Source organism: Populus euphratica, unplaced genomic scaffold, assembly GCF_000495115.2.
Source record: "Populus euphratica unplaced genomic scaffold, PopEup_1.0 scaffold39.1, whole genome shotgun sequence".
Classification (NCBI taxonomy): domain Eukaryota; kingdom Viridiplantae; phylum Streptophyta; class Magnoliopsida; order Malpighiales; family Salicaceae; genus Populus; species Populus euphratica.
The window spans coordinates 464,392-525,859 of record NW_011499897.1 but is presented as its reverse complement, the minus strand read 5'-3'; the positions used below and the strand labels follow the sequence as shown (position 1 = coordinate 525,859).

General features: G+C 32.5%; 8 protein-coding genes across 9 annotated transcripts; 5 read left to right on the top strand and 3 right to left on the bottom strand.

Annotated features, from left to right (window-relative positions):
* Window positions 1–1,310: 1,310 nt before the first annotated feature.
* On the bottom strand, window positions 1,311–3,235 carry LOC105132213 (zinc finger A20 and AN1 domain-containing stress-associated protein 1). The gene is made up of 2 exons (XM_011035562.1): window positions 2,974–3,235; window positions 1,311–2,215 (listed from the first exon to the last, which is right to left on the bottom strand). Exon 2 carries the CDS (start codon window positions 2,197–2,199, stop codon window positions 1,672–1,674), a length of 528 nt encoding a protein of 175 aa, XP_011033864.1. The 5' UTR covers window positions 2,200–2,215; window positions 2,974–3,235; the 3' UTR covers window positions 1,311–1,671.
* A 9,205-nt stretch (window positions 3,236–12,440) lies between these two features.
* LOC105132212 (uncharacterized) lies at window positions 12,441–13,332 on the top strand. Its single transcript, XM_011035561.1, has 2 exons — window positions 12,441–12,759; window positions 12,927–13,332. The coding sequence occupies exons 1-2, from the start codon at window positions 12,656–12,658 to the stop codon at window positions 13,141–13,143; spliced, it is 321 nt and encodes a 106-aa protein (XP_011033863.1). The 5' UTR covers window positions 12,441–12,655; the 3' UTR covers window positions 13,144–13,332.
* A 7,068-nt stretch (window positions 13,333–20,400) lies between these two features.
* On the bottom strand, window positions 20,401–22,778 carry LOC105132211 (probable sodium/metabolite cotransporter BASS6, chloroplastic). Its single transcript, XM_011035560.1, has 7 exons — window positions 22,543–22,778; window positions 22,405–22,452; window positions 22,216–22,316; window positions 21,584–21,714; window positions 21,137–21,330; window positions 20,813–21,065; window positions 20,401–20,731 (listed from the first exon to the last, which is right to left on the bottom strand). Exons 1-7 carry the CDS (start codon window positions 22,685–22,687, stop codon window positions 20,425–20,427), a joined length of 1,179 nt encoding a protein of 392 aa, XP_011033862.1. The 5' UTR covers window positions 22,688–22,778; the 3' UTR covers window positions 20,401–20,424.
* A 1,988-nt stretch (window positions 22,779–24,766) lies between these two features.
* LOC105132210 (transmembrane protein 64) lies at window positions 24,767–28,987 on the top strand. The gene is made up of 4 exons (XM_011035559.1): window positions 24,767–25,265; window positions 26,449–26,685; window positions 26,780–26,997; window positions 28,381–28,987. Exons 1-4 carry the CDS (start codon window positions 24,996–24,998, stop codon window positions 28,553–28,555), a joined length of 900 nt encoding a protein of 299 aa, XP_011033861.1. The 5' UTR covers window positions 24,767–24,995; the 3' UTR covers window positions 28,556–28,987.
* Window positions 28,988–34,982: 5,995 nt separating this feature from the next.
* Window positions 34,983–39,458, top strand: LOC105132209 (probable LRR receptor-like serine/threonine-protein kinase At1g12460). 2 transcript variants are annotated; one of them, XM_011035557.1, is made up of 3 exons: window positions 34,983–37,120; window positions 37,227–37,999; window positions 39,040–39,458. In XM_011035557.1, the coding sequence occupies exons 1-3, from the start codon at window positions 35,928–35,930 to the stop codon at window positions 39,276–39,278; spliced, it is 2,205 nt and encodes a 734-aa protein (XP_011033859.1). In that variant the 5' UTR covers window positions 34,983–35,927; the 3' UTR covers window positions 39,279–39,458. The 2 variants fall into 2 exon arrangements, with proteins under 2 accessions (XP_011033859.1, XP_011033860.1); XM_011035558.1 differs by lacking the exon at window positions 39,040–39,458 and having other exon boundaries at window positions 35,839–37,120; window positions 37,227–38,987.
* Window positions 39,459–39,570: 112 nt separating this feature from the next.
* LOC105132208 (probable aminotransferase ACS10) lies at window positions 39,571–42,995 on the bottom strand. Its single transcript, XM_011035555.1, has 4 exons — window positions 41,904–42,995; window positions 41,655–41,795; window positions 40,743–40,903; window positions 39,571–40,657 (listed from the first exon to the last, which is right to left on the bottom strand). The coding sequence occupies exons 1-4, from the start codon at window positions 42,399–42,401 to the stop codon at window positions 39,802–39,804; spliced, it is 1,656 nt and encodes a 551-aa protein (XP_011033857.1). The 5' UTR covers window positions 42,402–42,995; the 3' UTR covers window positions 39,571–39,801.
* Window positions 42,996–51,951: 8,956 nt separating this feature from the next.
* Window positions 51,952–57,497, top strand: LOC105132207 (protein TPX2-like). The gene is made up of 18 exons (XM_011035554.1): window positions 51,952–52,353; window positions 52,704–52,850; window positions 53,103–53,192; window positions 53,413–53,566; window positions 53,962–54,067; window positions 54,403–54,453; window positions 55,055–55,152; window positions 55,237–55,312; window positions 55,415–55,477; window positions 55,637–55,723; window positions 55,913–55,971; window positions 56,103–56,181; window positions 56,268–56,333; window positions 56,429–56,491; window positions 56,664–56,741; window positions 56,844–56,888; window positions 56,978–57,078; window positions 57,165–57,497. The coding sequence occupies exons 1-18, from the start codon at window positions 52,179–52,181 to the stop codon at window positions 57,181–57,183; spliced, it is 1,557 nt and encodes a 518-aa protein (XP_011033856.1). The 5' UTR covers window positions 51,952–52,178; the 3' UTR covers window positions 57,184–57,497.
* Window positions 57,498–60,496: 2,999 nt separating this feature from the next.
* LOC105132206 (mavicyanin-like) lies at window positions 60,497–61,146 on the top strand. The gene is made up of 2 exons (XM_011035553.1): window positions 60,497–60,676; window positions 60,808–61,146. Exons 1-2 carry the CDS (start codon window positions 60,516–60,518, stop codon window positions 61,142–61,144), a joined length of 498 nt encoding a protein of 165 aa, XP_011033855.1. The 5' UTR covers window positions 60,497–60,515; the 3' UTR covers window positions 61,145–61,146.
* The last annotated feature ends 322 nt before the right edge of the window (window positions 61,147–61,468 follow it).

Here is a 61,468-nt window from a genome sequence, read left to right as displayed (position 1 = left end):
ATCAAAATAATAGAGATCAAATCTAAAAAATTAAAAAATTAAAAATTAAAAAATTAAAATAATAATAATTATTATTTCATAAATTATTTCAAATAAAATAAGTAACAATCAAAGGAATAAAAATCAAATTTGATAGATAAAAAATTTTAATTAAAAAATAATAAGAGAAAAGCAGATAACAATTATAAAAATAAAAACCAAGTTAATATAAAAATTAAATTTTAAGAGATGAAATAAAAAATATTAAAAATAATATATATATATATATAACAATTAATAGTTCAAGAATTAAATTTATTATAATTAATAAATAATATATTTTTTTTAATTTTTTTATAATTTTTTAAAAATATTTTTTATTTAAAATAAAAAAATATTTTCTTAAAATCCAGACGAAATTCCTGTTTAACTAATTTTTTTATAATTTTTTAAAAATATTTTCTTAAAAACGAGACAAAATTACTGTTTAACCAGCAAATATTTTTCATTAACTAATTTTTTTAATAAAAAATAAATAAATAATTAAATTTTTTTTTCAAAAACAACTTCCCCACCCTTTATCAATCATATTAAATCCCTAAATATATTTTTTACTTTTTTCTTTCTTTCTTTCTTTTTTACTGTGATAGGTTCCCAAAAATTCTCCAGCCTTAAAAGGTTCTCATCTTCACTGTTTCTGTTGCAGTGGGGTCTAGCTGCAAAGAACATGGACAGAAGGCGAGTGAGTAAGAAGACCGATAATGGAGCCTGACAGCTCCATACAGATTCCTCACTTTTTCAATCTTCACACCGGGGTCCAGCACAGAGGCCGTAACAGCAAGTGCTTCGTCCCACTAGGGTCCGGCTAGCTGCTTCTGGAATAGGATCTTTTGCTTTAACTTTTTACCTTTTCCTCGTTCAGCCCATTTCTCTCTTAAGAACAATGCTCCTAATTATAAAAACTTCCATGGATGCAAATTTCACCGTAGACATCACCTTCGTAACACAAGAATGAGTGAAGCAGAAAGAGCTAGTCCAGGCAATCTTGCCATATCACAAATCAACACAATCCCAAGGTGATGGTAAGAACCACTCCAACCATCGCTCTCAGAATTTCCCTTATTGGACATTATGAAACTTTGTTCTATACATGTACAGGGGAACGACAACAAAGGGTAGCATAAAGCTTGATGCTGATTTGAATACTCAGGGGATTCCATGCTTCCATTAATTATAATAGTAAAAACATTCAAAAGGAGAAGAACAGGTGTTCAGGGAGAATCCAGCCACAGAAAGTCCACAATATTATAGTACAGACATAACAAAGAAACTGACAGTATGGAACAATAAATAAAATAAAAGGCATGCAAATATTAAATAGCCAGATGAGTAGAGATACACCTTGATGTGGTAAAGACTTTTTTGAGTACCAAAAGAGGAAAGCCACTCAGTAAATTGCAACATTGATCCACTTTATTAGGGAATCAACCACCCCCAGCCCTCGAATACATTCACTTGGTGCTCTCCTCATAGTCCCGACCACCCCCCATAAAACACTCAACCAAACCAGTATAAGAAGCAACCATCATAAACCAGCTAACACTAAATTCCTAATTAAAACCCAAACCCTGAAAAAACACTGGACCCAAATAAAGAGCAATACCAAATTGACCAACCCATTAAGGATCCGGATCAGAACCTCTCCACCTTATTAGCCTTAATCACAGGATTAGCCTTCGCGATTGCATCACGGCCGGCACCTTTGAAATCAAAGAGGCACTCGTGATTCTCTGCGTACCTATGAGTCCCGCAGTATGTGCCACCGCACTTGCACTTGAATCCTGTCAAACCAACCTTCTTATTGCAGCTAAAGCACCTATTAGCCGGCTTTGATGGCACCTGATCACCACCAGCAACAACAGTTTCTGCTGACGAAGAAGCTTCAGCAGACACATCTGACTGCACGGAATTAGCCACCACCACAACTTGAGGGGCATCGACAGCAACCTTAGAATCAATATGTTGTTTTGGATTGATATTCAGTGTCTTTTCCATGGCAGCCTTGGCAGAGGCAGCTTGCTCTTCTTCGGCACGAAGGTCACGGTAACACTTGGAGCAAAGGTTCATGTTTGCAGCCGTACCAAAAAATCCACACCCGTTAACACAAAGCTTTGGCTCTGCTGGTGGGAAGCTTGTGCCGTCGTTTTGCTCAGAACCCATGTTTTATTTCTTGTTTCTACAATCAAACGAACACAACAGTTAGGGTTAGGACTTTCAAACAAGTTCTTGTAATCGCAATGTTCTCACGAATCTCAGGGGAGCGAAAGCGAGATCGTGTCTTCGGCGAGTTCTTATCAATATAACGATTACTGTATCGTTTATTATAGAAGAGGGGTAGTTGTTGTTTATGTATTTTACGGTTCATAATATTAACTACTTGACTGATATACCCTCTTACTGCCTGCTAAAGACACGGAGACGTCAGTGTGATATTGGGGTATTTGAGGTGATAAAGAGTAATCTGGGGGGTATAACCCATGGAAAATTTCGAATTACAAGGAAAGATCGAACTCATTAATAAAACTGCAACCACGGAATGACATATATGACCCCGCATTGCGCCCTCAATCAGGAGGACAGTATTGACTTTTCAAGTAAAGAGGAAACGAAAAATAAAAACATCAATTCCAGGACGGTGTTGGCTCCAGCTCATAGAATGAACTGTGTAATTTGTCTCCAGTTACTATCAATCCAAAGCGTCGCCTCCTTAAATGCTATTTACTAGTAATATCTGTACCGTTCAAATTCTTCATGATTAAGGATCACAGGGCGAGCACTAGCAGCCAAAAAAAAAAGGCAAAAAAGGGAAAAACGGCGACGACATCCTTCGATATCTCCAGAAATATGTTTTCATTGAGGAACAACATAAGAAAATCGAAAGGAAAGACACGATCTGTTGATGCAGAACAATAAGAGTTTCATTAGATTCCATACCTGAAAAAAAGATCGAAACTTTCGAACGCTCTCTAACTCCTGTTTGCGTTTAACTAATGACTGCCCTAAATCAACGATTGCAGAGAATTAGAGATTCAGTTAACACCAGAAAGAAATTATTTTTCTGGGAGTTGAAAGAGTGAGGCTATGAAAGAGGAGGAGAGAATTGAAAGGCGACCCGAAACCCTGTTTTTTGAGTCCATTAAGGTTAATAAAGGAAGAACATGGAACCAAGCTCTCGCTGTTTTTATTATTATTATTATTATTTATGATAGAAACCCAAGGCACACCACCACCCACGGTTTTATTTTTTCATTTATTTTCTAATGTCGGCAAAATAACGCATATAGGACATCATATTATCGTAGAACAGCAAATCTTAGCTGTCTGATTAAATGTTAATCTAAGTCTTACGTCATTGTTTACAATCTTACGGTTCAGTGGTGTGGGTCCAATGGGTGTTTCTGTTCTCATATTTTCTTAAGAATATCAAAAGCTTTTTTCCAAAAAGAGAGGGAGTGACCTGCCTTGCGAGAACCAAACTCTTCGTTTACACGCTTCTTCCCGAGGCAAGTTCTAACTGAACATGTGGGGCTCAGTTATTATTATATTATTATAGAACATTTCTTTATGGATTCACTGTCCTTTTTTTTTCCATTAATTTTTTTATTGGATATTTTTTTTGTTAAATTAACAAAAACTAAGCCTCGTAAAAAAAACATTGAATCTGTAATTCATCCTTTCACTAAATTTAGTTAGATTTTTAGAATTTTTTAATTATGGCATAATTTAGTTATTTTGAGCTCAAATTAATATACAATTACATATATTTTTAGAATAAAAGGTTGGATTGAATCAAATAATCAATTGTTAAAATAACATATAAAATAGATGGTAATTTCAAATTTCATACAAAAAAATATATTTTCATCCCTTATTTTTTTATATTTATAGGTGATTATCCTTTTAGTTATTCAAGATTCAATCTTGATACATATTTTTTTTATTCTTCAATTTTTTTATTAAAGAAAATAGAGAACACCAGATTCTATATTAAAGAAACAAAGTGATTGTTAATGATAATTTTAGCCACAAAAAAAGTTCAAAAAAGTATCAATGAATTAATTTCATAATGGTAATTTTTCTCATTCAGCTTGCTCAAGGATGTAAATCAAACCGCAAGAATATTTTTGGGTTCAAGTTGATTTTGGTTTTTGATTTTTTTTTTGAGGTCATGTATAAATTTATCAATGTGTTTTTTTGTCAAAAATATGTTGAAAATAAGTTTTTAAGCAAAAAAAAATCAAAACCTTGATTTTCTATAAACCAGATTTGGTAATAGAAGATTACGTGTCATCTGTTATCGCCATTGGCGATGCATTGTCTGCTGTCATCAACTATTTCACGTTGTTTGCTCTCTGTTTTTTTAAATAAAACAAAAAATATGTCATCCATTCTTTATTTAAAAAAAATAATAATAAAGACAAGCCCACACGCGTAGTTTGAGAGAGGATAAAGAATGACAAAATTTATATATAAAAGAGACGAAAATCTTGATTGACACTGATCTTTGCCACAAAAACAGGTCGAGAAAGTGAGTTTCACCTAGGTTTTTTTATCATTTCTCTTACCTTAAATGGTAGATATGAGCCTAATAAGTTTTTTTTTTGGGTTTATTTTGGTTTGTTAGGCAAATTTTAAGTTATTTAAGGCTATAAAATTATTTACCAATATATCTAGAGTGCTTTCTAAGTATTTTGTGTTATTACATGTGTGCGGTGTCATGATGATCATCATTCTAAATAAGAAATTTTTGTCCTTTATTAATAATAAAAAAGAGAGAATGAGAGTTGTCACCTCATATTTTGATCATTAGAAAGCTTAACTAGTCTTAAAATTTGGGTATATGAACTAGTTATGTAAATAGAAGGTATTAGTATCCATAATACTTTTTAATTAGGGTAAGCTACATTGTTCATTTGTTTGAAATAAGTTAACTACTGTTGTGCTTTCTAATCGTTAATTTGTTTAAAGTTGAAAAAAGCCTTTTCAATAAAGAGATCATTATCTTATTAAATTAAAAACCTAATTGTTCTAATATCAATATAAAAACAAATTGAAATACCTTTTGTTTACCATCGAAAATACATCTTGCATATAAATTTGTAATTCTAGATACTAACCCAAAATAAAATATTTTTTTAGTATTTTTGAAATACATGTCAAATTCTCATTACTTTAATAAATTGGTTATTAAATCAAAATATATATGCTAATAGATGTTTTTGAATTTTTATATAGAGATACAATATGATTTTTTTATATATTTTTGAGAGATTTGACCATATGCAAGTTAAAATCAAAAATTGTATTTTGAATGAAATATTTTTATTGTTTTTTTTTTATGGAAAATAACCAATTTATTTAATATTGAAAAAAGGTCTTGTGTTTAGGTCACAATTTTAAATGTTACATATAAGAAGGTGAAGATAAAAGTGAAAAAATCAAAATTTAATTCCAAGATCATCATCGAACCTTTGAAAAATTAACTAAAACCCACATTTGGCAAAACATGATAATAAGTTTTAAATCAAATGAGATATCAATTTAAAAACAATTTATTTAATATTCAAAACGAGGAAAACACTAAACATTCATATAATTTTTCTTCATGTCACATGCTTCACTTAAATTTAATGTTAATCAAAATAAACCAAATCTCAAATCCCAACATAACTCATGCGTTAATAGTTAATATTTACAAAACAATCACAACTTAAAAAATAAATTTATGATTCGACACAAATAATCATATTATTTCAAAATACAAACACAAATTAAACCTAATTAATAGTTCAAACAATCCTAATATTAAACAAAATAACAAGCAATCGGTTTCAAAATTTCACAATATTATCGCAATTTGTCCAAAAGATAGTAGGAGTTCATAAATCAACATTTTGATATGCTTAACATGTCTAGTGTATACTAAAACTAGGTCCACAATGTTCCTGGAATAATAACATCATGCGTACCACGTGCCACCACCATTAATGTCATGTGGATTCACACGCTGCTGCTAATGGTAGAGCGCGAGTTGTTGGATTGGAAGCACCACGATCTCCTCTTCACTTCTACACTAGTGGTGCCACTCATCACCGCTTTGAGGAAGAAGATCTTGCCACCTTAAGGATAGAAAAAAAAAATGAAATTAAAACAATAAGGATTAAAATTCAAATACAAAATAAATCTTATTTTTGATTGAATGATCAAATTGAAAACAAAAATCAAATTTCACGAAAGGGCCAAAAAATAGTTAAAAGAACGAGAATTAAAATCAAAATAAAAATTTAAATTAATATTTGATTGAAGGGTGAAATTGCAAAGAAAAAACAATTCAATAAATGACCAAAAAAATAATCAAAAAAATGAAGATCAAATTAGAAAAAAAATAATAAATTAAAAATTGAGATTGAATGATGAAATTGAAGAAAAATCCATAAAAAGATAAAAAAAATTGGAAATTAAATAAATAAGAATTGGAGTTAAAATAATAACAACAAAGAAGCCTAAATTATAATTTTCAGAAAAAAAAATAAAAAACAAGAAAATAAAATAACCTGTCGGTGACAAATTAGACCACTAACATTGATATACATGATATCAAATCAAGAAGCAACCAAAGAAATACCATAAAAATGTCCTGTTATTCAGATAAATTAGCTTTTGTTTTGGAGTTTTATGGTGCCTATTGGGTTCTGCTCGGTTTGCAATTCACTTGCAACTTGGTTATGGTCTGGCTTGTTTATTTTACCCTTATTTCATGGCTTTCCCTGCTCATGGTCATCTTGGCAGCAACCTGCATGACAATGTCAATCCAAGATTTTGATGTGCTGCTGATATCTGTTTACGGGTCTCCATTAGCACAACATTTTTATTTAGGTGTGGTAAATGTTATTTTTTAAAATATTGTTTATTTTAAAATATATTAAAATAATATTTTATTTATTTTTTAAAAAATTATTTTTAATATTAATTTATTAAGTATATCAAAATGATAAAAAATATATAAAAATATTTTTTTAAAAAAAAATGGTTCCAAACGGTGACGTAATGCAGCCCAGGCTCAGAGTTTGAGAAAGTGAAGAAAGAAACCAATTCAAATGAATAGCTGAACATCTTTGTTTTTTTATTTAATTTTTAGCACTGTTCAAATTTGAACAGTTAAAATACAATGCTCTTTTATAGAACTCCTAGTGCAGTTTCGGCACGTTGGCGTGGAGTACTTTTTAAAGTATATTCTTATTTAATTGTATAACAATTAAAATAAATATTTGTAAAGAATGCATTTAGTTCAATTTTTTTTTAAAATACTATCTTTTATCATTCATGATTTGTTTTTGGTTTTGACAAATAACATACTTTTTTTTCCTATTAATAGTATGTTTTATAGAATAAAAGTTAACGACAATTACAAAAATATTTGTAAAAATCCTAATAACTTAAATTAAAGAAGAAAAAATATCTTTTTATTAGAAACTTCCTTTTCTTATTGATTCTTTTTTTAAATAGTTTTTTTATTAGAGGTATTGTTTTATAAATTAAAGTTTATGATAATAATGAAAACAAATTTAAAAAAAAGTAATGAATTGAACACTTTCACGCACGTATATCAATATATTCGAGGATAATAAATATGAAAAAACTCTATTCTTATTGAATATTAATGAGAAATTTTTTAAATATTAGATTAATATGTAAATAATAATAAAATAATTGTTAAAGTTACCATAAAAAACTTTAATCTTCTTAAAAACCATGCAATAATTGGATAGTTATTTAAATATCATCTTAATAAATAAAGTTATTCTAATAATTTTTAAAAATAGGTTAAGGGTTATTAAAAAGAAAAAACTAAGTGTACTAGAGTCTAAAAAGACAAATCAAGGTATTTGGCTTGAAAAAAATTGTTCAGTCTTCTTTGTTTTTTCAATCGTTTTTAATAGATCATACGACAACGCATTTCCTTCTCAAAGGGAATGATCTTTTAAAAAAATAAAAGAAAGAGGAACCATGTTCAATAAAAATTGAAAACAGATCTTATAAAATTGTTTTGTCGATCACACACAAGGATGAGAAAATGGAAAATTATTACATATTTAAGATGTTACAACTTGCAATATGCATTAATTTGTGAATTCACATAATTCCAATCAAATGGTTTTTATATATATATATATATATGTATATATAAAACTAGACTAATAAAGGTGGTATTAGAGATGAAGATGGCAACCTAAAGGATAGATTCAATGGTTAAAAAGTTTTGTTTTCTTATTTATTTCTATTGAGTTTAAATATTGGTATCGGAAAATACTAAAGATTTATGCTAGATGTGCACTGTTAGAATTACTTAATGATAAAAATTAATTTTTACGGATAAAAAAATAGATCGAAAATATCTTTTGACTGTTATAAGAAAAAAAATAATCCTGAGTCAATGGAAAAAGGAAAGAAAAAAAGAACGATATCATCCTATATAAACTCTCTCCGTCTGACCTTCTTTCTAATGGGCTGGATGGATTAAAGCAGGGACAAGTGGACAACTAATTTAATATGGGCCTGGTGGGCTTAAAAGAAGGGTGGAGCAGATAGGGAGAGGGCCGAGTTGCAGACTGCTTTGGAGCATATTGCTTAGGAAAGAAAGAAAAAAGAAAACCGATTCGTTCCTCTTCTAGGATCTCAAATTGATTGAGTCGGAAAAGTTTAAGTTTATTTTATGAACTTTGAAGATCTTATGTTGTTAACTTTATGTAGTGTTTCCCCTGAATTAGAGGATGCTTGTTTTATATAAATACGCAAAATATTTACACATAATTTTTTTACAACATATGTAAACAATACGCCGGTTATGCTTAGGAAAAATGTTGATGATGGACGCAAATTTCATGGCTACGGTGGTGATAATACAAGCAGCAGCGGTGATAATATGATGATTAGAATAGATAAATTATATCAAGAGTTTGTTTTTGTTTGTAAAATGTTTTGTGAGATTTTATGAATCGAAAATATTTTATATAAAATAAAATATTAAATCCCAAGTCACATCTCAGATTGAACGTGAATGGCTTGTTTCACATTTATACCGTTCGAAGTGTGGAAGAAACAATCGAGGTTTTTTATTTTTTTTTAATTGAACGTGAAAATATAATTGCGATAGTTACTTGTGCTGTGAGCCCCAATCCGGCCTAGCTACTAAACTTTCCACCGCTACCAGCTATCAATTTTTGCCAACTCTATAGCTATTGACCCTTGAGCAGGAGGCTAATAAAGGTCACGCAAGCAAAGCCATCATGACCCCAACTCCCGATTTTCATAGAGTAATTAAGCTGCCAGTCTTTTCATTTTTGGTTGCCATATGGTTATTATAATCATGCAACTCCCTGTGGAGAACAACCTCTTATTTTCATCAACAACAGAAGGAGAAAAACCACAAATAAAAAAAAATGAAATATTGTGGTTAATTTCCTAGCTAGCTTTCACACACACACATCCTTGAGTATACATGTCGATCATAATGTACAGGTTGAAAAACAAAACTCCTATAATCTCCAGTATCAAGTTGGCTGTGCACGATACATATATATGTGGGGGCAGTGAGGTTGATGACAAATCCACACACCAATATAGCAATCGATTGCAGAGCACATAGAGGAGATGATGGATGGATTAGACATTTTAATAAGAAATTGTGGAGCCATCATAATTGATGCATGTGAGGCCCAACGTCATAGATGGTGTACGTGTTTACAGGTTTTTAGGGCACTTGAAGAGGGAGGAGAAGAAGGGGAGAATTCCATTTATTTCATTGTTGACTATGGCGCCCGCGCGCGCCCATATATATACATAACCTTGAGTGTATGTTTTAGTAGTAGAGGTAGTAAAGGAAGAAATAAGTGAAGGGTCCTGGGTGTGGTTCTAGTCATGCTCTCTTCGATTAATGGCTCTTCCTACCTTCCTTCCATTCAAATACGGCATGATTAGGGTTCCAATGTGCTTATACTATCAAGCATTACATCCGCGTATGTTTTGCCTTCATTTATTTTTCGTGTTAAAGTCTCACTCTCAGCACTCACACTATCATGATGATTAGTAATTGTTAGATTATTGACCTGCGTTGCACTGTGAATTGATTAATTTTTTTGAAATATATAAAAAAACATCTAAGAATTAATCAATCCAGATTACTATATTAAATTCATGAATAGGATTATAATACTATGATAACTTAATAAAAAATAAATCAAAATAAATTATTGTTAATAAATCCATTATTAAATGTTAAAAATAAAAAAAACAAATCAATCTAAATACATGACACAATAAAAAATATGAATTTATCAAAAAAAAATAACTTGAGTTATAAGAACAGGATAATCTCATAGAAAATAAATGAAAATATATCATGAAATCTAATTTATAATTAACTCAATGTTAAATGGTGAAATTAAAAAAAAAAATATCAATTACAAAAACTCAAGACAACTAGGTTAACCTGTCAAATCCACGACTTGAGTTATGAGATCGAGATTACCTCAAAGAATACAAATTAAAATAAATTATAAAATTATTCCCAATCAATCTAACATTAAAGGATGAATTAAAAAAATAAAAATAAAAAAAATAAAAACCATATTCAATCGATTTAATCTGCTAAACTTGAGACACAAGTTATGAAACTAAGCTAACTACAATAAATTATAAAGATTAATATCAAATAAATTAAATATATATTAAAATATAAAATTAAAAAGAAAAAAACTATTGAAATGAATATTATTTTGTGAGGTGTGTGCTTTTTTTTTTTTTTAGTTTATACTATAATATAATGTTTCATGATTTAATTATGCATACTTTCTCTTGCACGAGCAATTAAATTCATATATATACTAATCCCTGATTAATTGGTCGACCTGCCATTTGAGTTCCTTAAAGATTGGTTTTGATTCTAAGATCACTTTGCTACCAGTGGTTGATCCCAAATTAATGAGCAGCACTTCTTCTAAAAATCACTCGGTACATTAATATATAAGGTCAGATAATTTATCAACTAATTAAAGTTGTAACTATCCAACTCCACTTTCTATTGGGTACCACGCAAGATTAGACAAATAATTTATTCTCCCGTTTTGGAAAAATTACTGAAGCACCCAAAGAGTAACTCACCATTATGCATTAAATTGTGAGTATAAAGGTTATTTTTAAAAAAAAAAACTATGAATGCTAAACCATTTAAAAATTAATTAATTAATTAACTAATCTATTCTCTAACCGAAGCAATTATAGCATGAGGATTACGCATGTCATAGCAAACCAAGCAATTATCATTGATTTTTGTTACCATATTAATGTGCAGGTAAGATTCACTGATTAATTAGTGGATCTTCTTCTATAGCTGTTGCAATTGCACATGTCAGGCTAATTATCTACCTGCATTAACAATTTAATATCATTACAGCCATAATTATTTAGTGGACAAGACAAAAGACATGGAAGTAGTTGGAATACAAGTGAAAATATTCGAGCGGTTGTTAAGTGAAAATTATTTAATAGCGAAATAGCGGCGCAAAAACCAGCGGCCTCTCAAGCCTCGCTCCGTAGTTTTTGAACAAAGACAGCAGCATATTCTCTCCATATGAACGATCCTTGTGCTAAATATAATATTTATCAGCAATACATGTAGTTTGAGAAGAGTTTCGAGAGCTGGAGATTTACAAGGAGGGAGAAGGAATGCATGTACATATGCACACGATATCTTACCATGGACAACAGCAGCATATTAATTTATCCCAATTTATTTTCGTTTCTTTTTCGGCCATGCATCATTTGTACGAAGAGAATAACATGAAGAAGATGACGGGGTTTCCAGGCCCTCAATGCAACGTTTGACTCTTAGATATTTGTGTTCAAACTAAGAATAATGAGATACATAAAAGTGGAGTAAGGACAGGGTCGAAATGAAGATGCCAACATCCCCTTGTAATGGTCCACACCTCCAAAAGTCTAAGAGAGAGAGATGAGCAACTACAATCTCTTCATTGCTTTCAGCTTGAAATGGGGCCATAAGACAAGGTGATGCCAAGAGAAGCCACTTGTAATCAACCTAATCATCCATGGATGCTTGCTGACATGACTATGAAGTGGCATCTCAGACGGACCGTTCAAACATAAACTATAGTTAGCAAACAGTAATGACGCTGGTTTTTTCAAATCAATAACGTTAGCATGCATAATACTCGCGCTTTATTGGTTCTCTAAAATTTTTCATTTTATTCCTCCTTAAGGCTAAGCATGCAGGAGATTATCAAAGAGAAGCATAGAACCTTCCATGATCTTAGGCTTTTCTCTTTTACCCGCCTCATTCGTCATCGATACAAGGGGTTGCTTCCCTTTGCAATCATGAGTCCAATACGACATCATTGCTGTGGAAGATAAATCTATCCCTCTATCAAATGCATACCCACCAGCAGCTCACCATACGCCCCGGATAATCATGCACACTGCCATGACACAAATCCTCCTCTATATATATTGGAACAGGCATCCACCCTCTTTTCTCAATTCGCATTCCTTCATCTTTCCAATAGCAACTGATCTTATCCTCTTTGAGAGCTAAAGGAAAATGTGCACTAACGGAGTAGACAGGATCCCTTCTCCTTTCCACCCTTCAAAGAGAAGGCAAAGATCAAAGAAATGTAAGGTTCAGGTTATTGGGCTCACCTGCAGGTATATATGTCTTAACTAGCAAGCAAAAACACAGCATCTCCTTATAACACAACTTAAATATTGTTACAAGTGTTTTGATTTTTCATTCGCTGTATGGTTCTTACATGTTTTATCTGCTGAATTTCCTTTAATTTTTTCCTCTTGTTTTCTCCCTTTCTGTAAAGCAGGAGGTCAGGATATGAGGGATGGGAGGAGAAGAACATGGAGCTAAAGAATTTGAAGCTGTATTTAGAGAACCAAAGCATTGTTGAAGAGAACGAGAAGCTGAGGAAGAAAGCTAGTCTTCTCCACCAAGAAAACCTGGCCTTAATGTCTGAACTTCAAAAGAAATTCCCTCATTTGGATCGCTTCTCCAACACCCTACTTCTCTTACACAAACACTAGCAATATATATATATAGTGCAGATTAGAAACTCTCTTTATAGCCGTCTCTCTATAGCCTTCCTTTTGTTTCTCCCTTTTCTTCGCTGAATTAAGTATGTTAGTAACAAGATCTAATGAATTTTGCTTGGTAGTATTTGTTATAATTATCATGGTAAATTTATGTATGCCAGCTAGCAAAATAAACTATCAATGATTCTCTTTGTTTCCCTTTTCTTCTAGTTGAAATTATTTTTATGTATCAACTAAATTTTAATTGATTCTAGTATCTGCTTTGTTATTAAGCCTGAAAATGAAACTAGGAGAGATTCTATAAACTCAGCAACAAATTAGATACTTAAACCTGACATCGTGAATAGCTGCAATGATAAAGTGACTGCGCGACAAGACAAGTGTTCTTGGAACAGTACATAAAGGCGGCATGAATACCCTGATTTGTCTTGCAAACTATCTTTCCCACCTTAACCCATCTAGCCCTAGCTGTAGTATCACTGTAATTAAACATCTGATCCAATCCCTGGCGTCTGCTAATAAATAATACTTCCTTAGTTTCCGTTGTTAATGTAACCTTTATTTTCACCTTTGCTGTGGATGCATTGTGAGAAATAAGGGAGCATTCTTAGTATTGCACGCAAGTACAACTATGAGGCAAGGAGCTCTTCAGGTTTCCGAGCTCCTGTTCTCTGAACTCTGGGCTGACTTTTGCTTAGGAATTTGTTCTGTTTTGTTTTTCCTTCGATTGTTTCAAAAGCTAACAAGTGGTTATTTATCGTAAAGTATTCACCTATATACAGAGCAAGAGATTACAAGAGTGCCTAAAAATGGACCAAAACGAGAGCAATGGCTGCACAAGTAAATGTTCCCCTCCGTCAACTTTGTACTAAACACATCCTAAGAAAGAAAAAGGATTTCTTTGAGAGCTGTATTTTATTAATGCTATGCTGCAAGTGCTTTACTGGTCCTACATCAACATTCAACAAAGGGGAGGTTAATCTTGCTTGACATAATTAAGCTATCCTATGACGATGAAGATATTAGGATGACTGTGTGCTATGCAATGCACCTAAAATAACAAATAGTAGACAGAGTCAAGAGTCAAGGAAAGGTCAAGGAAATTACTAACCAACCACTTCATTCTTCATTAGCTAGCGAGGGGAAAGGAAAAGCCAGGAGAAAACTGACAGAAAATCAGCCAAAATTTTCTACAAAACAACAGGGATACAACAATCACGCATCATTAACGAGCTCTATGTGCTTATAATCTTCAATCAAGTCAAAATGCCATAATTCCAAGTTGAAACAAGCTACATCATGATCTTTCTTTTCTGGGGTTCCAGACTCATACGGTCAGAAAGGATGCATCAGCAGCTCATCAGTCAAAAAGCAATTATGTACTTAAAAACCTTGTAGACCTTGGCAATGGTGATTCAGGTCTCCAGGTGCCGTAGATGGATTGGTTCAGAGTTATATTTAAAAATGGGAAAAACTCTTTTATTACACTTAACAACTCAAACGACACAATGAAAATATAAAGCTTGCAGTGTACCATCTTCCGTTTTTGAAAAAAAAAAATATGCTAATCAACTAGAAAGGTCCAAGTAAGTCCCCTGATTGGTGAACTCACCAGAGATAATGGTTGTTTTCTGTCATCGTAAACACGGCTCAAGGTATGCTGGCATTTTGACTGTAAAACTCTTTCCCACCAGTCCACAATCCAAAGAAAACACACCCGACTTCTAGCTCTTCTGAGAATCCACTTCTGCCATGAACTGTAAGGGTTTATAGCCAATTTCCTTTATCTAAAAAAGGTAAAGAACCACAACTAACACTGGATAATGGTTTGCTACTTCCCTTATATCTGTTAATGTATGTATATTATCAGAACTTGAACTAGAAGCCAGCTTATAGCATTATCAAGGAAAGTTGTCTCTTCCAGCAACTGAAAAACAGAGATTCTACTTTCAGAAAGATATATTGACATGCAGGCTTTGAAACTGTCAGAGATTCTTGGGGTGTTCTTCTGGCGACTTGTAAACACGGAATGCAGCAATGCACATCGTGGCATTACCTATTCCGGCCAGAGTCAACACTATACAGAGCATAATTAATTATGCTCTGTATCATGTGAAATACTTAAACAACAATAGCAACATGATGGAGTGGGACCAAGGAGATGGTCTGAAATATATATGAAAACAGCAGAAATTTATATTTCTAAACCATGTAATGCACCGTGGTGACACAAACGGCTGGCAATTTCCTATCCACCCAGCATTGACTGAACTCAGGCCAATTCAATGTAGGTTTGGTAAAGTTGGTAAGCAAAGAAATATTTTGGAGCAAAATCATCAAGAGGTCAGGTTGGTCAATCACAAAACACCCTGGCATATAACAGTAGGTTCCTGTGACTGAAAAACTGACTCAATCCTGAAATTTGGGCAAAAGTAATTATCAGGAACCAAAGTAATTTCGCTGATAAACAACCAGTACCTAGTTTCTACAAGTATGATAACTATGACAAAGCTGCCTTCGGCTTGATTTATAAAATTCAGTTAGATTTTGGATTTTTTTAGAAAAATAAAAACTAGCACACCAGTGAAAAAATTTCGGCAACTACTTGATTTTTTTTTATTTTATGAAATAACATGCTTTCATTTCATTGCACATGATATATGTTAAATATTATGTTTCAGAAACACGGTGAACTAACATTTCATGCTTAGGAAGTATATGAGATGTCTGTAACTTTCTACTATCCATAAATATTTCTTCCCTTTTGAATTTGAATTCATAAGGTGTGTTTATTTTCGTGGTTGTTTTTATATTTAAAATAAACTATGAAAAATACATATTTGGTAATATATAAATAATTGTTTATTGATTGTGGATTCCAGTTAAATTTTTAATGAAAATCCAAGTGAAGTAAAATTTACTCAAAGCTGCTTCTCAGCTATCATAGCTGGTGATAATTTCACTCCGCGCTATTTATTTTACAAAGTAAAATTCACTTTGTACTTGCCATGAATAGTATGCACTATTCATGATCGGACCAAGTGCGGTCCGAACCTGAATGTATTAGACCGGGTTCAATCCATAAAAAATAAATTTATTTTTATTTTATATTTAATTATATTTTATTTTAAAAAATAGTATTTAACATTGTTTAATGACATTACATAAATTAAAAGGAGATTGTATGATGACATAGTATTTGCAGAATTTGATAATAATTCTAATTTTTATTTTTGATGATATTTTACCTGATTTTAGTGCATGCTAAAAAAACTATGAAAATTATAGTTCTTATTGGAAGAATTTCATACGTGATAAAATTATAAATAGTTTAATGAGATAATAAAAAATATATTATATAAAATATTATTTATTTCAAGATGTAATAACATTAGTTAAATCTATAATATTTAAATTAGAAATTATTAATATATATTTATTAGTTATTATAACCTTAATTTGAAAAGTATCCTTAATTAAGTTATTAAATTATTTTTTATTTAATATCAATTTAATCTATAATTTTAATCAAATATTTATAAATATTAAATTATTCTTAATTAAAAAATATTTTTATAAAATAATTATTTTTAAATTACAATTATAAAAGCTATTATAATATCAAATATCCTCGGAGCTAGAAGAACTTGGACATTCGGCAAATCCCACACGCTGTTGTTCCGTATCTCCTCCCATTTTTGAGCATTTGTGTTAGAAGACAATAGAGCACCAAGTGTTCTTGCAGCTAAAGGGAGGCCACCGTACTTACTGACAATCTCTTTACTGATTTTCGCCAACAGTTGAAACGGTTAGAACGGTTGATGTGGTTTGCATGACTGAAGCTACTCTTCCATGGCGTGCTGTCAGAATAATCTTACTGCCCTCCCCGGAAACCTTCAAAGGAGCCGGCAAAAATATCTCTTCTAACTTTGATATCGTCTCCCTCATTTCCTTGTTAACTAATTCACCTCTCCTGTGGGAGAAAAGAGTGGATTAAATTGATATCATGTTATATTCAGATATATATTATTTCACTAAATTTTCAATCCTTATGTTATTTCACCTTCTATTTTCTATACTAATTGCTCAACTAACCCCTAGATTTTTTAGGGGTTTTGTTTTCGGGATTATCATGTAATGGTGTCTTTTCAAAATGCAGCTTAATCTTTTCCTCGTTCTGCACAACACGACTCCAATGCTACACAGATAATTTTGGTGCTGTTCAGAGTGAAATATGACCGTACTTCTTTCACAGGTAAGACTTAAGAGTGCAGAGGGACGGTGACAGATACAAGTGACATTACGAGGAGTGTGGCATTTAATTTCCGATAGATGATGACCAGTGATTGGTGAAGGTTTTTCAGGGTAGCGTGTATACAATCGTAGTAATAATGATTGTGTCTAAAATATTGACCAGTGATTGGTGAAGGTTTTTCAGGGTCGCGTCTATACAATCGTAGTAATAATGATTGCGTCTAAAATATTTTTTTAAAATATATTTAAATATTATTTTATTTGTTTAAATTATTTTTAATATTAATATATCAAAATAATCAGAAAATACTAAAAAATTTAATTTTAAATAAAAATACAAAATTTAATTTTATAAAATGGTGAAATTAAATTTTACAAAATTTAATTTTAAAAAAAATATATTATTAACTTGAGTTGAAGGGTAAAATTAAAAACAATAAAAATCTTAAAAAATAATTGAGAAAAATAATAAACAATTATAAGAATAAAGTTCAAATTGAAAATACCAATACATAATAAAAAAATAAACCTAAAGAATTTCTCAGCATGTGTTTTTACATAAAAAATCATAAATGTAAATAAAAAACTTAGCATGCATACAATTAAATAAATCACAAATATTTGTATAAATAAACTAAAAAAAGTAATTAAAAATAAATAAAAATATAATTGAAGAAATTGAGAAACAAATATAGATCAAAATATTTAATATTGTAATATGGGACATTAATGAGGTTATATTTAATAAATTTACTTATTAAAATTAATTTATAAAAAAAATAGACACGCGCATAAAAGAAAAAACATATTATACAAGAAGGTTATATATATTAAAAATATTATAAGAAATAAACATTTCATCTAGATAAAATATAAAAAAACAAAGATGAATTATATTAACTTTAAAAAAATTAAACAAATTCAATATAATTAAAAAATACACCATATTTAAAAGACTACATAAATCAAACAAATCATAGAGAAAATTATTAATTTAAATTTAAATTTTAAAAAATATTTGAAAACAAACATAACACAAAAAAGATATCAATAAAAAAATCATTTGTTTTCTTAAAAGAATGAGACTATACACTTCTTTCTAGATCTGATAAGTCTAGCAAAACTATTCTTGCATGAATCGCTAAAATCTTGGACCGTAAGCATCACATTTCATAATATTTCCATTGGCAACAATAATTGCTAACATTTTCGTCTTCATTATCATTACTTTAATCTTTAACATTACTTCTATTTTTTTTATTAACGTGAATTATCATTACTTTAATCTTTAACATTACTTGCTCATCATATGTTAACGTGAATATCCGGGCCAGCTTGTACGCACCACGACTAATTTCATGGGCCCTGAAGTTAACGACCATGTAAATCTCTAATAGCCATCATATGAGCAACCAAGAATTTCACTATCTTAACCATCTAGGTGGTGGCCAAGTGGTAAAGACTTGGGACTAAGGGGTTTGCTCCCTCTGTGGTCTCAGGTTCGAGTCCTTGGTTACTCATATGATGGCCACTGGAGGCTTACATGGTCGTTAACTTCAGGGCCCGTGGGATTAGTCGTGGTGCGCGCAAGCTGGCCCGGACACCCACGTTAATCTAAAAAAAAGAATTTCACTATCTTTAACATTACTTGCTCATCATATATGAAGCTATAAGAGCTTCCAGTATCTCTTGGTATCATCAGCTCTTTTCCCTGACAATTACCTCATATTCTGATTGTTTTACATTCGTAACTATCAACTAATGCCTGTAAAGATAATCTAGATTCTTCAATTCTATCTTCTCCACTTGCTTTCTCATTTTTCATACTCCTCTACCTCAAAGAACTTTTCCTGACCATCTTCTAATTCATCTATCATATTTAATCCTTTCGCAACACATTTATACCCTGATCCAACCACAAGGGTTTTCCCTAGAAAAATTAGGTAGTTCCACCTTTGGCGAAGCCATATTATACCCTGCTCAGTTGCCTTCTTGAATTCCCTTGATATCTCCCCTTTCGCCATTCCTACGAGGAAGATGGTTTCCTTCTGCATTGACACTCTCTCTCCCTTCTTTCACGTTCACCCTCCATATTAGCCTTAAAAGAATTCAAGGCCGTCAATACCGTATCCATTTGTAACTGTAGTTCTTCTAACTTCTTGTACAATTCAATCCCTTGCATCTTAATTTCTGTTCTGATTTCTGTATTGCTTCATTTGGACGCCTGTTGTGCTCCTCCAGAGCCCATCCTATTATTGTCCACCATGGTAAGCAAGAAGTATATTTGTGTTGCTTAGGAAAGTCCCTAACAATGAAGATTGATAGAAAGAAAGGAGATTTGAGGAGTAGAGGAGAGAGAAGGAGAGGAACTTCTGCAGTTACAAAAAGAAATTCAATTACTTGTCGCCCCCTTCATACTAACTAACTGCTACTAACTACTCTTAAATGAATTAACAAACCATTACACACATGCTAATTCTTATTCATCACATTTAAAATGCCCGGCTAACTAATGCCCCTTACTCATCACATGTAAATACTGCTGCTGTAGCGGATCCAGTGCAGCTGCTTTAGCCGATTCTTGTCTCAGCTGTTAGGTTGATCACATAACAAGTTGATAACGTAACAAGGACAAACTTGTGATTTGCAAAAGCAATTTCTAGTTGAAGTGCTATTCTTTCTTCTTGGCCCAAATCATGACCAGAGAAAATCCAATCAAAGACATGATTACTGTCTGCAGCCACAGAAATAGCAGATATTTATCAGAATCCTGCAAGAAAGTATCAATACCTAACAACATGAAGAAAGAACAACCCAAATCTATATCATCGGTGCTATCTTTTTATGTAAAAGCATACAATACAACTTTAATTGCTATTGGTGTGGGAAAACCTAGGGAAAATGTGTAAAGTAAACCATTTGCCAATCAATCAATCAATGCTCTGGATCCAAAAAGAAGAAGAAAAAGCAATGCCTACTCTTATTATTTTCCTGCAAAGGAAAATATTGTGAGCTAGACTAGAAGAGTATGATCCACAACAAAACGACCGAGTTGAAAACAAAGATGGTACCTGTCTCATAGGATAGTGTTCTTTGCAGTGCTTTCAGGTCAAATGCCTTGTGGAAGACAAAACCAGTGAAATAGTAACCAACTACAAATGCTGATAGATGAAATGCAATAATAAGCGATACTATGGTTACTCCAAAAGGGGACATAACTGAGTCAACATTAATAGCAAGTGGTGCTCCAACACAACAAGCTGTTACTAGTACTGATAGTGGTGGCAAAAATGGCCGAATAACATCAGAAATCTGCGGAAACAACCTGTTGTTACAAATAAATAAGACATAAGCACACCTCACATAAACAGTGAAACAAAACACTTGTTTGGATTGAGCATATCACCTGTTTAGAAGTAAGCCTGCAGCAATTGGAGCAATTACGATCTGCATAATACTGGATACCATTCCTTTCACATCAACAGGCAGTCTTTTTCCAATGAGCAATAGAGATAATAATGGAGTAACAAAAACAGCAGTAGCCGTGGACATTGATGTCATGACAATGCTTAGAGGAGCCATTGGAGGGTCTGTCAGAAAAGTAGCATAATTTGAAAGCTGAGCCCCACTAACACAAGATACCAACATGATCCCAGCACCTGATACATAGATTCACAAAAGTGTTGGTACCGTCTCAACTATGTTGGAAATCAGGTAAATACAATCTTACCTATTGGAGTAGGAAGCCCAAATACTGACACTGAAATTATACCAAACAGATATCCAAGAATTGGCTTCACAACAAATTGGCCAACATACCCAGCCAATATAGCTGCTGGTCTGTTGAACGCTTCAAGAAAATCCTTTTCACTGGAATTAATCCCAACTGCAAACATCAAAAACCCTAATGCAGGAGCATAATACCTGAAATTAGACCAAAAGGAATGATTATGCCTGAAATTAGACCAAAAGGAACGATTATGTGCATACAACCTTGGAAAAGTTTACTTGGTTCTGTTTATACTGATTTTTTTAAATGCATAAAACTTCTTAATCATTAGCTGGTTTAGCTCTCCTAACTAGTGGTCAAAATTAAACCATCAATCCCCGCCACTGTTCTTAACTTATTACAGAAATTTTTCCACAGACCAATTTATTCAAAGTAATATTTAATAACCTGGTGGTAAACCACGTGAAAGAGGGGGGATGGACAAGAGCCACCAATGTACTAGCAAGGACTATGTGAGGCAAAAGGGAATTTGATTGCTCCAACATATCCACTATAGAAGCCTTCTTCTGCTCTACCATCTGAAATAAGACATCAACAACCATTGTCTACTGAGTATTTAAAAATTAGAATAACTGCACCGAGTGTCCAAAATCCCATCTAAAGAACCAAAATAAACCTATGAATCAAATTAGGAAGATTAGTTTTGGATTTTTGGGTTTGAGCCGAACTCTCCTCTCCACTAATGAGCTCTGCGGTCTTTCTTCTGTGCACTATTGTTGAGTAAATCTGCATGCAAACTCACACTCACCGATTGACTAATTTGCTATTCGTGAGTGAAAGCAATTTGAACCAAAGCACCATACACAACCACCCCAATATGTTAGTCTCATCAAAGATTGTTGCAAAGAAATCCTAATCCAATAACTAGATGGTGAAAGATTCAAACTTTAATAGAACTCATAACATTCTCGTTTAACCAGTGTTAGACAATTTGGAAACTTATGGGTATACAATGCAACTAACCCAGTAAATTTTAATTAAAAACAAAAATAATAAACAATAACTGCGGAAAGAAGCACCTGACTTGAGTCGGTCACATAATTCTGATCATGATCCGGTTCCAAAGAATCAGAGAACTTCTGGGACTCGCATCTGCTCACCAAGAATCTTGAACTCCCACCTGTCAAATATAAACAACTACATGCATCCGAACCAAAAGGAGAATAAAAAATAATGGATTGCAAAGACAGAGCTGATGAGAAACTTACAGTGAAAATTCGGTTTTAATGGCATTGAAAAACCCAAAGATCGCAACTCTGAACAAATAGTAGAATTATTAAACACAACAAAAGACTTGAGGGACTCGTAAGATTCGAAAGAGAAACCATTAAGACAAAATTACAGACCTAAAAAGGATTTGAAGGAGCGACTTGGGGTCAAAACTGAAAGTTGATTATTACAACATTTGCGAACGTGGGAAATTTTTTGATTATGAATTTGGGAGATATCTGGGCGTTGAATCTGTAGCGTTCTACTGTTTACTACACTCATTTCTTGTTTCAGAGAGTGTTCGTAGCGTAGGATAGATACTCCCTGTTCTTTTTGTTATTGTTTCCAAACAGGGCTTTCTTCTTCTGTTTTATTGTGCGTATGCTTGGAGAGTGATGGGTTTTTTTTTTTTTTGAGATATAATTTTTTTTAAACATAAACTATACTTTATAAAAGTAAAAAATATATAGTTTTTATATTAAAAAAAGTCAACTATATCTTTAAATCAAACACCTCTTTAGTGTTATAAAGAATATAGTAATAATTGTTTATAAAATGTTTTTTTTAAATATATTACAATAATATATATTTTTTATTTTTAAAAAATAATTTTTAATATTAACATATCAAAATAATTTGAAAATATAAAAAATAAAATTAATTTGAAATTAAAAATATTAAAATATAATCTTAAAAAACTAAAGCACAAAAATAAAAAAGCCTGTTTTGTAGTGTAATAATAGTTAGTTATAAAATATTCATAATGCCAACATATTAAAATAATTTAAAATAAAAAAAGTTATTTTTTTAAAAAATATTTTTAAAATAGAAAAACAAATAAAATACAATATAGGAGCAGATAACATCATCATTAATTTTTTTTTAAAAAAAAACACCAATAATTTACTCATTTCTTTTCACTCTACCTCTCAACTTAATTTTTAAACTTATATTAAAAAAAAAATATATTCTTATATATAATATATCAAAAACACCAACAAATGAAAAATCATAACTTTTCTTGAATATCGATTTCTATCTCTTTAGAATTCCCAGCACCTTTTCAATTCACAGCCAGATGACAACATATTTCTACACACACAGGTACAAACCAGAAACCAAGTCTCTAGCCAACCACCAAGGCTTAGATTCACTGATGCAAGAACTTGTCATATTTAGGCAATAAATCCCAGAAGTAATATTCAGTGAATTTGAGGATGAAAACTCAAAGATAGCTTGTTTTTCTAAACCAAACTCGCCATCTTTTTAACAGAGATAATTGTTATGGTAGTTTATGCTTTGATGAATTTAACTTCAAATCAAGATTCATAATAATGTAAGAATTGTTTGTGGTTTTGAATGCAAATTTCTATTTCCAAGAGCATCAAGTGGGCGTTTGACGGAGACAACGTGTTTTCTTGCACGTTAATCTGTATTACGATATGTTTAGGAATGTGGTTGAATTATTTTTTTATTTTTTTAAATTATTTTAATTTATTAATATTAAAAATAACTTTTAAATAAATATTATTTCAATATATTTTAAATAAAAAAATATTTTAAAAAATAACCAGCCACGAAGACTATGATATCTTGCCCTTATCAACGTGTCATGTCCTCAATGCTCTGTCCATACATAACCACCCGTCAAGCAAGACCAAACTCTGCCAGAAAGGCATGTTACTTCATGCTGTACCTTAGCTTCTTACCATAAACCCAACGTCAAGAAAATGGCAACCGATTCACTGAACTCGATAACTCGGTCGCGAACTCAGTGTCTAAAAAATTGCTAATACTTCCCTTGAGGATGAAGTCACGACAAAAAAATACACTCCACGTCACCAATATATCCACTCACAGCACGCCACGTACCGTAAGGGATCCCCTCGACGACAGCGTTCCTCCTTGCGCCAGGTCGCACATGACGACGTTAAAAGAAAACCGTAACTGGAAAGCCTCAAAACGACAACGTTTTAATGGCTGTTTGTGCATTCAGACGCTAAGAAAAAGGCCTCATTGTAACGACAAAGTTAATAATAACGGAAAGGACTAAAAATCTTTCTCGATCCTCTATGTTATATATTGGATCACATTAAGTCCAAAATGTTTTAACTGAATTAATTAACCCCTCTATTTTCAAATAAAGGGAAATTTAAGCCTTTCCATCAGCCCCATTAACACTGGAAATATAGAGAAATGTCATGTATCTAATGGATTGAGGATCTCAATTTTTCCTTTAATTGGAAGCAAAGGGGTTGTTTTGAAATAATATTGAAAATGAAGGGTCTGGTATGATCTGCAAAGTATAAGTAAGGACGCGGAAAGATTAAAGTTACTAATTACAATCTAAAGGGTCCCTCAGAGAGGGGAAAAAAAAAACACAAACACAAAAGCATTGTCTGTTTCCTTCCTCTGCATATCCTTTTTATATGCTTCATTGATTATTATCTTATTATTCTTCATCAACGAATCTCTCCTCTGGTTGCCATTATGAGCATCATCATAACCTGAAAAACTCCCCCCCCTCCATCCTTCTCGGGAACCAAACAGAAAGTTACAAACTTTATCTGTTTTTAGGGTTTTTGGTTCAATGACTTTTTATGAGGATGATAGTGTGGTGCCAGAGCTAATAATGAGCATGGAGGGTGATAAAATTGATGATGGAGATAATAACGAAGGGGATTATGTGAATTTGAGAGATGAGAATGGGGCTGGTGAAAGGTGTAATCTTTGTGGTTTTTATTGGGGGTTTGGATGGTCTGTGTTCTGGTATTGGGTTAAGTTGGCTTTGCTGTTTACCTTTATTGGATTGTTAGCTGCTGCTTGTGTCATGTGGGTTGGCCCCTTTTTGATGGATAAGGTTAGTTTTTATAAGAAAATTTTATGCTTTTTGTGGTTTCAATTTTGTTTGTGTTGTGGAACTTGGTGGATCGGGATTTTCTTGCTATAGAGTTATATGTTGCTGCCTTTTCCTATATCGATTGGTGGCTTTTCAAAGGTTGATTTTTATCTGAATTTTGATATTTTTTTTAGTTTTGCTAATGCTTATGTGATTTGGCTTTATTCCTTGTAAACTGGTGATTCTCATTACATGTTTCTTGGGATTTGGTGGTGTTTTTCATAAATTGGCAGGTTTTGTTTCAGTTTTCATATATTTTTTTGTGGGTTTGTAGTGCAATGTGTTTTTCATTCTGGGTTTTATTACATTGCCGTGCAATTGGAGCTTTTGTTGTGGTTTTTGCCCCACAAAATTCAGAGATAAGGGTAGGCTTTCTGTGAAAAAGGAGGTGTTTAATGTACTTCTTAATGTGCATGTCTCTAAAATTTTGGATTTTATCGAATTGTTTTACAATTTGAGATATAGAAATGTGTTTTCCTTAAATTTATTTGGGGAGTGTTTGTTGCGTTTCAAAAATATTTTTGAAAAAATTTAAAATTTTTTATTTACTTTAAATTAATATATTTTTAGTGTTTTTAAATTATTTTGATATGTTAATATTAAAAATAATTTTTAAAAAATAAAAAAAATGATTGATATGTATTTCGACACGAAAATTGTTCCGTAATCATATTCCTAAACAAGCACCAAGATGAGATGGATTGTCTTGTATACTGTTGTGTTTAAATGTTTGTAGCATTATATAGCATCTACACACACGCACTTGACGAGCTCGCATATATATGCTCAGTTTGATTATTCTTTGTTCTAAAATCTTAGTCTTATTGAAGTGTTTCATGCAAGTGATTTCTTGTTGTTAGCAACTTCTTTCTGAGCATGGAGGCAATATTGCTTTAGAACACGATCTACTCTTCCTCATCTTATAGATGTTCCTTTTCTGATATCTGTTTTCTTTAACTTGATTCTAACTGGATGCTCTGCAGTGTTCTCTTCAACCAATCCCACTAGAAACTTGCCATAGGATTATGACATTGCTATTCTCTACCAGATGGTGTTGCTAGAAGTTCATGGTGGTTATTGGATATTTATGGGACATTCATGCATATTTCGATTTTTCCCATACCTGACTGATGAATTTTTTCAGGAGATTATCCCTATCATGAATTGGGAGACAAGAACATTTAGCACTCCTGTATTGGCAGTTCTTCTCTTTGCCTCTGTGGCATTGTTCCCCACTCTACTTCTACCATCATCACCATCTATGTGGGTGGCTGGGATGACATTTGGCTATGGGATTGGATTCCTATTAATAATAACTGCAGCTGCTGTGGGTGTATCACTTCCATATTTAATTGGCTCTTTGTTCCTTCATAAAATTCAAGTATGAACCATGTGCCAAGATTTGTTCATAATTATAGCTATATTTGTTTTCTCTTCTACATGTGCCTAATGTAATTCTGAATTCTGTGACACAGGGGTGGTTAGAAAAATATCCAAAAAGAGCTGCAATTTTGAGAGCAGCTGGTGAGGGAAACTGGTTTCATCAGTTTCGAGCTGTGACTCTAATCAGGATTTCTCCATTTCCATATATTCTGTATAATTACTGTGCTGTTGCAACAAATGTTAAGTATGGTCCTTACTTATTGGGATCGTTGGTGGGAATGGTGCCAGAGATATTTGTTTCAATCTATACGTAAGAACTATCCACTCCCATTTTGCATTAAGCATTTCATTTTCATGTGCCTCTGCTTCCAAACATATTCTTCTCATTTTAGATTCTTGCATTATTGCATATTATTCACATTGAATTTCTCACGCACTGATGTTGTTGTAACTCTGTCAATTTTTTCTTTATTTCAGTTCTTGTTTATTGCCCTTTTAACTTTTAGATCAGTGTTAACTTTGGATTTTCAAGTTGAAACAATGTCTGATATTTTTGTTTCTTATTTTCAGGTCAGATATACATCTGACTTCTTCTTTTGGTACAAAGAGATATGAATGAAGTGATGTGATTTTTCATTTTAGTAAAATGATTTCCCTTTTGTTATCTATTTGTTTTGACCTCTGCCCAAAGCATTATTCTTGAGAAAATTATTTCATAGATGAATTACCATTTCAGTTCTAGTTCTAAATGCATGGCTCCAGCTGTTAGGTATGGGATAACTTAACAAGAAGAGTGATGAGTCTGTGGTTTGAGTCTTTACCTTGTAACCTTGAAAAAGGGAAAAATACACATTGTAACTGAATTTGGCCGTAGACATCAGAAGGATGGGATAGGAATGCCCTGACTTCTCTGGAAAATATATAATTTTTTGCACTCATTTCAAGGTCTTACAATCAAAACTTTCAGTAATTGGTGTCTGAAAGTAGCTCATGCTCACCCAGTCCCTTGCTCTCACGTGATTATTTCACGAATTCTTTTTCCCACCACCCTAATGAAATGTGCGTCATAATGATTTTAATAATTACTGCAAATAACCTGATCTGTTGGCTTAATGAGGTGTAATCACAATCCCCAGAAGCATCTGTTTTTATCCCCAGCTCCCCCAACTCCACCTCTGCATCTTCTTCAACATTATGTTGTAACTGTTCTAGAAAGAAAATCTATGAATTCTTTCTGGAGCTTTCGATTTTGAAAAGACACTTTCTTTGCCCCGTGGAAGAGACCTTTTCATGCTGTATGGCTTGTGTTATGTGTATCCTAGTTTTGGACCTTTAATGGGGGACTCTAGCAGGGTGCTAACCGTAGCAGCTAAACCATGGGGCTTTTCACCTTGGGAAATCCAGAGCGCATTGCATGAGTTTGGCCCTCGTTTCTTTCCCTTTTCAACTTTAGACGAGGTTGGTACTTGTCAATGAGAGGATATACCATGCTGGGTAGTGTGGTGTGTGTACTACACTACACCATGGTATTATCAGTAGTGACACAATTTCTTTCACTTTGGAGCTAAGGCTGCTGCTTTTTCCTAGATATGTGATTCTTTTCATGCAATCTTCAAGCTTCAATCTTAGGTTTTAATCACAGGCATGGATTCTCTTCAACGTTCATGAACCTGAACATTCTTTGGTTTTGCAGCGGGATCCTTATACGGACCTTGGCAGATGCTTCAAGTGATGGACGCACTCTCTCAGCTCCACAAATTGTCTTCACAGTGTTTGGTTTCTGCGCCACTGTGGTTGCCACAATTATAATCACAGTGTATGCCAAAAGGCAGCTAAATGTCATGCAAGATGAACCGCTACTGGAGTAGCTTCTGCAAGTCCTGAATCAGTGAAAAGCAATCTTCCACATACCATCTTTGTCAGAAATAGCACACAATGATTTGAGTGTGATGAAGTTCTATTTTATTTACAACTTCATCTTAGAACGTGTTGCTGCTCTACAGCATTGACCACCATACAGCAGTTGCAGACAACGTGGAACAGGATGGACATCTAACTTCATAGTAAGAGCCACTTCGTTGCTCTTATTTTTCACCCCCTATTTTATCTATAGTTATTTCTGTTTCAGTTGCTGCTTGTATATGATTTAAGTATGTGGCTTGAAAGAGGCTACATTGGACTTGGACAAAGAAATTGAAAGTTGTAGATGAAATTTGAAGTGTTCTTAACCTACGCAGTTAATATCTGTTATTCTGCAAGCTCCATGCCATACTATAGTGGTATTGTGGTGTTTTTGTACATAAAACATGTATCAGTGTCATGTTTAGATTTAGTTCATGCGAGTCCATAGCTTTGCGTTTTGTATTTCTTCCTTCCATTGCCAAGCTTCAAACTCTCTTGATCCTTAGCTGGCCAGGTATGAGGAGGGGGGGATTCACGCCTACTATAACATTGTTAATAATCCTACTCCCCCAAATTCTAATTCGAATTTAAGAAGAATGCCGGGAAGAGAAATTTTATTTGTAAAAGCACCATTTTGTGGTATTCAGGATGTAGATGTCTGCTTGGTGTAGTTGCACAGATAAAAACTGGCACGTTATGACTAAGCACCAGTAGAGATTTCTGAGCACTATAATATTCACTCATTAGCACTGTAGAGATTTCTGAGCACCTTCCTGCCTCGGAACGATAGTAATCTCACGAAGCAAATTATTGTGTATTCGGTAATGGAGATTATTGACATGATAATGATAACATGTGCCATATGCACATCTAAAATATTGTGTTGCCTTTCATGCGGCAAAATAATGATCGAAATTATTTAGATGCAACCTGTTTTCCCCCACTCTCTGAATCACTGGTGTCCATTTGATTGATCTAATTCCAAGCACTAAATATTGGGAGTGGATCCTTGTTGAGGGTGCAGCACAATAGCCCACGAATAGCGGGCGCGGCTGATTTCATAGCTCGAATTTGCAGCTGCATCATTGTAGAAATTGAGCCATCAGCAACAGCTAGACAAATTAAAGTGAGGCTCGCCTCCCTCTTGTATCTTGTAAAAAGAAAATGCACTACAAGCTCATTGATTACTATCAATTACTCTTGATAGGGTTTGAAATTGAGACACAAGAAGATGGGCTACCCTCAACCTTGTGAAAATGGGTGCTTCAAACTGACAGAGTGAGAAGACTTGGTAATAAAAATCCAACGTCATGGTGTACTTGGTCGAATATTTTATAGGAGTCGAAACACCCTTTTTGAAGGAGTGAGCTCTGTGCTTCAGGGTTGAAACTTGGAGTTAAAGCATCTCCATTGCTTCAACTTTTAGTTCCAAGTTTTTATCGAGATTCTGATTCCAGACCACAGCAAATGGCTTCCCTACTTCCACAGGTAACAACAAACAGGACGTGCAGAGACAGAGAAGCATGTCTACAATGGCATCTTTACCTTCACCACTACCAAACTCTTCCTGTCAAGTGCTCCCCGGTGAGCGACGACTCCATTAAACAATCCATGCTTCCCATCACCACTCTTCTCGCTGAATCTTTTGACACAGCATCGACACTTCAAAATTCCTTACATAACCACATCAGTTCGGTATCCGATACAACATTCAATCCCAAATTTTTTCAAACATATGAGAATTTTACATGTGTATATATCTTGGTTTACCGATGCCCTGGGATGCTTTAAGAGATTCTTACTCCATTAGTGTTCGATTGTTTTTTATTAAGAAATCTAATACTTTTGTAATATATTGTGCATACCATAGTTTTATAATATTAAATTAAACTTTAAATTTAGTCTTTTGATTGTACTTATTTATAACGTTTATTATTTACAACTTCAGAAATTACAATAAATATGACTAAGTAATTCACATCTGTGTGTATACACAAAAAAACATACAAAACAATATAAAAGATTGAAAATAAATTATCCACTAAAAACTTGATTTAAAAAAAATCCTAAAGCAACAATTAAATTCACTATAAAACCATAATGACACCATGAAAATTATAAACAACTCAAGTCACTTGCCAAGCTCAGAGTATGAGCTAGCAATAAGATTTTTCACAACTCAAATGAAGGGTTCCACATTATATTTTTAAAAAATTTAATTTTTAATTCAAAATGATTTTTTATTTTTTAAATTTATTTAATATATTAATATTAAAAATAATTTTTCAAAATAAAAAATATTTTAATATATTTTTGAATAAAAATATTTTAAATCATCATCAGTTCCATAATTCCAGACAGGTTATAATTGATGCACACGCGTTATATGGGTGGTTGTAAAGTGTGTGGCAGCAGCATGTTTGACAATGACGTGGCAACTTAATAGGAGAGCACAAGGGCAGTGATTGTCCTGGCGGGGACCACAAAAGAATAGATGCCAACTATGTTCACGTTTTATTTTTATAGAAAAAAAGAGCGTTTACGTTTCATGTACCTAATAAAAGTACCGGTCCAAAAAAATAACAGTTTGTGTTTTAAAAATATTTTTTTAAAAAAGTAAATTAATAATTAAAAAAGAAAAGACGACCACGACTATAATAAAAAAAAGAAAAAAGAAAAGATGACCACGACTCAACAAGCGTCGAGAGAAGAAATGGATGAAGAAAATTGATTATTAATAAACCCACATTCAATGATTGCGTTTTAAGATCACTATATTTTTGTAGTTTTGTTGTAGGTTGTTGTGAAGTATTTTAAAAATATTTTTTAATTTATTTTAAATTAATATATTTATAGTATTTTTAAATTATTTAATATATTAATATTAAAAAAAAATTAAAAAAATTATTAACAAATATTTTAATATAAAAAATTATTTAAAAAACAACCATTACCTCAAAACCAAACAAACTAAATTATTATACTAAATGACAATGAAAATTTTCTGATAAAACCCCCCCTCTAATAATTACATTTCTTAAAAGAGGAAATATCCTTTTTATTTTTAATAATTTATAAAAATAAATAAATCAAAAGGTGCCAGCCACATGTCACTAGCAGCCACCGCGGATTTATAAGTACATCGAGGTTTTAGGGCTAGAAGATGCAGCTTAATATGTATTTCTTTTTGCGTTAAGTTAATTAAATCTAAATTCATTTTGAAGGTTTTATAATTTTACAGTGGGGAAGTTGTCCTTTTTGCACAAATAATTTTTAAAAAAATTATTCAAATCCATTTAGCACTACAGTTCAATTATGCTTTTAAAAAAATAAAAATTATTTTTATATGTTTTTAATTATTTTAATATGTTAATATTAAAAATAAATTTTAAAAATAAAAAATATATATATTTATAACATTAGATCTCGCAGGTCTCACTAACTGCAAGTTGGAAAAATGTCTCTACCATTGCAATTTTAAGGATGCACAAATGAGACATGTTTGTCTCAAAATCTTGCATATAACACCTGTAACATACTGTGATATTTTTATAAATAAATTTTTAATTATATTATTAATATAAACTAAGCCTCATGGAAAACTTATTGTAACCTGGGAAAAAAGTTACTATTTTTTTTTACAAGTTAGCATTACTTAGATACCCTTAAAAACAAAAACAAAGTATTTATTTACTTAGGTTTAGGGCTTATTGAACTTTCCATTTTTTAAGAACATTGTAATGATTATATAGCTCTTAAATATTTTTTTTTTTTAAAAAAAACCCTTTTCTTCAATGACTTGTTGGTACTTTCATCTTAATTTATTTATAATTTTCATGTAGTGTTAGGAGTAAATTAATATTTTAAATAATATACAGATTAAGATAAAAAAAAAAAGATGACTAACGCATGTATTAGTATACACCAACCTGTAAGTCCACTCACCATATTCAATAGGGGAGTATGGCTATTTATGATGGCTAAAAAAAACCTTATAAGGTGTCTTTTAATTCATTGTGGTGATGATGGTATATTATAGTCTCATGTTTAACACTAGTTATGTTATCTTTTTTTCCCCTTTCTTCCCTCTCTCTACCTCGATTAGTATGATGCACTGAAAAAATCACAATGGCCCTTAATTTCATTTATTTATTTAGATTTAATTCCTCTTATTTTAATTATAATTCTTTTATTTCAATTAATTATTTCAGATTGTAAAATGTTTTCAATTTCTTCATCATTCATATTTGATTCTTATTTTTTAAGCTGTTATTTTTTTAGATGATTTTTTAAGTTTATCTTTTTTAATTTTATCATTTATTTTTATATCAATTTGATCTTTATTTTTTTTATTATTGTATTTTTTTACTTGAATAAATATTTTTTTATTTCATCACTAACACATGAAATTTGTTAGGAATTAGAATTTTTTATTAATCTCAGTATACAAGATTTGGTTAGGTTTACTTTGTTCCTCATATTATTAAATCAAAGTTGCTTTTTTTTCACGAAATGCACTTTTAAGTACTAATCATCTCACTAACTGCAAGTTGGAAAAAAGTCTCTACCATTGCAATTTTAAGGATGCACAAATGAGACATGTTTGTCTCAAAATCTTGCATATAACACCTGTAACATACTGTGATATTTTTATAAATAAATTTTTAATTATATTATTAATATAAACTAAGCCTCATGGAAAACTTATTGTAACCTGGGAAAAAAGTTACTATTTTTTTTTACAAGTTAGCATTACTTAGATACCCTTAAAAACAAAAACAAAGTATTTATTTACTTAGGTTTAGGGCTTATTGAACTTTCCATTTTTTAAGAACATTGTAACGATTATATAGCTCTTAAATATTATTTTTAAAACAAAAACCTTTTCTTCAAGGACTTGTTGGCACTTTCATCTTGAATTATTTATAATTTTGATGTAGTGTTAGGAGTAAATTAATATTTTAAATAATATACAAATTAAGATAAAAAAGATGACTAACACATGTATAAGTATACACCAACATGTAAGTCCACTCACCATATTCAAGAGGGGAGTATGGCAATTTATGATGGCTAAAAAAAACCTTATAAGGTGTCTTTTAATTCATTGTGGTGATGATGGTATATTATAGTCTCATGTTTAACACTAGTTATGTTATCTTTTTTTCCCCTTTCTTCCCTCTCTCTACCTCGATTAGTATGATGCACTGAAAAAATCACAATGGCCCTTAATTTCATTTATTTATTTAGATTTAATTCCTCTTATTTTAATTATAATTCTTTTATTTCAATTAATTATTTCAGATTGTAAAATGTTTTCAATTTCTTCATCATTCATATTTGATTCTTATTTTTTAAGCTGTTATTTTTTTAGATGATTTTTTAAGTTTATCTTTTTTAATTTTATCATTTATTTTTTTCATATCAATTTGATCTTCATTCTTTTGATTATTATATTGTTTTACTTGAATAAATATTTTTTTATTTCATCACTAGCACATGAAATTTGTTAGAAATTAATTTTTTTTATTAATCTCAGTATATAAGATTTGGTTGGGTTTACTTTGTTTCTCAAATTATTAAATCAAAGTTGCCTTTTTTTCACTTTATTATATAATCAAGCTTATTAAACTAGTTTTTTGAATGACTCGAGTCTAGATTTTTTTTATAAAAATTTATTATTAAATATTAAATTAATTTAGAATTATTTTTTTTTATCAAACCTAAGTTTAAGATTTCACTGGCTTTGAATTTAAAAGATTAACCCATATTTAAAATATTCATTGAATCTACTTGATTTTTTATATTATTAAATTAGAATTACCTTTTTTTACATATTATTTAATTATTTTATGAAACTCAAATGACTTAATGATCTGATTAAAAAAATGTCAATTTGCAATGTAGTGCCGACCTTTAATCTAATTTTACTTGAGCCATTATTTTTTTTAATTTAATTTTTTTCCTTAATCTTCAATTCTTGATTCATCATGATTTGTATTTCTGATTTATTTTGGTATATATAAGTTTTGTACCACTATCACATTCCCATTCTTTCAATTATGAGTTCTCTAAATTAATTATAGTCGATTCAAGTTAATATATTATATTATTATTTTAATATTTTTTAAAAATAATATATCATTCAATATAACAATATTAATTTAATTTTTTTATCAAACAAGTATTAAATTTTTAACATTATAATATTTTTAAAAACTAAAAAAAATAATCTATTCCACGACGTACAGCGTCTTAAAAAACCTAGTTTTGACTAAATCTTTTAGCCGCTACTATTTATTTTTTTTTAAGAAAAAAAGCTGTCATGCATCACCTCCTTCCAATGTAATAACATCAAAGGAAGATTACATTTTACGTCTCATCTCTCCCACTGCAAAACAAATAAAAAAAACAATCCTCTCATATGTCTCCATCGAAACGGAAACAAAGAAACTTCAATGGCCTCCTCAAAAAAGCAGCACCACATCCAAAAACTAATCCACAAAAAGAAAAAATAAAACTCAAAGACCCCTTCCTTTGCTTCACTTTATTTCCTTGTTTTTCTCTTTTACACAATAGCAACTCCTTTTTTTTTTTCTTAATTTTGATCAAATTAAATTAGTCCCCTCAGAAGGGTATTCCCTTTTGTGTGGCCAGTTGGCATGTCTTGGTGAGAGAGAATAAATGCATGACTGCAGACACCTACAGAAGCTTGCTAGGTCATGGTCAAGGACTGGTCAGTTAACAAGACAGATCTCTCTCTCTTTTTTATTGCAATCCATAAAAAGATCAGTGCTTTTTTTTTTTCAAGTATAATTATGTGCTATACCAGAGGTAGTGAGAAAGACATGGACATGCACGTGGTTCTTCTTCAGTTGGCGGCAACTATACATACATCAACACCATATTAGAGAGAGATACTTTTTAAAGCAGAGAGAGGGATTATGAAATTGGCTCGCCTGCTTCCTTTCCAGGAAAGACGCTGTCAGGGTGAGACGACCACTAATTCTTCACCATTTTCATTGCTTCACTTCCCATGCCTCATCAGTTTCATTTTTTTACACAAACCCCACAAAAGCGAAGCCCCCAAGATATTTGTTTTTGGGCCGTAAACTAATGGGGTTGTTTTGCGTGCAAATGAGTTCACCAATTTAAGTGCTTTCTTTAGTTTCAGTGATACCAGAAGTTGAAAAATGCCACCTTTACAGTGTCATGAGTGTGCCTTTGTGTTTCTCAATATGAGAGCTACAAGAATTAGTTCACGTGAAGTGGCAAGGAGACCCAGATCCTGTTTCAGTTGGATCCATCATCAATAATGTCAAAGGGGCAGATCCATTTATGAACATTTATACTGTGAGCATGAGAAGATTGTATCAATTGTGTCTTGCTCATGCTCTTTTGCTCTTATTTTTTTTCTTCCTTGGATTCACTGCTACTACAGTTTCACCAGCTACCGAGAAGGAGATCTTACTACAATTCAAGGCTAACATCAGCAAGGACCCTTACAACAGTTTGGCTAATTGGGTTCCAAGTGGCAATCCTTGTGATTACAATGGTGTGTTCTGCAATCCTCTTGGTTTTGTACAGAGAATTGTTTTGTGGAACACAAGCTTATCTGGGGTTTTGTCACCAGCATTATCAGGTTTGAGATCTTTAAGAATCTTGACATTGTTTGGCAACAAATTTACAAGCAATATCCCACAAGAATATGCAGGATTAAGCACATTGTGGAAGATAAATTTGAGTTCTAATGCCTTATCTGGGTCAATACCAGAATTCATTGGTGATTTGCGAAGGATTAGATTTCTTGATTTGTCAAGGAATGGTTACACTGGGGAGATTCCATTTGCTTTGTTCAAGTTTTGTTACAACACCAAGTTTGTTTCTTTTTCTCATAATAGTCTTTCTGGTTCAATCCCCGCTTCAATTGCAAACTGCACTAATCTTGAAGGGTTTGATTTCTCTTTCAATAATTTTAGTGGTGACTTGCCTTCTGGGATTTGTGATATTCCTGTATTAGAGTATATGTCTTTGAGGAGCAATGTGTTAACTGGGAGCGTGCTTGAAGAGATTTCAAAATGCCAAAGATTGCGTTTTTTGGATCTTGGCAGCAATTTGTTTACTGGGTTGGCTCCATTTGAAATTATTGGATCGCAAAACTTGAGTTACTTCAATGTATCGCATAATGCGTTTCAAGGAGAGATTTCAGCGATGAGAACTTGCAGTGAGAGTCTGGAGTTCTTTGATGCGTCAAGTAATAATCTGGATGGTGAAATCCCTTTGGGCATTACAAACTGCAAAAGCCTTGAATTTATCGACTTGGGATTTAACAGGCTGAATGGGAGCATTCCAGCTGGTATTGCAAATTTGGAGAGGCTTTTGGTGTTTAAATTGGGTGACAATTCAATACAGGGGACAATCCCTGCAGAATTTGGAAGCATTGAGTGGCTTCTTCTTTTGGATTTGCACAATCTCAATCTTTCTGGTGAAATTCCCAAAGATATAAGTAACTGCAGGTTTCTTCGTGAGCTGTGAGTCCAAACACCATCTAAATGTTTTAGATGTTATGAGCATTTTTTTTTAATTATTATTACTTAAATCCAAACATGACAAAAAAATTCTAATCTTTTGATTCAGGGATGTTTCTGGAAATGCTTTAGATGGAGAAATTCCCAACACCCTTGACAATTTGACTTCCCTGGAAGTCCTTGATTTGCATAGAAACCAGCTAGATGGTAGCATACCGGAGACTCTAGGAAGCCTATCAAACCTCAAGCTTCTCGAATTGTCACAGAATAACCTTTCTGGGACAATTCCATATTCTCTTGGAAAATTGGCAAACTTAAAATATTTCAATGTCTCCTCCAACAACCTTTCTGGTCCCATTCCTTCAATACCAAAAATCCAGGCTTTCGGCACAGCTTCATTTCTTAACAATTCTGGGCTCTGTGGTGTCCCTTTGGATATTTCTTGCTCAGGAGGTGGCAATGGGACAGGTAATGGATCAAACAAAAACAAAGTGCTCAGTAACTCTGTTATTGTGGCGATTGTTGCTGCTGCACTGATCCTTACTGGGGTCTGTGTGGTATCGATTATGAACATCAGGGCACGCAGCAGGAAAAAAGACAACGTGACAACTGTTGTTGAGAGCACACCATTGGATTCAACAGATTCAAATGTTATAATTGGGAAGCTGGTTCTGTTTAGCAAGACTTTGCCTTCTAAGTACGAAGATTGGGAGGCTGGAACCAAAGCTTTGCTAGACAAGGAATGTTTAATAGGTGGTGGATCAATTGGAACTGTATACAGAACTACTTTTGAAGGTGGGGTTTCTATTGCAGTGAAGAAGCTTGAGACCCTGGGTAGGATCAGAAGCCAAGATGAATTTGAGCAAGAAATCGGATTGTTAGGTAATCTTCGACATCCCAATTTGGTTGCATTTCAAGGGTATTACTGGTCTTCAACAATGCAGTTAATTTTGTCGGAATTTATTCCTAATGGTAATCTATATGACAATCTGCATGGGCTTAATTATCCAGGAACCAGTACTGGTGTTGGGAATAGAGAATTGTACTGGTCTAGAAGGTTTCAAATTGCTCTTGGAATAGCGAGAGCGCTTTCTTACCTTCACCATGACTGTAGGCCTCCAATTCTCCATCTCAACATCAAATCCACTAACATACTATTAGATGAAAATTATGAGGCCAAGTTGTCTGATTATGGGTTGGGGAGGTTGCTTCCCATTTTGGACAATTATGGTTTAACCAAATTCCACAATGCAGTAGGGTATGTTGCACCAGAGTTGGCTCAGAGTCTAAGATCGAGTGATAAATGTGATGTGTATAGTTTTGGAGTAATTCTTTTGGAGCTGGTAACCGGGAGAAAACCAGTGGAGAGTCCAACAGCAAATGAGGTGGTGGTTCTGTGTGAATATGTTCGTGGATTGCTGGAGACTGGTTCTGCTTCAGATTGCTTTGATAGAAGCTTGCGAGGTTTTTTGGAGAATGAGTTGATTCAAGTCATGAAGCTAGGATTGATTTGTACATCTGAGGTTCCTTCAAGAAGACCAAGCATGGCTGAGGTTGTTCAGGTCCTTGAGTCTATAAGGTTGGAGTAGAATCATCGTGGTGTTGGAAGTGCAATACAGAGCTTTCTTGAACCACCTCAGAGTTTAATTAAATATGTACTTTCAATAAAAAAAAAGTGGTAGTCTAGCTGGAAAGTGGTGTGCTTAGTTGTGCAGAGACAAGAGAGTTGCATATTAGGGGGGAAAATCATTCTTTTCTATTCATTTTGAAATTAAAAGAGTAAATTGTTCCTGATATTTGTAACATTTTGCAATAAAATGATTCATTTATTGTAATTCATTTGCAATAGAGAAAATGTCAAATTTTACAAGAGTTCTAGTTTTATCTTGCTCCTCGTAATTGACGTGGACAAAGTAGGGTAGGTAATCAGCTATTGGATTGGAATAGCATGAACTATGGGACTGGAAGTATGAATGAACCGAAGTGGAATGAAAAGTCTAATCCTTTGATCCAGTGCAGCCTCAGGGAAGCACCTTGCTCCAGCTCCTGTAAAGTGGAATGGAAGATCACAGAGCTCTCTGTCAGCATATCAAATGCATCAAAGATAGAAGCTGTGGCGGCCGTGGCACAGCAAGTTCCCTCTAGAGGTAATGATTTTTAAGCATTCCACTAGTTACTCTCTTTTAGTACAACTGTTGCAGAGCCTATCTCCTTCAGAATTCCTTCAAGTGGATACTGTTTCATTTAACTCAACCAAATTAACAGCCTAATGAGAGATTGTTATGTGCCTCCTCCTAATTGATTTCTTTCCACCAGTTATTTTAATGGTAACTAGTGTTCAATTTCATTTTTCAATCATTGAAAAGAAGAGGCAAGAATAAATCATAAATGAGCTTTGAACACTTGCGCCAAGTGTTTGACATGGAACATTGAAAGAATTATTGAAAACAACATAAACCAACAGTCTGGATTTAGTTCTGCCTATTGTTGGCATTGAAGGTGCGGAAAAAACTAATAAAATTCTAGATAAAAGAAACTTATATACACTTGTACTGTCCAAGATCATTTGCAAATATTAAATTGGTTCCCTCTACCTTCTCCAGTGTCAAGTGCGTAACCGCTTCAATAAATTATCCTACAAAAAACCTGCAAGGGATCTATTTCTTTAGAATAAACCAAACATTTCAACTGCTTGCTTTACAGACATTCACAATTTTAAGAATTCGGTCCATGACTACAGGAACGTCCCTTTCAGTCAAGTTGGCAAAACAGAATTGGAACCATCCAGGTTCAATACAACGACAGCAAGATCCTGGAGTAACATTGAGCTTTGCTGTATTCAACAATTTGTCCCAAAGCTCAAGCTCCCCTTTCTCACTGTAAGAGTTGATTAACTCACTCATGTCAGCCCAACAGGAAAAGCCCCCATTGCTCTTTGCGCACTCAATGCCCAATTGCTTCAACCCCGCCACAAATGCGGCATATGTTTTCTGAAGCCTCTCCCTGTTATTCTTTATTAACTTCTGAACGAAGTCAGTATCTGAAAGCAGAGAGACAAGTAGATGCTGTGTCGGAGCTGAAACTGATGAAAACCTCGTCAGCTTTTTGGCAGCAGCTAGAACATTTTCATTGAAGGAGTAGATTACACCCACCCTAAAACCTGGAACAGAGAGATCTTTTGAAAGACCATAAACTATATGTACCCTGTCCCGGTCAAGATAATCTGAATCAATGAGTTCTGCCATGCTGACAAACTCCTCGCTCCCATGAGTAGACCCTGCAAATATTTCATTGGACACTATATGTATGTTCTTCTCTCTAGCAAAGTCTAGAAGGCTATAAAGTGTTTCACGATTAAGCAGATTTCCAACAGGAGTTGAGGGGTTTGAAATCATTATCCCACGGACTTTGAGACCACGTTTCTTTGCCTGGTTGAATCCTCGATCAAGTGCAGTTATACTTAAACTGAAGTTGTCAGCACTGCGGCAAGGAACAGGAATTATCTCCACCCCTGTTCTCCATTTTACATCCCAGTCAAATCTGCATATCATGTTCAGACTTCAGTTCTCTTCCGAGATAAACTTAACTAAATGAGAACTTTTGAAATTGCAGATTTCATAGTTACCCTGAGTAATATGGCGTCGGCACTAGAAATGCATTTCCAGTATCTGCTAGACAGAAGCTAAGCATTTCAATTGCAGGGTTTGCACCAGCTGTAAGCACCATCAGTGAGGGATTGAAGGAAACTGCATTTTCCATGATCTGGGACATAAATCCTGCCACAGCCTGCGGGACAAGCAGGTAATGACCAAATTTAGTTTAACTAGACAGGAAAAAAAAAGTGACTAACTGCAGCTAAAAGAGATGCCAGTCACAAGAAGGAAAGCAACATTTGCAGATAATGGGCGTGCAAGAACTTGTCACTGTGATGCATGAATGCAATGTCTATTTAGTTCATAAATAGGAGAAAAAAGGATAATGCTAAATCTTCATTCCTTTCAGGTATTGTTCAAAAAGAAAGAGTAAATTAATATAATTGGGATCCACAATTAAAGTGATTGGAAGGACAAACATTTTGCAGACACCGCTAGGAGCCCAAAAGGAAAAGAATGATGCTGCAATAGAGAGCTAGTTAGGGCAGCACTCAAGCTCGGTCGGGGTTTGGTCTTAAGGTCATATAAAAACATGTCTCCTTACGTTTTGATTTCACTAACAATGTAAAGGTTTGCTAAGGTTATTATAAATAAAACAACCACTTGAATCTGCACTTATGCTTTATCAAAACACCCAGGAGCTAAACAACAGAATGACCTTATCTCAAGTCAATACAACTCAAATTCTAAAACCAATCAAATTGCTTTTCTTCTTCTAACAAATTAAACATCCGAGAAAAGAAAAACCATTCTAATTAAGTTGAATGAAAGGTTAAAAACTTCGAAGACTAAAGTTCTAGTTGTAATCAATCTATTACTGAATTAATTGACTGAAAATGACCTAAACACGTTTCATTAATACAAAGAGAAGTAAATAAAATTACCACTTTCAATTGCGTAAGCCCATGAGAAGGCTGGTAAGTAGCAATCCCACTAATACTTAACTCCTCTCCTTCAACACCACCACCCAATATTGCTTCCTTTGCATTCTCTACGAGCCACTCCTTAACCAAATCCAACGTTAACTAAAACAAGCATAAACCCATTATCGAAACACAAGATGGACCAAAAGATTCAGACTTCCAATACCAAAGAGAGAAAAAAAATTCCAAACTTTAAGCTAAAGTACACACCTTGTTCTCATCCATACCAAGCTGAATAACCCCATTTGGATTGACCGCTTCGTCATATGGATCCTCCAGGACTTTCTTCAACCCAACATAGTAAGGTGAGTCCCCACTCTTCACTATTCCATTGACCCGGCCCGACAAGAAAACAGGTCCTCTCAGACTTCTCGGTGATAAAAGGTTTCTAGACGAATTCCGATGAAACCCAGAGAGCTCTGCCAGATTCCCCGACGACCCAGAAGGAGACGGCGCATTAGGGTCCCTTGCTGGGTCATCCTGGTCATTCGGGTTATCACGGTGTTTTCTTCTTAGATAAAGCTGGAGGAAGTAGAAAAGAACACAGGGTATTACTGAGCCTAGAAAGAGATCTCCTCTACCCTGAACAACGCCTTGTAAAGGAACTATAATTCTCATGGCGGTTCCTCCACTGCTGACAGTGGTGGTTTGTTTCGTTTCCTCGTCGGGTTGGGATGCCCGGGTCCGAGACAACAGGGTTCGGGTCATTTTAGTTGCAGTGGAAAAGTCATGGAGATGTGTAACGGGTTTCGTATTAAAAATCCATTGGGGTAAACCCAGATGTGAAATAATAGGATGGTGGTTGCGGTTAGGTTTCAGAAAGATTTTTCATTTGCGTTTATGTAAATTCCAAGGGATATTTTGTTTCCTTCGTTATAGAGGGGTGGTTAGGACTGGATCTCTCTCTCTCTCTCTCTCTACTCACTAGAATTTTTTGGTTTTGCAGGCCACGTGAGTTTACCTCAATGGCCCTTCTCAAAGATTTTTAATTTTCTTTATAATTTATGTAATCCTCAATGTTTTTTTTCACAATCTTTAAAGGTTCATGAGAATTAAGTTCTGGCTTTATAGTAATTTCAGTCGCATAAAACAAGTCACCTGTCGTATCAAAGAGGAGCATTGTTTTAATCTGAACTCAAGGCGATGCTCCCCTTTCGTTTGAGATCCCTAGGAATTTCCAGGCAGTCAGCCGATAGAATCTGTCCCCCCCCTGACACTCGAAGACTAAGTCCCAACTAGTCTCTTCCCTTTGTCAACCACAACCGTAAGCTACAAAACCCAAGCCCGGGAAGGGAAGCGATGGCCGGCCTTGAATTAAGGCAGAAAGCAAGTGCTGTGCAAAGGTTGTAGTAATGAAGGGTGCAAACTCCCCCAGTCAAAAACCACCTATAATATTTTGAAGGATGTACTTAACTGATCAGAATTTTCTTTCCAGAGATTACTAATTCAAGTATAATAAATTTCAAGTTATTTGAAACCTATTTAATTATTAACTTGAGAGGCTTGAAGGATTAGGCAAAATAAACATAAAATGTCAACTTATAAAAAAAAAAAAAAACAACCTGTCACTTTCAAAGGCCTTTTGGGTTAGGACCCCCTTCAAGCATAGAGTTCTATTTTTTATTTGGGCCACGTGCTTTTCCTCAGCTCATGTGGATTCTGGGACCAAAACTCACGTGCCTTGAGGGATCCAATTATAGGACAACCCCTTAACATCCTCCATGTATCTTCCCAAACAACAATCACATAATTGCGTGGTGATTGCGGCACGCACACTAGAACTGATTTCTTCTAGAAAAAATATTAATTATTAATGATAAGGTCATCATGGAGTAATTAATGATACATCTTGCTCGAAAATTAAAAAAAAAAATAAAGCATCGAACTTTACATCAAAAGTTTTGGAGATGCTTAACGATGAGAACGTCACATTTGTTCAATTAGATACATACTTCATAGTTGCGGTTCAGTGTCCTTTGGTTCCGATCGGAGTGCATATACTAGGATGTATATTTCCGAAAATGGTGAAAAAGATGAACTAATTCTATCCCGATTAATATACTAGTATATTTTTTATTTTTCAGCCGCACACCAAACTAGAGACATCAGTTTTCATTACCCGGTATAAATTGGGACCTTCAAGAATTAAAAAGAAAATTAAAAAAACAGATTATCATCTAATTAAGAAAACTAAAAATTTTAAAATACATACTAGCTATTAAAAACCTAAGTAAGTGAATGATTATACTGGAGCAAAGATAAACAAAACCTTTACTAAATTCTTTTTAAATAAAGAGTTATTTTAGTTATATGGTTTCATTTAAAATTTATTATATAGATGTTAATATTTATCTAAATTATAACTTGCCCGAAAATTAAAAAAAAAAAAAAGCATCGAACTTTACATCAAAAGTTTTGGAGATGCTTAACGATGAGAACGTCACATTTGTTCAATTAGATACATACTTCATAGTTGCGGTTCAGTGTCCTTTGGTTCCGATCGGAGTGCATATACTAACTTTACATCAAAAGTTTTGGAGATGCTTAGCGATGAGAACGTCACATTTGTCTACCGTGTTCAATTAGATACATGCTTCATAGTTGTGGTTCAGTATCCTTCGGTTCCGATCGGAGTGCATGTACCGATCGGAGTGCATGTACTGGATGTATATTTCCGAAAATGGTGAAAAAGATGAACTAATTCTATCCCGATTAATATACTAGTATATTTTTTATTTTTCAGCCGCACACCAAACTAGAGACATCAGTTTTCATTACCCGGTATAAATTGGGACCTTCAAGAATTAAAAAGAAAATTAAAAAAACAGATTATCATCTAATTAAGAAAACTAAAAATTTTAAAATACATACTAGCTATTAAAAACCTAAGTAAGTGAATGATTATACTGGAGCAAAGATAAACAAAACCTTTACTAAATTCTTTTTAAATAAAGAGTTATTTTAGTTATATGGTTTCATTTAAAATTTATTATATAGATGTTAATATTTATCTAAATTATTTTCACGTTTATTCGAAAGTTATTTATTATCAACGAGTTTTTATTGAGATAATCTGGGGTCCTGAATTAAAATCTTGCAAATCAATAATTTCATTTAGATTTATTTTGTTGCAAGCATTGTGTTAAGCCTCCATCAAACCCTAAAATTATAATACTTGTTGACCTAATTGTTAAAATTCAAATTTAAGCAAACAATGTTGAGAACTCATCCATATATATTTTAAATATGTTTTAAAGTTAAAAATATATCGCTACACCTACTTTGATCACTAAAAACAAGAAGACGTGTTGATCTAATATTAAAATACAAGTTTTATCAAAATAAAACATAAAATTAACAAAAACTCGTTGACACAATTTTATTTTTATTTGAAAAATAAATATTAACACATACATAAATATAAAAATGGTGAGATCACATTTTTATGAAAATAGTACTAATGTCATTGTAATGAGTATTTTTTTTTATAATTTCTTCATTTTTTCTTTAAGTGTAATATATGTGCGAGTGTATGGCTATGCCTTTCTTAAGATATTATAAATATATACACAAGACGACCTAAAGAGGGCTAACCCGATGCCACTTAAAGTACGAAAGCCCAATTAACAAGGCCCGAGGGAAAATATCAAGACCAACAACAGCCCAACCAAAGTGCCTTAAAACATAGGCCGTGGAAAACTGCCTCTTGTTACAGTGGGCCAATGTACAAATACCGAAGCGACGGGCGATTACGTGTAGTCGCTGGGTGTATAGAAAAAAGAAATGAGGTCAGGCTGTGGGTGCATGATCTCCGAACCTGGGCTGGCATTTTTCAGTGGACACGCGGCCACCAGTTAGCCTTAGGGTGTTTTTGCTCATGAATTAGTTTTCGTGGTTGCTGTTTTAAAAAAATAAATTTTAAAAAATTATTTTAATTGTATTTAACTGAATTTAAATTTATAAAAATTATGGTTAAAATTTATCAAAAAATATATAAAATATTTACATTGTTTGTTTTTGTGTTCGAAAAACACTTTTAAAAAAATTATTTTTTTGTTTTAAATTAATATTTTTAAATCATTTTGATATGTTAGTATAAAAAATAATTTTAAAAAAATAAAAAATTATTATTTTAATATATTTCTAAATAAAAAATATTTATAAAATTAATTTTAAAAAACATTTAAAACTATTAAACTGATTTTCAAACATAATTTTTTTATTATTAAATATGTTGTTGTGTTTGTTTCATCGCTACATAAAAGCTAGCAGAAAACAAATACACTTTATTTAGTGTTTGTCTAATAATCTAAAAATATTAATAAAAATAATTTTTTTATACGTTGATATTAAAAATAATTTTAAAAAATAAAATATATATTATTTTGGTATATTTTTAAATAAAAAATACTTTAAAAAATAATTATAATCACACTTAATTAAAAAAATATATAAAAACTATTACACAAAATCTCCACTTAAAACTCAATTTTTGAATGAGTCCCACGATGTATACACATTTTCCTTTGTTATTAAATATATTATTTGTTTTATTAGTGAAAAATAATCACATTTTTATTTTGTATCAATTTTATAATCTGAAAATATTTTAAAAATAATTTTTAGTAAAAAAAATAATTAAAATTTAAGGTACGTCACGGTGTTGCCAATCAAACAAGCGCTTCCATTCTTTATATGACCTGTATTTGAAAAGAAAAGACATGAATCCGATGTGGATTCAGCGATCACTGTCACAAAATCATTTTCAAGCACTCATATTCTCAGCTACCAAGTGTTTATGGTGTTTCGCATCGAGGTAATGGAGGAGTAAAAGCTACAAGGACACGGCTTCCTTTTATATCAGCAGGAACCACAAGAAAATGTTTGGCATGTTAAAAATAATATATAAAATAGAATAATTCTTTTTTTATTTTGTTTAAAATTATTCAACTGATGAAATTACGTAATAAGCTAAAAGAATTTTGTGTAACTGTTACTATTTATATAGAGATAAAATATTACTAACTGGAGCAAATATTATAGATTAAAGCCGTATAATAACAATTTAGATTTTGATACAAATAGTCGCAATGACAGCAAGAAAAAGATAGGGTTGTTTTTTCCCTGTAGTACATTTGACATTAAATAGATAGTTAAAGAAAAATTATTAACATAAATTTTAATAGAATTACAAGTTATAATGCAAACCAAGCACCGCATAGGGCATAGGTGACCTTGCCCCTGCACAGAATAAGAGCGTCACCTAGCACTTAAGTATTAGTAAAAAACTAAATTAGCTATATCAATCCCAGCACCACGTGGCGCTAGGGAAAATCCAAGGGTCACGCGTCGCTTAAGTAGCTGCAATGTGGGGGTAAACTCAAGCACTACCTAGTACACGAATCTTAGCAAAAGACTCGATTAGCCATGGTTGGAACATGAATCTTAGCAAAAGACTCGATTAGCCATGGTAGCCCAACCGCCACGTGGTATCAAAGCAGACCAAACACCACATGACGCTTCAAATTATTATTATAATATTATTATTTATAATAAAAATAAAATTATTTATACCACAACTAATAGTATTTTTAGTATTCATATTACTAATTATAAATAAAATAATAATATTTATAGCACAAATAATATTTTTTATATGAATATTTTAAATTTTAATAACAATAATAATATTTTTAAATGTAAATACTATTCATTATACAAATAAAACTATTTTAATATTAATATTTTTAATTATAAAATATTTAAATTTTTTCATGATATCAGGCCCTAGACAATCGGATCTTACCTCATACCCAAGATAATCAGATCTTTTGACATAACACACATGCCACATGGCGCTTGGCACCATCCCATAAAACCCAAGTTATTTAAGGGTTAGGTTGGGTTAAAGATAAAAAATGAAAAAATAAGGTAATAATGAAGGGGTAAAGTGCGTAAAGAAAAAAATCTTAATCTCGCCACTATCTCCTTACAAAGTTTATACACCCTCTATGGCTTCATCACACAAACCCTCTCTCTTTTATATCTTTCCCTTGAAAATTCATGTGCCTTTTAAAATATTAGCTATAAAAAGAGGAAAATGTCAAAGACTTAATGATGATAATAAAGTTTGCTTGCTCGATTAGGGAAAAATTACTAAACAATCTATATCAAGGAATACTCGAATAAGAAAAAGCTTCCTCAGAAAAGTGGGAAGAGAAGTCATAAAAATATAGCTCTAAATTTTTTTATTCCACTCTAGCTAAGAGCTATGCAATGTGGAACAACTAATTCCCTACACGGTCGAGACTGTTCCTTCTCTAATTTCCTGATGCATCACTTCTACTTGTTGTCTCTTTTTTTTCTCTTGAAACTGTGAGTTTGGTCCCATTTAACCTTCAATTTCCTTCATATTACAGTCATCAATTGTCAGGGCCAGAAGAAAGAAATGGAACCCAACACCAACCCTCAAGATTTCCAAACCTGGATCGACTTGCAATCATCTTAAGCAGACCCAACTCCAAAACACCAGGTCTTGTTCGGGTAAACTTGGGTCTCTCAGATTATAGGTCGACCTATCAAATTGATCAAGTTTTACTAAGTCATTATATTAGTTGGTTCTTCGACAAATCCAGACCAATTCAACTACTAGGTTGTCTAGTTTTTGGGTATACTTGTTAGGCCAGTCTAAATTTAATAACTATGGTTTTAAGTTATACTATGCCGTAAAATATAGGTTGATTATTTTTTGCATTCCTCGGTACTATTGAATTTTGAATATTGTCCGAAAATGTGGGCTAAATTAGGGTTTCAACTCACTCAGTATACCTAATCGATCCACCTCAATTCCCCTAATTTTACTTTAATTTACTAAATCATGAGAGCCCTCTAATTGATAAACGCATGATTAATTGACTAATCCACTAGCACTCTATTAATCCCCATCAATTTTGAAGTGCTAGACAAGTGTGATAAAAAGATTTCTAATAATCGACTTTTGCTGTTTTAACGGATGCGAAAATTAGTCCAATTTTAATTACCCTATGGCTTTTCCCACAGACCCGGTAGTCGTTTTCTTTGGAACGAAACCATGGCTTTTCCCACCCGGTAGTCGTTTTCTTTGGAACGAAAGTATTCAATATTCATACTTAAATTCATGTTTGTGATGGCAGTAAAAATTGTTTTTTTATAGTATTTTTTTATTAAAAAATATATTAAAATAATATTTTTTATTTTTTAAAATTTATTTTTAATATCAACATATCAAAACGATTTAAAATTAAAAAAATAATTTAAAATAAAAAATAAAAAATCAAATTAAAAAAAATAATTAAACCAGAATATCACATATATATTGTTATTGTTTTCACAGTGCGTTATTTTGTGCTTTTGCTGTGATGCAGATTTTATTTAAAGTTTATTTGTAGTTGTTTTTTAAAATATTTTTTATTTAAAAATATATTAAAATAATATTTTTTTTATTTTTAAAAAAATTCTTTTTAAAATTAATGTATTAAAATGATTTTAATTTTAATTTTTTTTTTTTGAAAACTTGACCGCATTTCCAAAGAATCGCTTAATGATACGCATATGAAAACTTGACCGCATATTTTAGCTTTTCAATCCGAGTAGAAGCTCCCAATTTGCAACTTCTCAACTCAGGTGATGGGCCTCCAAATGGCAAATAGAGAATGCTGATGAATGGTGCCAAACTTGAGACCACCGATTCTCCAAATCTCTCAATTGTCAAGTTACTAAAAAATATATATTAAAGAGTGTTATTATATGATTGCAGCATACTTACACATTACTATTCACTTGAATTACGTTGTGTGTGTTTTTTTTCATTTTCTTAAATTTTATTATTAAATAACTTAATTTTTTAAAATTTTATTATTTAATATTATATTATATTTAAAAATTATGGTTTATAAGTTTTTTATTTTATTTTTTTATATGTTATATATCGGTCTCGTTAATTTAGTTTTTTTCCTTGATTTTAGACTCTAACATTAGATTTGTTAAAAGTGAGACTTTATAATTTTTTTTATTTAATTTATATGAACCTATCTCAATCTCATGACTTAGATATAGGGTTTAATGGGTTAATTCGAACAGATTCTTGTTTTTTTGGACTATTTTTTCTAATTTTTTTTTTAATTTTATCCTTTAATATTGAATTTGTTGGAAATCAAGTTTCGTAATTTTTTTATTTTGTTTCTATGAGTTTATCTCGATCTTATGATCTAGGTAACTAGTTTATCATGTTGACTTGGTTTGACCTATTTTTTTATTTTTTAATTGAATACATATATTTTTATTTCACCATCTAATAACCCAATCATTTTTTTTCAATTGCATTCTTCAGTTTTAGAGATTAGACTTTATAATTTTTTCAATTTGTTTTTTGTGGAGTTCATCTTAGTTTATGGATTTATTTTTTATTTTTAATTTCAACCTTCAACATTGAATATATTAGAAATTGAGTTTCGTAACTTTTTTTTACTTACTTTATAACCTGAACTTTGTTTTACTTACTTTATAACCTGAGTTATGGGTTTAACATGTGTTAACCTAAAATAGCTTTAGTTGTTTTTATTTTTATTTTTAATTAGTTTTTTATTTCATTATTCAATATTTTTTAATGATTTTTTTTAAATTTAATATATGTTTTCAGTTTTATCATTTAAAATTTAGTTGATTAGAAATTGATTTTTTTATAAAATTATCTTGGTTTTATGAGCTGGATTATAAATTTAACAGGTTAATATAGATTGATTCAATATATCACTATATAAATATTTAAAAAAAAACATCTAATTTATCACAATATATCACCGTATTAATATTTTTTAAAATATAAATATATATTTTATTTTAAGTTTATAATAAATATTTTTTTATTAAAAAACACCTTAACAATAATTATATATATTTTTATATTAAAAAAATAATACAGCTAGCAAAGGAGCACTGGACAATGATGTCGTATTTTCAAGTGCTGGTCCCTTCCCTTCCCTTGTTAGTAATAAATAAATACACACATCCATGGAGTCATCCTTATTTTAGTTCCCCTTTCTCGTCTGCCTTGTCCCTCTCTCTTTTTTGAATTTTTGAAAGCGGACCCTACACCCGATCCCATTACCGGACAAAACGAATAAAACCGTTAATGTCAAATATTGTAAATATTTCGCACCCACAGGGGCAATTCGATCACCCGCCGAAATTTCAGACTCCTCGACAGTAATCTCGATCCCCTCCCTCTAAACACTTGCCTGCCTGTTTAAAGACAAAAACTTAATTCCCTTCAACAACTAATTTCCTCATCCTGCCCTTACTCTCAATTCAAATCATACTCACCACTCAGAACCCAACGACAGCCATTCTCCCAAATCCCCAGGGACAAAACTGTCTAGTCATTTTCACACACGTTATCCAAGAATTGATATATATTATTTATTATAAACTTAAGTTCAAATTTTTTGGATCGTTGCAAAAGGCAACAAATATATCCAAAAAAATTATAAAACTCAAACCTTATCCTTTGCTTACATTTGGCTGTGCTCCATGTTCCTGAGTACATTTTTTTTTTTTATAAATAATTTTGATAAAAATTAAATGTTTTTATTGTTTTAATATTTTTAGATTATTTTAATGAATTAATATCAAAAATAAATTTTTAAGAATAAAAAATATTATTTTAATATATTTTTAAATAAAAAATACTTTAAAAAATATCCACTACCATAATAATATAAAAAAATTTAAAATATTACTTTGGAGCTTTTATTTTATTTCCCCTACCATAATAATATAAAAAATTTTCAAATATTACTTTGGAGCTTTTATTTTATTTTGTGTTTTTAATCTATTTTTTAAATTTAGAATTAGTTTAGGTGGTGGTGCAACTAGAGTTTCTTGAAATTTTAAAATTTTTATTTAAAATTATTTTTTTAAATATTTTTAAATGATTTTGATAATATGATATCAAAAATAAATTTTAAAAAATAATAAAAATATTATTTTAATATATTTTCAAATAAAAAATATTTTGAAAAATCTATTGTTACCTTATTCCAAACACCATATTAATCTGTTTACATAGATTTCTCAATTTCCTTTTTTTTAAATAAAAAATAAATCAAGTTTAGGTAAAAACCATTCACACCTAAAATTGTGTATTGTTTCTTTAAAATTGAATCTAAAAGATACTATCATTATGAGGACCGAGGGCCCCTTACCTCTGCGATTTATTTTCATTTATTTCTGCCAGCTAAATAAAATAAATTACGAAAAAATATAGTATTTACTTAAGTGATCTATTTATTGCATTGGATGATACGGTAAGAAGTTTAGCTAGCTAGCGAGAGCCCATACAACGGAATCAACGCCGTTTCTCTACTCTCCTCTCCTCGCATTAAAAACGGTTATAGACAGAGAAACTGAGACATTTTTGACAGGACAGAGACAGTGTTCTAGAGAAAGATGGAGATGGAAGAGGAAATGGAGGTGGAGTTTATGGTTTTTGAGGCGCGTGAAGTTGATCTTGATTACGAGTTCGATGCTGCAATGTACTTCGATTTCACACTCCAGGAGTCAATCGCGGAGGCGCGTGAAGCAGAGCAGTGGTTTGATACGGCTTTGAGTTATCCTCCCTCTCGTGAGTCTCGAAGCCCTGATTCTTTTTATCTGTGGGTTTTATTTGATTGATTATTGAAATATTGAGCTCATAGTAACAATCATCAAGCCCTATTTTTTAAATTTTATACCTAGTTTTTCTTCTTTGTTGTTGTGGTTTAGTTATTCTGAGCTTTATTTAACTTCAATTTCATGAAAGTTTCTTTTTTTTCGGATACTTTTGAACATGTGAATGATGATTTTGTACCAAAAAGTTTTATTTCTATAAAAGAAGCTGTCACTACTGGATGATTATTTTCATTTTTGACTCTGATTTCTCTTTTTAAGTATTTGTGATGATTTTGTTTTTTGATGTTTTTGTTTATGTTTCAGCATTTGTGGCGAAGTTAGTGATAGGAGAGGACTCTCTACTGGAAAATGTTAATACCTCTCCAAAATCTAAAGATGATGAAAATATGGCCTCTCTGCTCAATGATGATATGGGTCCCAAAGTTTCTGCAATAGAGGTGGACGATAGAGGTACTACTGATTACGCTTGTTTATGGGGTATATATGCCCTTATTCGGACCAAAAATTCTGTCAGAATGTTTTCTCTAGCTTGAAACAGGCCATTTATGATTAAATATACAGAGCTCTGGATTTAATCTGTAGTTCAATTGATCACTAGCTCATAAACTGTATAGCTAACAACCTGTCTATAAGAAAAAAATATCCAGACTTCTCTTCTTTTTTCGAGTGGGGTGGATGTAATGAGTCATTTTGTTTTTGCAGAATGTGAACGAACATACAGGGGAATCTTCACCAACATACAGATTGGCAACCTGCAAAAAGTTTCAAATCAACGAGTAGAATTAGCAACAGGTCAATAATTTAAATATACACCATGTTTTTTCGATTATATCTTAATACCATCCTAATTATTGATTTCTCAAAAGTTTGTTTAACATACAATTTTAATCACCTGTTTTCTTAAAGCTGAAATCTATCCTCTCTAAGATTGTAGTAATTTGCACAAGTGATGGTTTGACTGCATCTCTTATGGTTCTCTTCCCAACAATACTACTATCGTTTGTGCTTGCAGGATTGACCTTTTGCCATCAGAAATCTACTGATAAATCAAAACCCAAGGTGACATCCTCTGTCAAGCCAACATTTCCCAGAAGTTCAACTTTGATGAAACCTACAGCTAGTCAGTTGGCTAAGCAAAATCAGACCCCTCAAGTTGGTGGTTCCAGGTGATTCTATAAAAATTCCTTTTGTGGCTGCTTATTCTTTTTCAGAAATTTCAAATAAAGCTACCACTTAACACAGTCTCCAGCCCTTTTCTTATGCATGGTGAATTATGTGCTCTAATTTTTGTTAGGTGGTCCATTCAATTTTAAAACTCATCTTTTGCAAACATGGGGATTGTTTGTGTTTAGTATATGCTATATAGCATTCATCTGCTTTTATGAAAAATATTTAATAGTTGATGCACTTTTTTCTCTCATAAAAAAGGCATGCTATGCGCTTAAGTCAGAGGCAATTACCATATAATCACTTTCTAATATACATCTCAGAGGAAGCTTAATCAGAGACCTCTCAGTGTAATAGAGTCACTTTCTAATATTACATCTCTCTAATTTTTTAGATTTCAGTCACAACTGGGTCAAAAGGAGAGAGGCTTATGCAATTCATCTGCGGTTGATAGTCATTCTTCCAAGAGGCAGAAACTGGAAGGAGGTCACTTGAGCAAGGTATGCAGCTTTTGCACAAACAAAGAACTATTTCTATTTATGCAAGGTTTTGAACATTTTTTGACAGGCAGACCAGTAATTGCCACATTGATGAATGTTATTGGGAATTTTCCCTCAATTATTTTGCCTTGTCCTGTGTTCTCCTTCTATTATCAAATTAAAAGAGTTGATATGGAATGTGTGGCTGACCTGGCTTGACATTTGGGAGCTCATGTTAGTGAATTCTGGATTGTGAGCGAAATTTAGTGCAGGGGTCTTGAGCTAATGCTCAAGTGTTATTTTTGTTATCCTTTTTAGAAATATTTACCAGTCCATTTACATCTTCTGCATAACAGATTGGTGATGGAAAGCAGCAAATAGATTTCATCCACAAGACATCTAAAAAGGTAAATGGTTGACGCTTGAATTTGCACCCAAATTACATTTCATATGCATTGCATATTTGATCAATTATCTCCCATCTTCACACCTCAAACTCTTAAATAAATTGATTTTTCAGTTGACCTGAGCTAATTTATGTTGTAATCCACCCTCAGCAATGCATATGACATGTAACTAAGTCCTCAACCACAAAGGTAGGGGCAATGCATATGAAATTTAACTAAGTCCTCAACCACAAAGGTAGGGATGTACTTCCAAAATGCAAAGCAAATTCTGGACAAAAATATGTTTGCAAGCATTGTATTATAAAAAAGCTATAATCTTAACTTGTAGTAACATATAGTGGGTGGATAGGACAGCTTTGACTTTTGACCAATAGTCTTGAACTATCAAGCGCCTAAACAAGTATTTCTTTTTTGTTTTTAGTTGTGATCATATGTTCTGATATGTACATAAAAGAAAAACCTATAATCATCTGCACAATGGGGGTGAAAAAGAGATGAAGTCCGCCTTCCTGGAATTGGATTGAGGATTGTGTAATTCAACCTACATAAGAGGATAAAATCATTAATTAAAGTTATCTAATGTTTTGACATGGTCTTGTAGGATGGGAGTGTTGATAAAATCTCTGGTCATGCGAAACTAAGGCTCACTGTTCCAAGAGAGCCTGACCTTGAAACAGCACATAGGGCTCAAAGGACGAGGTTTGCACTTCTGTTCTCAATTCTGAGGTACCAAGATGTTGTCTTTAACGTGATGCATGGATAATTGACAGTTTTGTAAATCAGGCCCAAAGACAGTATAGAACAGCAACACATGACAGCACCTGCACGGAGATTCAAAGCACGCCCATTGAATCGAAAAGTGAGTGTACAAGTTGAATTGTTTGAGATGCTGTATAGAAAAACTGTTTTGTTTTCTCAATAAAATAAAATAAAATAAAATATATATTACTTTGTTTTGCAGATTCTTGAGGCTCCTTCATTGCCTCTTCCAAAGAAGAGTACTCCAAAGTTGCCCGAGTTTCAAGTAAGTGCTTGAACTGGTTTCTGCCTGTTTTTTTTCCTGTCTACAATAAGTAGCGCAGTGCGCAAAATTTGGGTTCTGCACCAACTGTAGACAGAGATTACTGCAGAAGTCTTTGTTCAGTATTTAGAGTTGATAAAAACCTTTTCCATTGCTTCTCAGGAATTTCACCTAAAGACATTGGAGAGGGCAATGCAGCACACCTCTTCTGTTCCATCTTCCTTATTTCAGTGCAATGATTTGGACAAGGTTTATATAGATTTTGAAATCATGATTACAGTTTCAACTGCAAAAAATGTCTTCATCATTGGTTCAAATCTTGTGGATATTATGATGATAACTGTTTTTTGGTGGCATTGCTCTTATTAATAGTTGTTGTAATGATGTTCTTTATCATAATTATTAAAATATGGAGAGGTTGAAGCTCTTTTATTGCAGGGGCTGGACAAACCTAGTACAATTTCTGTCACTGAAAATGTGAAGACAGAATCCAGAAGGTAATGATGTGCTATTTTTTTTTTATAAAAAAAATTGGCTTCAAAATGAAAGAAAGGTGATGCTCAATTTTCATTTGGTAATGTTTATGACCTGCAAGTGCTTACTTTCAATTTGCTCCTACTTTGCTTAGACCAACAACCATGGATGCTCCAAGGCAGGATGGATGTTGTGCAACGCATATATTCAAAGCTCGCCCTCTGAATAAGAAGGTAATAGAGAAATCAGTGCATATCTTATGCTCTAAAGGTTATGGTAGCAATTGCTAAATGTGAACCTGCTTATTGTCTGAATGCAGATATTCTTAAGTAAAGGAGAAATGGGTGTTTTTCGGAATAGCAAGCGGGAAACCACGGTGCCAATGGTAACTCATCTATGGCTTCAGTTGCTATATATGTACTGAATTACCTATTAATTGTATACAGAATCATTTGAGACAACATTATGTGTTAATTACAGGAGTTCAATTTTCATACCGAGAAGAGGTTTCAACATAATCCACCCATAGATCTTTTCAGCAAGGTGTTCCTTAAATTTTGACCTCGTAGTTAAACAAACTCATTATGCTATCTCCTGGTTAAGGGATGCATGAATCTATTTCTGTTGTAGTCGTGCTCACTGTTGTTATCTTAGCCTTCGCAGTTTGCACTCGTATATTTTCAAGATTCTAAAATTTTTACCCTGTGAATGCTAGCTCTCCCTTACAAGTGGACTCCAACCAAATAACAGGTCACAATTGCAATTTCCTCAACCGAGCAATATATACATGAAGGTTCTCTTTGTTCCTTGTAAATTCTTTAATCTTAGCAAACACAAAATTCTTTATCTTCAATTCCACTTTGCTTAATATCTCTAATTGTTTCTTTGGTGCAAGGGCTCGAAAGAAAATAGATTGAATCCTTTGCAAACAGGGCAGAAGGTAAGCATGGCATCTGTTAAGAACCATCTCTGTGCCGTATAATTTTCCTTTTGTTCCAGCTACAAATTATTTTTTTTGCCTTATTTTAGATGCTGAAAGAAAGGCAACCTATGTTTGGTGGAAGGCAGCAGATTCAGTATGGGACCAATACAGGCAGCACCAATGAAGTTGTAAACCAATTGAGCAGGAGGTGTGTTGACAGAACTTGGTAATTTTGGTAATTTTTCCCTAGTTCCAATTCCACGAAGTAATGATTTGATTTTGAAATGTCCACAGGAACTTGGGAATCCGGTGAGATTTGTGAATTACTCGGACAAGAATCATCAACCGTTTTGGTATACAGAGAAGTCATGGAAGTCCGTATCGCTTGAAATGAATTGTTTACCGGGGAAGAAACTGATTTCACACATCGATGTAAAGCTAGCCTCCGTCCCCTACAATTTTGTGTAGGCTTGTCCCCGATCCAATAAAATTATTACATGGCCGGTGTTGTACAGGCATTAAAGGCCTTCTTACCGTTATACCACCTTCCCTTTCTGTAGCATGAACAACAAATGAAATGGTTAATGGTAAATACAGAATACAGAATTGATAGTGTTCTTGGAGTTATTTCTTGCTTGCATTTTCATTTTCATTTTCATTTTCGGCTCACTATCATGTTTCTTGCTTGCGTTTTCATTTTCATTTTCGGCTCACTATCATGTCACATAACAATGACCAAATCTGCTATACTGAGAAGTTTTACAAATTATTATAGGTTTTACTTGGGAGATAGTAACCCTTTTCATTCTCTCAACCAAAATCCTTGTCTGATGAATTGTGCATGCCTCGTCAATTCTGTATACTGGTAAGCTTTCTTGAAGGATTTCTTTTCGCTCACAAGTCTTCTCTTTGAGAAATGAAAGAGACCCATCATCATATTTTTTTTAAATAGAACTTTTAATCCTCCAAGATTAAGATGTGTCATGCTTCCTCATTTAATCATGTAGAAAAATATGCAAGAGTAATTCATGTTATTTTTAGCGATTAAGCCTAGTTTATCTTCTTCAATTCTACGAACTCTGATTTTTTTTATATAAACTCAAAACTTGTTTTCTTGAAGTTTAATTCTAAATAAATTTATTTTTAATTATGGGATAAAAAAAACATTAAAGATGGTGTGAACAATATTCTTCTTGGGTTGAATTGCTATAATTTATTTTCCCATAACATGAACTTTAAACTCACCATTAAATTTCATAAAATCTTGATAAGATTTATCTAAATAGAAGAAAACTAACTTATTTTTGTATTAATATAATTGTTACAACTAATGTCCAAGTATTATAAATTTTGGTGATTTTTTTATTCACACGACAAGCCATTAATTAAGATGTTTCATATATATATAATTAGAATTTTTTACCACTGATCCTATTCAAATTATTTTGATATTCTGAGTTGTAATGTTTATACCTGTAACACACAAACCATTTAACTTTTAATTTATCCATTAGCTTTAGCTTGTAAAAAGTTGAATTACTGTTGTCATATCATTTTTCTCTTTTTTAAGAATGAAAAAATTGATTATCTTTATATTTTTTATGTGAAAATCTATCATTTTTGGTATTTGTACTCCTTTCTCTTCTTGTACCATTTCTATATAAGGTAGAATGGTGATTATCAGATGAAACTTGTAAAATGTATTTTTTTATCTTATCGATATATCTTATGCTTATAAATTAACAAAACACTTTGTAATTCATCAATGGAAGGTCCATTAATATCCTTAGATTTTTCTATTGAACACACAATAAAATTGAATTTTAATGTCAATAATCAACACTTTAATAATGGTTATATCTTTTATTTTATCGTCAAGAATTCATGTCTTGTTAACAATTGTTACTGTTCATGAAACATAATTAATCTATTTACAACTCGATCATATTTTTTAATCAATTTGAGTTCTGATTAAAGTTCTTGAAGTTTTAGTCTCTTTGTTTTAATTGTTTTTTGATATTTTTTAAAATGGAATTCCAAATATTCTTGAGGTATCCTTACAAAGTATAGTTTTCAAGATTTATCAGTTAATTGATTGAAAAATATATTTTTTCACCTTGAAATTCAATCATTGCTTTTGTAATATTTGTTTTTTGTACATCTTTGTTGTTGTTAAGGATAATGATTCAATTATTTTTTAAAAAATGACATTTCAATATACTCCTTAAACATTAAGAAACTTTCCATTAACATGCTCAAATGATCACAGTGACCAGCAAACTTATTGGAAGCCATGTTTTGATTTGTTGCATTGGAATTGTTGTTGCTATTGCAAAGAAGATTGTGATGCCAACGTAATCGGAGACTCTTTTTGGCCTCGGAAGGCAGCTATTGTCGTTGTGATTTTCTGCTCCACAGGAGCTGCAAGTTACCGCCTTTTTATTTTTATTTTTTGAAACTGGCCTGTTTTTTGTTGTGTTGCGGTATTGAAGGTTGTTTTCCTTGCTTGGAAGGTCCCTACCACTGCTGCAATTTTTCTGATTTCAAACTCTCTTTTTTACCGTTAAAGTCTGCTAAAGTTGTGTTTTGGAGCTGTTGCTGCTGCTTTTTATTATGCATCTAAATTTTTAGCTTTTGCGTTGGGAGTAGGCTGGCTCGTCTATGAAGGCTGTTGTCATCTTCGTTGCTCCAAAAACTTCATGCTGCTATGTTTTTTTAATTTCTGTAGCTGTTAATATTGTGTTTTTCTTCTAAAAAAAGGATTCTTCAAACATATTTTTATCGAAGATTTCTACTTAGAACATAGGATTTCAGCTAATGTCATGACAAGGTCAAATAAAGTTCATGCAGGCCTAGTTTCCAAAGTAAAAGCTAATTTTTTTGTGCTTGATATTGGGGTGACTTTCATGATTAAGTTTTTTTAAAAATAAATTTGGAAAAATTATTTTTAGTTGTATTTTTAAAAATAATTAAGTTTTAAAAAACATATGTTTGATTAAAAATGACATGTGATTAATTTTTTGATGTAAAATAGATAAAAAAAGGTTTTTGTGAATGAAAAATATATTATTTTAGTTTTTATAAAATCAAGATTTAAAATATATATAAAAGAAACAATGCAAAAACAAAAATTATTTAACTAATAAAAATACCTTTTCTCTTTGATTGGACAAAAATAAAAACTACCTCCAAGGTTTTCGATATGTTGCTTCAAGAAAAGGCCACAGCCATAAATTTGGCTTCCACATTTGGCAGGCAAAAAGCGCATGAGGTCCGAGCACTGAATCCGCGTTGTTGACTCTTCATTGAACAAGTCTTACGTCGCAAACAAAATCTGAGCGGCTCTGGCAAAGCAAACATGGAGTCGTCAATTATATATATATATATAAAAAATTAACTTTCTATGCAATGTAGCTGCAAATGCTACAAATTCAAGAATTTTATGGTGCCATTGCCGCCCCTTGCCGGACCATGTGCTATACATCTTAGATCCCGCTATTTCCCCCCGAGTGAGAACCCTATAAATAGGCAGCAGCACTTGAGCTCTTTGCCTCAAGCAAATTGCATTACAAAAACATCCCATCAACAATTATCGAAAGAAGAAAAGAGGGAGAGGATTGGTTAACTAGTAAGAAGTTGTAATTAATGGCTTCTCCTAAGATGTTCATGATCATCGCCATTGTTGCAGTCTCTGTTCCTTCAATTTTGGCAACTGAACATTTGGTTGGTGACGCGACGGGTTGGAAGCCAGGCTTTGATTACGGAGCTTGGGCCAAGGGAAAAGAATTTCACGTAGGAGACACCCTTGGTACTCCTTCCTCCATATCGACTCACATTATCAACTCGAGCATCATTTTAATTTTAGAATGTGAAGTAATTTTATTTATTTTTAATTGTCGTTTCGTTTCTGAAATTGGTTTTTTCTTTTCTTGATGCAGTGTTTTAAGTATAGTGCTGGAGCGCACAATGTGCTAAGAGTTAACGGCACTGGATTCCAAGAGTGCAAGGCAGCCGGTGATACTGTGCCCTTGTCTAGTGGAAATGACGTGATTTCACTCTCAACTCCTGGGAAGAAATGGTACATTTGTGGTTTTGCCAAACATTGCGAGTCTGGGAACCAGAAACTTGCCATTACCGTGCTGGCTCAATTGGGATCTCCTTCAACGTCACCTTCTCCCAGTCCGACCGGCACCTCGCCATCCGGAGCAACAGGCAGCACTGTATCTAGATACTATGGCTTGATTGTAGCCATTGTTGGGATGGTCATGCTTTAATTTTTATAGCGATGTTGTCCAAGAATTACTCTTTTCTTGTTGAATTTTGAATGTGTCTTTTATTAATTGTCTTCATTTGGGTTACGAGGTTTGCATGCTGTTCTGGTTAATTCAACAATATGGCACTTCTTGCTCTTTATTACTACAACGCGAGACAATCTTCAAAGCTAATATGTATTTAATTATATTGTGTTTAAAATAACTTTTCAATCCATGATGGAGCAACCAGGGATCCATGATGAGGAGGAGGCTCACCTTCGGGATAAAAACATCTTGAAAATGTTGTTTTTTTTTTTTTTTGATTTACGGGCCGGCTTGCGCGCA

Coding starts and splice junctions, on each gene's coding strand:
- LOC105132213 (XM_011035562.1), bottom strand. CDS start 2,199: ATGGGTTCTGAGCAAAACGACGGCACAAGCTTCCCACCAGCAGAGCCA.
- LOC105132212 (XM_011035561.1), top strand. CDS start 12,656: ATGTGCACTAACGGAGTAGACAGGATCCCTTCTCCTTTCCACCCTTCA. Junction 12,760..12,926: donor GTTATTGGGCTCACCTGCAG/GTATATATGTCT, acceptor TCTGTAAAGCAG/GAGGTCAGGATATGAGGGAT.
- LOC105132211 (XM_011035560.1), bottom strand. CDS start 22,687: ATGAGTGTAGTAAACAGTAGAACGCTACAGATTCAACGCCCAGATATC. Junction 22,317..22,404: donor ATTAAAACCGAATTTTCACT/GTAAGTTTCTCA, acceptor TATATTTGACAG/GTGGGAGTTCAAGATTCTTG. Junction 21,066..21,136: donor TGGGCTTCCTACTCCAATAG/GTAAGATTGTAT, acceptor TCTATGTATCAG/GTGCTGGGATCATGTTGGTA.
- LOC105132210 (XM_011035559.1), top strand. CDS start 24,996: ATGACTTTTTATGAGGATGATAGTGTGGTGCCAGAGCTAATAATGAGC. Junction 25,266..26,448: donor GCCCCTTTTTGATGGATAAG/GTTAGTTTTTAT, acceptor GAATTTTTTCAG/GAGATTATCCCTATCATGAA. Junction 26,686..26,779: donor TGTTCCTTCATAAAATTCAA/GTATGAACCATG, acceptor TCTGTGACACAG/GGGTGGTTAGAAAAATATCC.
- LOC105132209 (XM_011035558.1), top strand. CDS start 35,928: ATGAACATTTATACTGTGAGCATGAGAAGATTGTATCAATTGTGTCTT. Junction 37,121..37,226: donor TGCAGGTTTCTTCGTGAGCT/GTGAGTCCAAAC, acceptor CTTTTGATTCAG/GGATGTTTCTGGAAATGCTT.
- LOC105132208 (XM_011035555.1), bottom strand. CDS start 42,401: ATGACCCGAACCCTGTTGTCTCGGACCCGGGCATCCCAACCCGACGAG. Junction 41,796..41,903: donor TTGGTATGGATGAGAACAAG/GTGTGTACTTTA, acceptor TGCTTGTTTTAG/TTAACGTTGGATTTGGTTAA. Junction 40,904..41,654: donor GGCTTACGCAATTGAAAGTG/GTAATTTTATTT, acceptor CTTGTCCCGCAG/GCTGTGGCAGGATTTATGTC.
- LOC105132207 (XM_011035554.1), top strand. CDS start 52,179: ATGGAGATGGAAGAGGAAATGGAGGTGGAGTTTATGGTTTTTGAGGCG. Junction 52,354..52,703: donor TTTGAGTTATCCTCCCTCTC/GTGAGTCTCGAA, acceptor TTTATGTTTCAG/CATTTGTGGCGAAGTTAGTG. Junction 56,334..56,428: donor GGGAAACCACGGTGCCAATG/GTAACTCATCTA, acceptor TGTTAATTACAG/GAGTTCAATTTTCATACCGA.
- LOC105132206 (XM_011035553.1), top strand. CDS start 60,516: ATGGCTTCTCCTAAGATGTTCATGATCATCGCCATTGTTGCAGTCTCT. Junction 60,677..60,807: donor TTTCACGTAGGAGACACCCT/TGGTACTCCTTC, acceptor TTTCTTGATGCA/GTGTTTTAAGTATAGTGCTG.